The sequence below is a fragment of the Lepisosteus platostomus genome, chromosome 13 (genome assembly GCF_059453375.1).
Source record: "Lepisosteus platostomus isolate fLepPlt1 chromosome 13, fLepPlt1.hap1, whole genome shotgun sequence".
In the NCBI taxonomy this organism is placed as follows: Eukaryota; Metazoa; Chordata; class Actinopteri; order Semionotiformes; family Lepisosteidae; genus Lepisosteus; species Lepisosteus platostomus.
In genome coordinates, this window is record NC_142623.1 from 1,425,280 (window position 1) to 1,487,057 (window position 61,778).

General features: G+C 45.2%; 1 protein-coding gene and 2 long non-coding RNA genes across 4 annotated transcripts; all 3 read right to left on the reverse strand.

Moving 5' to 3' along the window:
- Window positions 1–6,497: 6,497 nt before the first annotated feature.
- Window positions 6,498–16,168, reverse strand: LOC148649580 (uncharacterized). Of its 2 annotated transcripts, XR_015925872.1 has the most exons (3): window positions 10,222–16,168; window positions 9,619–9,701; window positions 6,498–8,554 (listed from the first exon to the last, which is right to left on the reverse strand). It is a non-coding gene; the product is annotated as an uncharacterized LOC148649580 (long non-coding RNA). The 2 variants fall into 2 exon arrangements; XR_015925871.1 differs by lacking the exon at window positions 6,498–8,554 and having other exon boundaries at window positions 9,512–9,701.
- Window positions 16,169–16,682: 514 nt separating this feature from the next.
- Window positions 16,683–17,399, reverse strand: LOC148649581 (uncharacterized). The gene is made up of 2 exons (XR_015925873.1): window positions 17,252–17,399; window positions 16,683–16,936 (listed from the first exon to the last, which is right to left on the reverse strand). It is a non-coding gene; the product is annotated as an uncharacterized LOC148649581 (long non-coding RNA).
- An 8,999-nt stretch (window positions 17,400–26,398) lies between these two features.
- Window positions 26,399–60,681, reverse strand: ptp4a2b (protein tyrosine phosphatase 4A2b). Its single transcript, XM_088602470.1, has 6 exons — window positions 60,479–60,681; window positions 40,586–41,301; window positions 39,335–39,427; window positions 33,467–33,597; window positions 30,440–30,514; window positions 26,399–29,117 (listed from the first exon to the last, which is right to left on the reverse strand). The coding sequence occupies exons 2-6, from the start codon at window positions 40,679–40,681 to the stop codon at window positions 29,006–29,008; spliced, it is 507 nt and encodes a 168-aa protein (XP_088458596.1). The 5' UTR covers window positions 40,682–41,301; window positions 60,479–60,681; the 3' UTR covers window positions 26,399–29,005.
- Between the last annotated feature and the right edge of the window lie 1,097 nt (window positions 60,682–61,778).

A 61,778-nucleotide genomic window follows, 5' to 3' on the forward strand; every position in this document is an offset into this window, starting at 1 on the left:
TAGGAGCCCTCTTCGCCTAAGGTGGCTGAACGTTTTTCTTTGTACTAAGAAATTAATGAGCGTGGCATGGAGCAGACCTGCAGACAAAAGGTTTGTTTCACTTGAAGTCAATGGTTTTACAAAATGAGTCGGGAGGTATAAAGTGTTACCGACAGCTCATCACAGCAAATCATTTCAGTTATTATCGTTAATTAATCTGGCAGATGTTTTTAGCCCAAGATGCTACTGTAAGTAAATAAAGCTGAGATGAAGTAGAAGTCATTGGGCCGATTTAGTTAATTTGGTGTCCGGCTTCATATCCACCTCAATTCCTGGTAAACCACATCTTAAAGGATGTCATGGAGTGTCAGTAGCTGAGAAATGTGTTCCACATCAGTGGTCACCAGGTGAAACCCAGGGGCCACTGTGACTGCCCACTGAAGTTGAGTGGACCTCCACCTAGAACTTCTGCAGTGCAGGACATTTCCAACAGCCCAAAACAAAATGGAGTTTGTAAACAGAAATTTGGGAGATCAAATTGTAATCTTGCACTTCTGATCTCTAAGGCATAAATATCTTTCCCTTTGAGCACCTTCTGAGTATCTTTGCTCAGAGTTTGGCATTTTGGCCTTGCCAGAGACAAACACCTCTTGCACTCCATGTTCCTAGATCTTACCTTCTCCTTCTCCTTTCCATGGGAAAAACAGACCCTGCACCTGCCTGCCATGACGTCTGCTTTCTTCTTCCTGCTCTTCCAATGCCTGTATCCCCTCTCTGAAGCTTCGCAGCAGGTGCAGCCGAAATTCCCACCTCCTTCTCCACAATCCCTGCTTGGTCCACTCTCTCGTTTTTCCCTCTCCATTTCTTGCGGTGGATGGTCGAGCATCATTCAATGTCTCATCTCTCCCCCTTCCCCTGTCCTCCTGATTGCCGCACCCACACTCCACTCTGAGGGTAGGAGAGCTCAGTGCCGGTCTGCTCTGGGCCCGGGCTCCTCGGTTACGAGTCCCGCCGGCTCGTTTTCCCCTTCTCTCTCACCACTGTGTTTCTGCGTGATGGACCCAGCATCTGGCAGCATCTGTTCTAAAAATGTTCTCTCGGAACAAAAAACGGCAGAGACCATTCAGTTTGATCTGCGCTTGGGTTCCGAATAATTTTTCAACCTCTTCAGAAAAAAAAAACAACAAAAAAGAGTTTTGATCTCCTGTGACTATCACACTGAGGCAAGAACGACATTGAATGATTTTACTTACATGGAAAATGACAGTCAGGAGGCATATGGGAATTCCCTCAAACCTTGGGATCTTTGGCGCTCACTACCTAACAGATAAATATTAGTTATGGGACTGAGTAGAATCTGTATTTATCAGCTGCTAGCTGCCTGCCAGCCTGGAGAGCCACAGCATTTCCTCTTTAACCTGAATGAGATTTCTGACTTCCACTGCCAAAGTAAAATTACTCAGCCGTATGCAGTTCAGTCAAAGCTCTCTTCCTGACTCAGTCCAAAGTATATAAACTAGATTACCTTTCATGAAAACTCATAGCTTGAATTCCTCAAGTGTATAGACTGAAGTGGAGCACCATGATTAAAAAACTTATAATTTTCCTACCCTCATTAGCAGCACTGGTAGTATTGGTGGTAGCACCAGCACTTCCGAAATACATTCTAACATAAGTGCCATACACATGGAAGCTTTGAAAAAACTAACGAGGAAATGTAGCCCTAAAAAATAAAATAGATGATTCTAGTAAATTATTCCACACAAGCCAGTGTTCATCGTTGATAATGGACACACGTACAGTAGGTACATGCATTGCATTGCATGGCTGCAGCTCTGAGCCATTTCGTTCAGCTCATTCAACGGCTGTGCAAACTGAAACAAATAAGTACTCTCAAGAACTAGGCCGGCCTCCGTGCTGGTGGACGTTGTGACTGGATTGCCGAAATAACTGGATCTACAGAAGCATTAATAGGCGAGGAATATTCATGACCTGAGTCAATCTTCTGGGGTCTCATGGGTTTGCACCGGTTTCATTACTGTGTCTCTAATTAATTAATACTGTGCCTCCGAACCTCAGAGAAGCTATTTGCAAAAAAAAAAGGCTCTCTGTTTACTCATGGTTTACCCACGGCTTTTGGAACTGGATTTCAACCAACACGGAGCTGAGAGGCAGAGGCTCCGCAAAGCCCAGCTGACCCAAACACAGACATTAATCTTTCAGGAGAGCTATATTTTCCTGAAACAAAACATGGACCTAACTGTGCACTGAGGCTAGCTTTTAATGCATTATTTAACGCTTGCTTAAAAAAAATGAAAGGGTGCTCGGGGAGAAGGAGTTTCATTTGGAGCATTTTTTTAAAGTAAAAAAGACCACCCGCTACCTTCTTGGTGCAGGTCATTACCAGATTTGCAGATGAGCTCATGTTATTTTTACACTTTGTGTAGCACAATGAGAGTTAATAAGCAAATACGGGCCATGAAGAAAACTCCTTCTGCACTTTGCATTTTGAACTGGAAAGATGAATCGTTGATGTTGGTTTTATTTTAGATTTCCCTGCCAAGTATAATGAAACCGCTATAATTTTGATCCCCATTCCACCTTTGACAAGCACATTAGTACATTTTTCCAAGCCTTTGTTGAGAACTCTGAATCAGTGTCGCGCCTTGCTTGTGCAGAATATGAGAAAGGTTGCAAACAAGAGGAGGTCATTCAGCCTTTGTTGCTTGTTTGGTAGTTTACTCGCTCAGTTAATCAAAAACTTTATCCAGTAACTTCTTGAAAGTGCCTAAGGTTTGGGCCTTAACCCTCTGACTGGGAAGCCTTTTCCAGACACCCACAAGTCCTTGTGTAAAGACGGAGTTTGACATTGTTGCATAGGTTGATCCTATCTGTACCTTTTTGAACTTTATGAACTTGGATTAAATCTCCCCTCAAATGCCTTTGCTCTAGACTGAAGAGATTTCATTCATTTAACTTATCCACATGTAACAATCGCCTTAGACTGAGATTCATTATTGTTGTTCTTATTTCTAAGGCAATATCATGTTTGTGGTAGGGTGACCAAAACTGAATACAATATCCTAAAGGTGGATCCCTGTGGTACCCCACTACTTACCTTCACTATAAATGGGAAGATCTGCCTCTTAAGGTGATGGTAAACTGTTCCCTGTTCATTAGCCTGCACTAGGTCCATTCACATTGGGTCCCTACTGTTATGTCACACACAGTGCTCACTTGTGTTATGACACTGTTGAGCTTGTGTTTTGGGGTTCATGCGTTACGGCACTTAGGTGCCTTGGCGCTTCATTGTCATTCTCTGTCAGTTCCAAGACATGCACAATAAAGAGCAGATGTCTGCGAAACCTGTCGCAGTCCCTGGTTTTCCACGGTGTAACACCTACATCTTTGCTTTAGAGAAGCTACCATTTCTGAAATGTTGGTGTGACAAGCTGGCCGTTGAGTCTGCTGTTTGCAATGAATGGCACTTCAAACAAATCAATTTCCTGAGTCGCAGAGCTTGAAGTAGATACCACTGCAGAAACCACAACCCTGCTGATGTAAAGATTTAGATACTATTCTTTATACTTCCCTTTCTGGAAAGCTTTGGCAATGGAAAAAATAACTAGAGCTCCAATAAATTTAGATTTTCATTAGCTTTCATCTGGTGTAAATGCCATATAGAGAGTAGTAGTAATACTATTACTGATAATAGTAATAATTATCTATATATTATATAATCTATATAGAATTATATAATACATGTCTGTTCAGAACGCTTAATCAAAAAACAAATGGACACTTTCACAATTGTAACCACAACTATTTGAGTTCAGTAACTGGCTCATAATAAGGTACATCAGTCTCTCATTTGTATATATGGTGTCCTTTAAATGTAAATGCTGTAACGAACAGTTCTTTCCGGACCCTATGCGGACGACACAATCCGAAAAAGTGGGGAAACACTAGGAAAAAGTCATGCAGGAATACGGGGTTGAAAACAGGGGGGCGTGTCCAAAGTGCGCTGGTGCACGGGGAGGTGTGGCCGAGGCAAACAATCCAAAAGTATTTAAGGAGGAGGGACTATAATCGTGACAAATGCATGATTCATTTCAGTCATTCCTCTGTCAATTTTGTAGATGCTTTAGCTTACAAACGTCATCCTTTCATGAAACGTCTGAAAAAATGTGGAATAATGTGGTACTTATTAAGAGCACTTAGAGACCTGGGTGATCTGCTCTCTAATAGCCTTCCAACAGACCAGAGTTCTTCACTCCTGACTTAACTGGGATAAAAGCTGTATTTTCAAAATGCGCTACAAAACCCAATCAATGAGTTTCTGTGTTTAACAGTGAACTACCTGCTTTTTAGTGGGATGTAAATGGTGTTTTCTCCAGAAACGTGTTAATCCATGTTTGAAAGGTTGGATTGCCTCAGCTGACACACCATTCTCCAGCCGGACTTCTAACACAGACAAACCTGAATCATGAGAATTTTTGACAGCGAAGGGTATTGTTCAGTTTTCACATTAGAGAACAGAAACATAAAAAATTGAAATCTTCTCGTTTCTCAATCAACCCAAACATTTTTTTTATGGTATATTGATCTCTCCTTCATAACCACAGTATTGATTGCAAAAAAAAGCAGACTGACAGTACATTGCATGCAGCTATTTCTGTCATCCTGGCAAAGTGAAAGACATCTTCCTGAATAAAAAACACGCTCCTTCTAAGCCCAGAGTCCCTGCCTCTGACTGAAGGTGGAGGAGCTGAGTACAGTCAGAGAACAGCCCATCAATTCAAGTCAAATTTTTGGCTCTTGGAGGTGCAAGAGTTATTTATAATTTAAGCACTGCAGACACATGCTTGGCAATTAAAAACTCAACAGTTCGGAATAGAGATGGAGGTTCAAGTCGTTTTTTTCCCCCGCTATGGGCGGCCTGCCCACTCCACAGTAAATAAAATAGATTGGCAGTTTGCCTGAAGTGGAAAACAAGGCCTAGCTATTTCTTACGTAAAATAACAAAGCCCCAAAAATGAAGGGAAGATACATCAAAGGCAGAAAACTGGCAACACCCTGCCTACCTTACCTAGAGTGTAACGAACAGTTCTTTCCGGACCCTATGCGGACGACACAGTCCGACGGAGCGGGGAACACTGGGGAAACGTCATGCAGGAAAACGGGGCTGAAGACAGGGGGGCGTGTCCAAGGTGCGCTGGTGCACGGGGGAGGCGTGGCCGAGGCGAACAATCCCAAAGAGTAATCCTTAGGGAAAATCCAAAACGCAAGGGTGAGTCCAAAACCAGGAGATCCATCCGAGGAAGGAATTAAAAACCACGAAGGCCGGGTCGGAACCGGCGGACGGGGAACAGGAACGGGAACCGAGGTTAAAACCTTAACGGGACCAGGCGCTTCCTGGTCCCGGACTCGCACGATATGGAAATCAGATGCAGAGCCCGGAAGAGCGTCAGCGCCTGGCTTTTAAGGTGGGCTGGGAATGGGGACACAGGTGCACAGGATAAAGTCTCACGTGAAAGGGCTGGAGCACCCTTAAGGAGGGGGAACTATAATCGTGACATAGAGTGCTAATGGTTTATAACAGTGTAGCGCCCACGTGTGGCGCTGTAGCCGAGCGCACGCAAGGCAGGCTGGGAACGGTGGCTGAGGGGCGGGACTACCCGCCCGTATATAGTGGGACGGGCTCTAGAGACGCCCTCTTCCCTCTTGTGTCTGTGTAGGTGTGGCGCAGTGCTGTAACCCCCCTCAGCGTCTTTAAGAAATGTCCTGCCAACCCGCGCCAGAGCCTCCGGCCTCTTTCTTTTCGTCGGCGAACCCCAGGAACGTTACCATAGTAAGCAAAGTTTCCTTCCAAGCAACTGACCCGGGTTTGATTCCTCAACAATGTATTATCAAAACACTGGGCTTCCTGAGTGACTCGTCCATGACAGGAGCTTGCCCGGGCACGGCCTGGGCTCTGTGGTCACAGGTTCGAGCCTGAGTCATGTCACTAGCAGTCCGTGATGGGGATTGCCCAGCAGGTGGCGCACTATTGAACAAGTGCAACCAGGGGGGGTGGGGGTGGGATTAATTGACCAGGCTGTCAGCTCTCAGTAACACAACAGTAACCCTACAGCAGTTCTGTCAATGAGCTACAATCCGTGTCTCTCCTGCAATTGGCACTGCTCCTCCAATACGGGCGAGGCAGCCTGTGACGTGTTGAAAGGTGATTGGCCGGGAGGAGAGTGAGTAGGAGGGAGGGGTCTGGACACACTTCCTCATTCTCCTGTGTACGCCTGTGGGGTTCACAGATGCAAACAAATGTGAAAAACGAACAGCTGGCCATTTAAAATCTGTTGGGTAAAACACAAATAACTGGGGATTTTAAATAAAAAAACTACACCTGAGACCTTGAGTTCTGACAGCTTTATTGTTATTGTTGCTTAAACCTCAGGAGCACAACTGGAGTCTGTTTAAAAGGATATATCCTGACCAGCATGAATTACTCACTATATTGCACACAGATTTAATTATTGATTCTGATTAACAAAAATTGCTTGTACTCTTCCCCGACTGCCTTCCACCCCCACAACATAAACATCTAAACATGATAAAGGAGAAATGATTTCAGAAAATTGGAAGAAAAGTGCTGAAAAAACTGAAAACTGGCAGGTAATTACTTTATGTAATTGTCTCTGCTCACAAGGTGACTCACTTCTCACTTTGTCATTTTTATTCTTTATTTTTGTTCGATAGACGTTTTTATCAAGTTCCAGCACATTGGCATCGCGCATCCCAGCGGTTTGTCCACCAGCCGACAGGAATTCAATACAGCCAGGATTTAATATAAAAACCTCCGACAGCGACATTCCTCTGCAGCCTGACAAGGCGCCAGGAAAACGGGGAAGCTGTCAGAAGAGCCGCAAAGGGGGTGGTTAAAAAATAAATTTAAAAAAATACCTCGGGGAAACTTTTACTCCAAACCTCTATTCCCAAATAAATAAACAGATAGCGCTCGATCCAGCCACTTTCGCTGCATTTTCCTCAGCCTGCTGTGGCGGTCCCTGAATAATACTGCAACTTCTTCACCGTGATGATGGGATTTTGTATTTGCATATGAAGAGAAAGCTTTTTCCCCGAGGCACCAATTAAAACTTCCTTTGACTACATTTTAATTCTGTCTTCCCACTGCCGTACGTTAACAACAGCGTGCACAGATCTGGGCATCTTTTTCTTTTTAAGAACGCGCTGTTAAGAATGAGCAAATCTGCAGCATTAAGCAAACATTACTGAATAATTTAAGACAGAGATTTGCATCAATCAGATTAGATGTTTTCGGATCGTTGTCACATGCATATTGAATAATAATGTGCATTAGCTGAAAGTTAGTTGTTTAAATAGTTTTTATTTATATTAATCGCACCCACGACTCCACCGGACGAACAACATACCCAGAACTTATTTGGCAGTGGTGAAAATCTTTTGGACGTGTTTTTAACCGTCTGTGCTGGCCTTAAAAAGGACCCTAAACTCTAAACTACACAAGTTGAACAGAATAAAACACAATCAGAATAGTCTTCAAATATTGTACAGTTTGGCTAGGTTGGGCTGGCAGCTGTACATACTGTATATTGGATAGAACTGAGAAGGTAGTTGAGGCTGTTGTGTATTGGAAACAAGCTGTTCTCTACACCAAACATGCAAAGCAGCTTTGCATATATTACATACAGAACATATGTTGCTAAATGAAGAGCAACTCTCCAGAAGCATTGCCCTCGCTTGTCAGTTTAAAACTGGGTTGCTGCAGGCTGGGTGCTTGGTGCGTAGAGCCTTTCACCTTACAGACAAGAGCCCTACTTCGTTTCAGACAACTTTTACTTATATATTCCCATCTCTCAATAATAACAAGTACTTGTTGACAAATACAATCTGTTCTATGTCACCTTGCCATACACCCATTTTTGTAGATTCAAGTAGCTACAGGCGACTCCATATCTTCCTCCACACGGTGAGTACACCTGTGCTTTTACATTAGTGTAGAATTGGCAGGTGTCAGGACACCTGTTTTTATGTTCCTTCTAATAACTCCACAGGCTCCTGGCTCATCCCATGTACCACAGCCTTCAGGTTTGCCTGACCAAGTCCTGGGGACTCCAGTGACGTGAGTTTCTGTTAGTTATATTCCCTCTGAGCTCTCAGTAGCTTAATGGAATCCCTCATTGGAGGTACATGTTGCTGAATTGGAAATGTTCTTCTGATTAGTTCTCATGTTATTGCTCTCCCTGGCCAAACTATTTGGCCCCAATCAAATAAAAGACTCCCTCATAGCCTGTCATGCCTGGCTGGCTTGAGGAGCATGAGACAGATATCCATCACCTTGACTGGCCTTGACCTCAATCCTATAGAAGGCCAGTTGACCTACAGTACTTGTCTAAGTTGTTCAGTTCAATTACACTGGAGGTGATTGTGCAAGAATAGCACAAGACTGGACAGCAAATACTTCAGAAGCCTTGTTGAAGACATTTCACTTGCTTTTCGGAGTGTTGCTCGGAGAAGCCATTCTTGAAGCCTACAGCTGCTGAAGAGTTGAAAACAGCGAGAAATGTTTAAGTCAACTACCAGCTGGAGTGAGCAGCCTGTACAGCACCGTGGTCACAGGCAGCAGGCTTGGTATCCTCCCTGCCAGCAAGATAAGCAACAGGAAGAGCAGCAGCTCTCACTCGAACCCGGGACCACGCTCACAACCTGTCCCAACCAGGATCCGCGTCAACACTGCCCTTTAACGGCGACACCATACTGGAAGAGCATGGCTGGATAGAGTGAGGAAGGGATTTTAATTGCTGTGATTTATAAAGGGGCTTCTGCACACTCCCTTGCCAAGCCAGTCCTTACTGCAGTCCCTGTGCCAACCAGTGCCAGAATCCCATAGCCTGGCATTCTGCCGGCACAGGGAGAACAGAAGCTGACCTCGTCCACCACCTTACACTCTTCCTTGGTGCTGTGACTCTTTATTTCAATTGGCAATTAGAGAACACTGAGCATCAATTACAATGTAATTGGGGGTTTAATTTCTTCCTGAAACACAGTCATATGGTGGACCAAAGCTCTGTTAGGCACTTATTAAACAGAAATTGTAATTTCTCATCTCGAAGGCGGATTTAAAAAAAGAAAGCATAAAAGAAGTTCCAGCTAAAGAGTTTTTTTTTCAGTTGCTTAGAGACACAATAAGGATTCTAACAAGCTGAGACCTGTTGCATTTCAGTTTCAATTAATTTACAATAAATCCGCCCTGAGTTCTCATTATCTTCCTGCTCTATGACATTTTCTGTTGTTCAAAATCTGCTTTTTAAAATAAACTCAAAACTTTTCCCTCAATCATCCTGACGAGGAGCGTGATGGAGCCAATAGACTGAACCAAGAAATTCTGACTCTGAAGCACTTAGCTTTAAAAATCAAAATGACACCTACAGTATACATAGGTGTACATATCTATTTGAAATCATTATTTAAAATCACAGTAAGGATAACAAAAGAATAGAGAAGGAATTTAACTTTATTCATCTCCAGGCCAATATATGAGGCTGGAAAGCTTGAAGGATTCTTGCTGTCTGTGCTTCTGTACACAGGCTCCTCAATCCTCACCTCTCTGATTTACAGTGTCACATCAGCTGAGCTCCTGGATCATTTCATCAGGTCTGGCCATGCAGCACACTCCATCCAGGGAGCTGTGAAGCAAAAAATATTCTTTGGTCTTATGTATCTTGAAAGTACCTTACACAAAGAAATATAGAACGAGAGAGGGCCACAATGCACTTCAGAACTGTGCTTCATAAACAGGCTACAAGTGCTGAAGAATAAATTACAGTGTGAATATCGTAAATGGGAGGTCAAAGGAGACACCGCTATAAAGATCAGTTGCATGCAGATTTTTACAGTCTGTAAAAAGCTTATAAACTATTCATAAATGCTGGATTGTAACACTAAACAACAGGGATACAGTAACGTGTGGAGAAGTAAATATTAAGTCATGTTAATGGCTTAATGATCATTTATGCTTCATTAAAAGTATTAATTGCTTTGTATGCAAATCCTAGCTGATCTGGTTCTCAGCACAAGGCTGCTGAAGGACGTTTTCCATACAGACCCTCCTTGCCTGGGAAGAAAGGAGAGTGAGCGCTGGGTGAATCAATTTTAGATTCCTAATAAAGGGGAAGGAGGGGTAATAAAAATGCATTTTATCTCTACCTAAGCTGCTTTCTAATCAGCTTTTCACTCATCCTGGATTAAGGCCTTTCCTGGGGACTCCTCTGTGGGCCTCTGGAACATGACGTTCCCGTCCGCACGCTCGCTGTCCCCCTGCCATGTGCTCAAAGACTCCGGCAGCCACAGAGCGTCGGGGCCGAGTCTCTCCCGGACACAGACGGCCAGCAGCCATGCGGGAACTCTCTCCTGTCATGGCAGAGGGCAGATCCCAGATCCCCCACAATCTTCTTGAAGAAGGAAACAGACATGGCACAGCGCCACGGGCAGCCAGGGTCACCTGTCTCTCCCTCCCGTATCTTCACACACCGTAACTTCCATCTGGGAGTGAGAGACTCCAGATTCCATTCATTTACAGTTCTGTCCATATCAAAGTCGCTGTTTGTACAGAAAACGTTCAGTATGTTCAAAACCAAATTTTGCTTAACACCTGGACGGTGAACATGGTTGCTAAAGTATTCAAGCAGCTTTGCTCACTGTCCAGGTTTTAAGCACTGCAGCTCTCTTCTGAAATGGCTTTGACCATTTTCAACGAGCTTCATGCTGCTTTTTCACAGTCGTCAATTTTACTTCAGTAAACCACAGTAAACCGTAGTGAACGCAGTGCAAACTGCCATGAAATCATGAAAATGGGAAATGATCACAAGGTAAGAGGCAAGCCGGGAAAATTCATGGCAAAGGAAAACTATCCTTACTGGGAAAGCTTACAATGGGCAAGCATGGCAAAAGGGTGGAGCAGTGGCTCTGTGGCGCAGGATCTGCGCCTGTGGCTGGAAGGTTGTGGGTTCAAACCCTGCAGCTGGCAGAGGAATCCTACTCTATTGGGCCCCTGAGCAAGGCCCTTAACCCCAACTGCTCCAGGGGTGCTGTATAAATGTCTGACCCTGTGCTCTGACCCCCAGCTTCTCTCTCCCTGTCTGTGTTTCTCATGGAGAGCAAGCTGGGGTATGTGAAAAGACAAATTCCTAATGCAAGAAATTGCATATGGCAAATAAAGTGATCTTATCTTATTTTAAAAACATGGGAAAAGGCGAGGAAGCCACACAGATTTATCCTGGTACCTCAGGGAGAAGAGCCACCCCCCACACACACTTCTAAAGGGCCCTACCTGAGCCCCAGGTCACCACACTCATTCAGCTTCCTTCTGCATCTGTGTGCCGGAGCCAAGGAGGGAACACAGCAGCCGCCTAAATCAGCTCTTCCTTTTCTGGAGGACAAAATAAAGAGAAAATGACGGTTCCCATCCCCAGCCTGTGACCATCCGACTGCTCACAGAAGATCATCCAGCACAAGTGAGCCAATCAATGGGCAGGTAGACATCTCAGCACCTTGTGACCAGTAAAGCTTTATTCCATGCTGAAAAGAGAATAAAAGAAATGCATTGTTTCTGCTGTGGAGCCTTCTTCTTCTCGGGTACCTTGGCAATCAGGTAGAGCTCAAGGCCGTTCACTAAGTCGATCCGATAGTCGCCATGTGCTCTCCTTCTTAGCGAGCATCCATCTGCAGATGTTTACTCTATCTAAAAGATGGGAACACAGGAATATTTCAAGACTTTGGTCAGGACTGTCTGTTTTTATATCTGATTTGGCATGTGCACCAAATCCAGTATTCACAATGTGAAAATGGCTTATTTTACATCTGGAGAAACAGAGCATGGTGCTCTCTGAGACAAAAGAGAGTGAAATTTTGCTTCGAGATCACTGTGAGTGGGAGGCAGCAGAGAGATGAGACACACTCTCCCAAACATTGTTCACAGCTCAAAACTGCTTCCTGGGACTAGTTCTGTACTTTGCTGTAGACTTTCAGACCTGATATTTGGGATCAATGGTGAGGTCACTGATGCAATGGATGAGTTAGCTGTGCCCATATTCCACACCCACCAGCGCTTTAATTTCAGCCAGGTAAGGGCGAGTCAGGAAAGAGAGAATCTGGAGGCTGGAGAGCAGACACAAAGACACAAAGATAGAAATCAAAGCATTCAATTTCAAATGTGCAGCATTGTTCTGCTCTTTCCACTAAGGGTGTTTTTTTTTCCTTAATACAGAAACACAGTTCTGTTGTGATCTTCTACTGAGATTGTAGGTATTTTGCTTCAAGCTGCCAGGTGATCCTGCTAGATGTGTGTGTTGTAGCCCAAGAAGAGCTCTTTCAGCCTGCTGGCTGTGCAGAGGGGAACGGGTGATGTTCCTGACGAGGAGCCCCTGACAACGAGTCAATTAGACCTGACTGGGAGCTGTGATGGATCAGCAGCTACAGCACTTCACACCAGCTGCTCCAGCGCAGTTTACCTCCAGTCGCTGATTGTGAAAATGCTGAATTAAAGACCTAAATTGACAAGCTTGGCATCCATTTATCCAAACTAGTCTTTTTTAATAGCTGTTGTAACATCAGTGACTCACTGTGGAAACCACTAGTGGGGGCTTTGAGTAAATTGCTGATACTCCTAACATGCATACAGTATACCTAAACACCAAATTGTGCCCAAGATGTCTGGAACTTGCACAACAGTGTGTTTCATATCAATGATCAACAGAGATATGTGCTGCTCTGTTAAATCATGAGTTTCTAGCTACAGTAAAGGACACAAAATCTTGTTTTTCAGTTAAAAAAGTTATGAGAAGCTAGTGCATCTCAGTTTCCCAAAGCCTCGGTTTTCTGAGTTTATATATATTTAAAGCATTTAATTTTTCTTGCTTGTTCAGAATAAAAGTCTAGCTAAATAACAGAAATTACATCCATTCATTTCACATCAAATGAGAAAAATGGCCCATTTATACTGGAAGCTAATCAGAATCTAGAGGGTACACTGCAGCTTTTTTTTAAACTACTTCAACAACAAAGTGTTTTTTTCCCCTTTAAAACATTTTTAAAACAAAACTAAAACTGTACATTACTGAAAAACTCTTCCTATAAGACGAGAGGAAAGGGAACTCTTGCCCAGCCAGGCTGCAGTTTAATAAAACCTACTGGAACCTGGGATCTACACAGAGACTTGGCTGCCATTCCTTGTCTACCACAGTGTTTTCTTTAAGCTTTTATTACTCTAAAACAGGAGGTTAATACAGGACATCCCACAATTAACTACTATATTTAGAGTTCACAGTTAATACGCACTGTTACCTCTTAGATCCATCATTCTTGTCATTGTAGCACATTAAAAAAAATAATTGAAGAAAAAATAAAGCTGAAATAGAAAGCTCTCCTAGACAAAGATCAATATATCAAAGCAGGCATTTGTAGAAAGCAGTGTAAAGCAAAGGTCAGATGTTTTGTGAGCAATATGTAATCCTTTCACCGTGGATTTCAGTCACAGTGTAATTGACTCATTAATTGCAACGTGCCCCTATGTGCTTATTGGGGAATACTTCTCTGGCTTCACATCAAGCTCCCCAGAGTCCGTCACCAAATATTTCTCCACTTCTCACGCCTGAATGAAAGATTGCAGTGCTTCTCCTGTGGCAGTCCCTTTCTCCCGCAGTGGCCAGACCCAGTTCTCAGCAGCCAAGAGCCAGCGATCATGCGATCCTAAAAGCATTACAGATAGAGTCTGAGTAAACCCAACATAAGGAGCCAAGTAGCCAAGAAGTTAAGCTTTCGTGTTTCTACAGTTCTCCAGCTAACTTGGGAACAGAATTTTAAATAAAAATGTCTAATCAAGCAGTTTATTGAATCTATTAAGAGTTTGATAGGGTAATAGAGAGCACAGCTGCAATAAATAGCAGAAGACGCTGGCTTTGCTGTAGAAGTGTCCCTTGGCTGTACCACACAGTACACACAGAGCACACTGAAGCAAAACACAGCCACATCAGTAACATTGTAGACTGGGGGCTGCAAGTGCTATTTCTGAATGGTTTGGAAAATGGTATACATAATGAGCAGGCCAAGAAGATGATCACTTACATGTGCAATACATTTACAAAACTATTATCAAGAAAGATATCTCATTAGCCGGAGCAGGAGCACAAACATTTTATCAGACAGACATGACCCAAGAAAATTCATTCTGCAGATTAACATTCGTCATCAACAGGGCTGATCTGATAGGAGGTGCACCGTGAAGATCACAAGCTAGTACAGGGTGTGGCCGGCGCTGGAAGTCGTGGCACCTGGGCAAAGACGTGTCTGTTTACCGGTCTCTGAACCCTAGAACACACAGCTCATCCCAGCTCCCTCGTGTGTGTTCGACGGGGCTCAAGCATGATAAGTAGAGCATCCGTGAGCTGGCTGTCACATTCTCTTGTCACAAGAGGTGCTGCTACATGAACGTGCGGAAGTGTACCTCAGGATGAGCTCTCATGGAAAGGCAGCGATGTTGGTTCCTTCCTGTGATTCGCTTTCTCGATTTTGCACCAGGCTGGACATTCAACGGGATAAATCACCTCATCAGAAGAGACCTATCAACTCTTTCCCTGTTAAGATGATTTAGTGTGATAGGCAAAACCGCTGGAGTGCATCACACGTTTAATCAATATCCAAAATCAAATCAGTATACTGTAATTTTCTAAAATCACTGACACCCATAGAGTAGCTTCCTTTGATGCTCAGCGTATGAAAAACCATTAATAGAATGACATTAATAAACGATCAGCCGTTACTGCAGATGAATTGCTTATTTTGTATCAAAACCCTTATCCTGACCAGGGCCTGAATCACACTCCTAGCGCTGAGCTTGGGGTTATGTGCTTCATCTAGTTGATTAACACCTCGTTTATTATCCATTTAATCTGTGTAATTCTGTAGCTCCTCAGATGAAGTATGTGACAGTTAAAGCGTGGTCAAGCGTGCAGAGGTGAGAATTGTAAAACCTGATACAGTTCAAGGGGAAACCGCTGTGCTACAGAACTAGGGAGAATAAGATCAGATCACTTTATTTGCCATATACAATTTCTTGTATGAGGAATTTGTCTTTTCTCATATCCCAGCTTGCTCTCCATGAGACACACAGACAGGGAGAGAAGCTGGGGGTCAGAGGGCAGGGTCGGCCATTTATATGGTGCTCCTGGGGTAGTTGGGGTTAAGTAGGATTCCTCTGCCGACCGCGGGATTCAAACCGGCCACAGGCACAGATCCTGAGCCACAGAGCCACCGCACCGCCCCAAGAATTGTCTCTGCAGAGGTTTTTCAAGAGTGGTGGTGTGAGGGCCACTGTCCAGATGCTCTGCAGCAGGCTGGTCGGGTCCCTGGCGAAACAACTGCCCCGCATGGGAGACAGAGACAATCGCAGGTGATGGGTGGGAGCAGTCGTGTGTTGTGCAGTATGAGCAACGGCAGCCACAGCATGGCTCGCGAAGATAAGCGCTCCCAGATAATGACCGCCAAAGCACGCTGCTGATTGACTGTCATCGTCTGAGAGATTTATAACAGGCTCGAAGCGCATATACTGTAACAAGTGGGATAGGCTGGCGATTAGTCCTTGCACTCAGCACACACGCGCGACAGTTAGTAAGTGCCCGGCGCCGGCGTCTCCTATAAATCTACTGCAGGCCGTGGTGTAGATCGCTACCATTACTGCAGCAGAAGAATTTAACAAGGGCTTTTTAACACTTTCACAGGCCTCCCCTACCCAGTCCACAGCAGTGTCGATAGAAGAAACAAAAAGGGCATTTTCATGCAGGGTCTCTGAAACTTAGTTTTGAGCATTGCAAGTTTTCAGTAAACTGAAGTATGAGTAAGCAACGTAAGTATATTAAGTAAGTGAGTGAGTATGTGAAGTAGGCAAATAAAGTAAGAAAAGTTTGCAAAGTTATTTAAGTAAGAATAGTAAGCAAGTAAAGTAAATAAGGAAGTAAAGAAAGTAGTTCAGGTGGGGAGCTGCGTCAGCATGTGTAGGCTGCAAAGGAACAAGTAAAGGTTTATTCCTGCTGAAAAGAGAAGAAAGAAAACACAACTTTTTGGCTGTGGAGCCTTCTTCGGGTGTGATGAAGAAGGTGAAGGCTCCACAGCTGAAACGTTGTGTTTTCTTTCTTCTCTTTTCAGCCTGGAATAAACCTTTACTTGTTCCTGTAAAGAAAGTATATAAAATAAGAAAAGTAAGTGAAGAAAGTAAGCAAGTGAGAGAAACAATTAAGTATATAAAGTAGGTAAATATATAAAGCAAGTGAAAAAGTATGTAAATTAAGTACATAAAGTAAAGAAAGGAAGTAATGAAAGGAAATATGCAAGTACAGTAAGTGAATGAGGAAAGTAAACTAAGGAAGTGAAGAAAGTAAGTAGATCAAGTAACTATACAAAGTAAAGACGGCATAAATGTTATTTACCTGATTAAATTAGTCAACAAACATTAAAAACACCTGTTGTGTCCAGCTAAGAACTACCCAGCTTAGGTTGAAGTGGATAACAAGAAAATGCAAAGTTTTTTAGGTAATTTTTTCTGCACACTCTCATGTTGTTAGAGGAACGTTTTTAACTCGGAATTGCCAGTTATTTTTATACACATAAACAGACAATTTCACATTGTTCATTTATTGAAGTTTCAGCTTATAGCTTCCAGTCCAGGACCGCGCGGGAAGAATCGGGTTCTGCAGCTGTGCTCCTCTGACAAATCCGCTGGTCAGATGATTCATCTTCCGCCACACTGCGAGCGTCACGGAGCTGACAGGAGAGCAGGTCTCTCATTGACATCACTGCCAGCCTGCAAGTGCCTGATGAGTCATCGATGTCAGTGTTTGGCTAAAACCGCCAAGGCCCTGGTTAAGTCACCCTGTGAATTATATTAATCACAATCACAATTAAATGTAATTTGATTTTAGGTAAATCAAAGTATAAGGATGACATTTTTGGCATCGTTTTGCTGAATGAACCATGACATCTCGACTAAGTGTGGTACACTTGAGTGCCTTGCCTCAAGTGATTGTTGCATAAATGTACTTATCACCTCTTTACTTGACCGAGTTTACGCACAGTCGATGAAGTGATTTAAGATGTCAAGCCTGCTGAACTTCGAGACAAAAAGGACAAATAACAGGATGACAATGGGCCATGCCTCCGTGCCACGGGTCACCTCAGGAAGACTCACCAGCAGGGGAGCCAAGTACTCCTTAGTGATGAATCAGCAGTGCAGGAAGGACATCAGAGAGCTTGGCGCACTAGTGCGCACTAGTGCGGCGTGATATACCAAGAGAGGTGCACATGGGGAACTCGTGTGCTGTTCTGGACAGGAGCGTCTGGTACCTGTAGAACTGCACTTGACGTGGCTGACGGCAATCTGACTGCACAGCCCAGCTCTGAACAAGTCCTGGGACCTCCCTCACTGTCTTTCCCATCGGCTTCTTCTGACACGATAACTTTCCAGCAGGATACAGGCGCATCCTCGGACAGAATCCTACAACCTACGGTCTGGCTCACGGATGTACAGTACACCTTGTACTGCTTCCACCAGCAGCCACACACACCACTAGCCTGTGAGTTTCACAGCAGATCTCCATTGGTTAACCCCTTCTAATGACATAGGTTAATCAGCTTGATTAAAATCTGTTGCGTCGACTCGATCTGTTCAATAAAATGTCAATGCGCCCGTTACAGAAATATTTAGCGTTGTGGTAACTGTGAATCTGTTGCAGTTAGAAGCGATAGGTCTGTTCTGATGCTCAGTATCTAAATTCATTTTACAATGTTTAAGAGTTTCAAAACAACTGTTAATTTCAGTGTTATGCAATGTAGAATTGAGTCTTCTTGCACATGCCGTCTCCCAGACCTTCTGGGTGAAATCCAGCTGCATAATGATGAGCTACAGCAGCAAACCAGCATCTCCAGCAGTGCTGCTTCACACAGCCCTTTCAGCCCACTCAGCTGCAGAACTACAGCACCACCCCCACACTGCATTATCACTATTAATCCTATTAATCGCCAACTAATTAATGAAGGAGCTGGTTGGTGCAAAATGATCTTCATTCACTAGAAGGGAAGAGATTTGGGTTGAGTCTCCCCATGTATATAAAGTAATTTATCTGCAGAAGAGACCATCCGAAGTGACTTGTGTCATCAGTCACTTTGGTGTGAACTGTGGCTAAGTAACAGCAAAATCAATGAGTTCCATACCTGCCCAGAATGCCATACATATGAACAGGGGGCTGCAGAGCAGTCTGCTGCTGGAGTATAACACTCACACTCATTTGAAAAACTCATGTAAGCAGTTTGAATGCATGAATTGCATCTAAAATAGACTTTAGGCACAGGTGGCACAGTGTTGCGACAGCTCTTGAGTCCTGGGTCCGGTTGCAAGGGTTATCTTCAGATGCTCTGGTTTTCTCCTGTTTTCCTTTCTTCCCTGAGATGCTTTCAGTGTTGGTGCTATTTCAGCTTGTACCCTGTTCCTCTGGTCCAGTTTGCTGCAACACTTATCAGGAATAAGCAGCTTTCCGGAAATGAATAAATGGGTTGACTTTATTTCAGGCGCTTGTTAAATGGACACTCTGACAACAAAGAACTCTGGCACCATCTGGTGGACATTATAGAACGCACCGTTAGAGCTTGTCCGTTCACAGCCTTAGGGACTCAGAATTGCCACAATTTTTTCATCCCAACCATTCTGAATCGGGAGCCCCAGACTGTCACAAAGAACTCCCCAAGCTGTAGCTTGAAGGAACAGCTTCTCCAACACTCATTTTGAACTTATCCTCCTGTAAGCGTCACAATCTTAAAACCCGACTGCCCTGTGCTGGGTACAGATGGGTCAGACGTCTTAAAGGACAAAGCAGCAATGAGCCTGGCTGTACTGAGGTGTCTAAACACTTGCAGTTTGTGAAAAGGACTCAGTATAATGATAATACATTGATAAATTGATCAATTCAGTTATTATCACAAAAGGTATTTTATAAAATATAGATTAATATTAGAAACCTTTTTGTTTCTGCTGTACACTACACATTTTATTTTGTCTGTGGAATACAATAATGGTAAAGATAGATTGTGATCAGTTAATTAATATTTCATCAACTGTGAAGCTACTACCTTCACAAGGCCATTAGCTCTGAAAGTGTCCAACACCTCAGCATGAATAGATCTCACTACTAAAACTGCACTGATTTAGCCTAATTTCCAGGTTATGGTCAAGTCAAAACAGATTCTCATAGACTGATAAGGACACAGAGGTCTGCAAAGCACTGGGGTTGAATCCTCAGGTTCTCAAAGTCCTTCCTTCCACTTCCTCACTCCTGCTCTTGGGGCAAATCCATCACACAAGCACTGCGTCTCTTCACCTAGGCTTCTATGTAGGACTGGAACATTACTATAGAAACCTAAGGGTTATCATTATAAGGGTAACAACGGTATTGACAGAGATGTGTAAATCATAAGCAACCAAAAAAGAAAATGTAATTTTAGCACAAACACAGACTTGTATTCACCTTGCGGGAAAGTGCTGGTGAAGTACAACTTATAAAGTGACCTATGCAGATATACACGCAAAAAAACGAGAATTTCACTCTCCAGATCGCGCGTAAAGACACTCGCAGGTGGGCAGCCTGCTGTCGTACAGTAAAAGCCGACCGGGGAGAAAAGAAAAATGGCCCCCACCTGTCGCAACACCTGCGAGCGCTCTCCGCCACTCTCACCTTCCCGCCGCGCGGCCGCCGCCAGTGGAGAGGAGCGCTCCAGACGGGTAATTGACTGCGGTTAAATCACCACCTGTTTCGAGCGAGAGCCAGCTGACTTCAACAGCGGCTGCCGCAGCACTGGGGCTCCCCCGCCCAGCGGGGACGCTGAACCGGAGCCATTCCTGGAGAAGAATCAGCTGTGACAGCAGGACGCCTGGCATCAATCATCAGCCCCCGTCGTGACCGCCGGGGCACGCGCATGACCATACGGCCATCCCATGTGCAGCAGTTCTGGGCCAGTCGCCGCCACACCTCCCTCTGCAACTGTGGGCATTTATAAAACTCAAGGACGTGTCTTTTTACTGCAACCCTTCATGCGAAATCAGTGTTACGCCTGGTTTCCCACGAGGCTCTGAGTGTTGCCCCCACACCGGGAGAAGAGGAGGGGTCGCCTGTTGCCACAAGCTGCAGCGCTGGAGCTCCAGGACAGCAGTGCAGAGAGATGCCGAGTGGTCCCCTTGGTCTCCTCCAGCCATCTGTTGCAGCCCATGCCAGTCATGTCCAGGGACCCAGGCCCTTGCTTCCTCGCCACAGGCCAAGCGTGCTTTTACAGAGAGGACACTGGATCGTTTTAGACCTGAAAGCTTCCAGAGAGCTAATGGGAGCTCAAAGGCGGCGAGATATTTGTGTGCCAGAGCAGAAGGTTAGAAATTGGAGCTCCTTCTGAACTTCACACTTATTTGAGCAGGTTGGTCAACTTCGAATTGAGACGTCGAGACGAGGGAACAGCAAGGCGGCGTAAGGAAACGGTAGCGACCCACCTGCCGATGCCCTGTGAGCAGCCGACAGGGGGGAGTGAGGAAGGAAGGGAGTGAAACGATTGAAGAGATCCTTTGGGCTCACAGTGGAGTCGAGTTTGAAGTACAGAATATAAGCGTCCTGTTCCCCAGGGACGGATTTAAGGCTCAAACCTGAAAACAGCGGCTAAAGAGACGATCCTTGAGGGCAGTCAGGAGTCCAGCAGACTTGAGAGGGCTCCAGCTGGGGTCTATGTATAGAAAAATCAAGATTGCTGGATAACAACAAATAAGAAACCCCTGCACTCCAATTATTTATTCTTATTTCTACATGCAAGTTTTCCACAGAGTTGGAAACAAAATGGCGAGGTCAGTTTCATGCTGGACAGGGTCAGTCTAAGTGAGGTTGTCCGCTAATTATTTATCACCCCTGACCTCAGCCTAACAGAGAGAAGGAGCACCCAGTACCAGCAGGCGGGCCACAGCCCTGAAAGCGCACATGGGTGCCAAGCGACATGCACAGGGCAGGAAGCCCAGGCCTCCATCTCCTGCACCAGAGACCAGTGTCCATCAGCCTGCATACAGGCAGGAGCTCCAGTGGCGCTTCCAGATCCCGCCTGCAGGGGGGTCCTACTGGGCTCCTGCTGGGCCAGACGAGTAAAGTGGGACAAGCACGGAATTAAGAGGAGGAAGCAATGTTTTTTTCAAAGAGATCCCAGTTCTTAAGAATTTAAAAATAAAAAAACATATTTGTATTTGCAAATCGAACACTAAAAAAGACATGTCAACAAAGAAGAGTTTTTGGAGCAGGTAGTCAAAAATCTGCTTGATTCTAAGGAAGAAAAAATGGCTGATGGAAACGTTGTGACTTATGAGCTGCGTGCAGTACAATGTCACTCGCAGTTTTTGAACATAAAAGACACTAAATCCCACTTTGAGGATTCAATGTTTCCGCTCTGAACCGCTTGCAAAAAAGAAAAGAACAACGCTTCCCTTTGCTCAGAAGCGCAGTGCGTGAAAACAGCAGTCGTGCGTCAGACAGAAAACTATTTATCGGAAAATAAGTGCTTTGTCTGTCTAGTTCAACATAAAATATTATTGTTCTTCCTGTGCTTCACCTGCAAATGCCAATATACTTTTCACCCAGTTAGGTTTTCCATGCCTTCAGGCTGGCGCTACGCATTAGGCTGCCACCACCCACAGATATCCAGGTGCCTCGATTTTACAGAAAGATGCTGGAAGATTGTTTATGAAGTGCGTTGTGGAAACTCTCACCCACCAACTAGATGCAATTAAGTGACAGAAATAAACGCACCACTAAAAATAATAATTTATAACATTTTCAGAAACATTACTAAGCTAGAATCCTGTAGTGCACAAAAAATATAAATACTGATCAGAAAAGTGGTAGCTGAGCTTTCTAAACTCAATGGACATGACCTGTAGCACCTGCGGCCTTGAGACTCCAGAGGAAAAGGGCTCTAGGAGGCTGAGGACACTCAGAGTAGACTGAAGGAGGTAATTCATCAGCTCATCGTGCTCCAGTCTCAACACTCTCAGGCCCTGCAATCACCTGGGACATATTCAGCAACCAGATGATGTCTTTGCACTTGGGAAAGTAGCAGGCTGACTTACAGGAGACGGTGTGTGGAAATGACGGGCTGTGATTGTCATTTCAGGTGAAAGTTCCCAGCTAAAAAGCACACAGGTCACCTAAGGAGGAGGAGGAGAATGAAGAAGAAAGACCCAACATTGAGACGGCAGAGATATGTGCCAGGTGAACATATCAGGTGAACAGAGTGGGATAGGATGTTTGAGAGAACATGGGTCAAAGGATATTGTTCTATTTCACAGTACGTAGGCCATCACAGTGGAAGCTTAAGACATTTCTCTCCTTTTCCTGCATGGCTTAGTAAAAAATAAGCTGGGAGCCGCTAGTAACCTCTAACAATAAAGCATCACTTAGGTTATGGTGCTTGCTTCTGCATTATTCATAGCTACTCCAAACAGAACTGATAAAATACATTTCCAAGTGTTGCTACAGTATAATATGAGATAACGTGCCCATTAGGCTAGAATATTGCAGGACTGTCACTTTTAAGAAAAGAATACAGTTAAGTATGCTTGAGTTACATAGGCTTCCCTGCAAGTTATTAGCTACACAGACACAAATGGAAAGATGGATTGATAAGTTTTTAACTCACAGCCAAGAGATTAGATATGTAAACTGTTTATATGACAAGGTATGAAACTGATCTTATCTATAAAACCGAGACACTATCACAGCATGGGAGCTAGCCGCATAAATGCAGTTAGACAATGAGCTACATCGCCCTACACCAGCCACGGCTGACAAATGAAAGTTTTTAGCCTTGCTCTCTCACCAACAGATGGCAGTGCTGTTTCAAGCAAGAGAGACGATTTAACAAGTTGTAAAAATGCAAGCCCTACAGAGCTGTCGCTTAAACACACACGCTTAAAACTGCCCATTCATCTCCGTCCATCCTTTTTTCATCCTGTCGAAGCATCATTCCTCCGATGGCATTTTTCGCTCCACAAGTATCTTCATCACTCTGCATGCACGTTTTCATTTGTTTCTATTTTATTGCCAAATCCAAACCCACTTGTGGCTGGCAGATCTGTTCTGCGTGAGTGTAGGCCGAGGAATCTTGCGAAGGAAATACCACGCCCAGATGCTCGGTTAGTGTCTTGATGTGGTTCAGAGCCTACCGCCATTTCCAACCTCTGCAGCGGATGAGGTTTTAGTCAGACGTGCAGAACCTGGCCTTCTTGGAGTGGGTCCCCCAGAATCCTGCCTTGAGGAAAGCCCTGCGGAAACCTCACTGCGGGTTACCCTACAGGGCCTCCATCTGCCCCAGGCGGCGACCTGGACATCCATCCCTACGTCACGGCAGCATCCTGCATCGATTCCGCCAACGGCCAGCAAGGCTGCACCCAGGCAGGGGGGGGAGTCCGGGCGCGTGCTCAGTATGGCCCAGCTCGCGGCTCTCCGGCTCTCCGTGGGTGTGAAAGCCCTATTCCCACCCCTGTTGTTTTTGTTTGGATGCACCGTGGAAAGCTGCCTATACGATTCCTCCCCAAGGCGGGAAATTACAGCGCCGAGGACAACGATCCGGCTCCAGTAATTTCAGCTTGGCAACCGGCCCCGCGGCTGGCAGGGACCTTTTACAGTTTTCATTCATGCATTACAAACAAAAGGAAAAAGAGGGGATGAGGCCGATTTCGGAAGGCAGGGCTGCTGAACTAAGGCTGTCTCGTCTGCGAGCCTCTGTCCCACCCCCAGCCTGCGGAGAAACATGACGAGCGTGCGCCTCATCAAGAGCATCCTGCTCCACATAGTTGTAAATTACTGCTTTGCGCTTCACTAACCAAACCAACCAGTCTTCAAAATGTTCCTGACGAAAGGAGGGACCGAAGAACAGCACGTCAAGTGCTCTGCTAGGTACTACCTTTCCTCCAGTTGACTTAAAGCCAGATCACACGGGGAAAACATGACACTGGATCGCGCTGTTCGCCGGGAGGCGGTTCGAATGCCAAGCCCCGTCTCCCAGAGCACGTGCCCTCCCCCTGCCTCCACGCTGTCGTGACAGGCGGAGCCCTGACGCGTTCCAGGCAAGAGAGCTTCCAAAGCACCTTGGCAACGACGTACGGCAACAAACAAATCAGCAGGCCTGCCAGGGGCCAAAAATAACCGGAGCTGAGCTGCAAAACAAAGCCAGCAAGTCTCTTCTCATCAACTTGGTTTGCCAATTTCTGTTTTGTTCTGCTCGGCTACTTCAGCGGTCACAAGCAGCCCTCGTAGGTGTCAGGGGGTTCATATTTCCCCTTCTAGATGAGGTTTGTGATTTTTTTCCAGCTCTTTGAAATGATGGGAATATGACACAAAGCTGTAAAGCCTGCTGACCTAGAACTACAGATGGTCCAGTAATTCTGATGGGGTGGGAGGGGTTGGGGATCTTCACTTTGCTGAGAACAGGTGGCAGCTCATTATTTCTGTGAGCATCCCTGACTAAGCCAGTCACACAAATCGCTTGCTCACATCATGAGTAATCATGACTCAGTCTGCCAGGAGAAACCGGGCCAAGTTCTGCCCCGAGTATCAAGCCTCTCACACGCCAGACTGAAAATATCGAAGGGAACCCTTGCCCACCTGCATGTCAGTCAACTGAGGGCAACATTAACATGGATTAAAAAAAAAAACATGCTTTTTTATAAACAATTTGAAATAATCACAATAATCAAAACAAATCAATTTAAAATCTCATATTGGTAATGGCCAACATGCCTTAGAAGCTGTAGTTCGTCTTGTAAAAGGCACAAATACAAGGGTGAGACAGCAGCAGTCTCCTTTTTATGATCTATACAGGGATGCAAAAATTAGGGATTTTTTAAGTAACAAATATTCCTCTCTACCCCTAAGCATCCTCCCCACCACCCCGACCCCTGGAGTCAAGAAAAGGGAAGCAAACACCAGGGAGACTGAAAAATCTTTCGGAGACCTCGGATAGCTTCAGGCTCTCCAGGGAAGGACTGGAATGAGACGCGAGAGCAAGGAAGGAGGCACAAGCCAGTAACATCACAGAGAGCGGGAGCCTCTTGTCGGCAACCGTGTCCGGATTGCGGAGCGGTAAAAGGAAAACGAGACCGCGCACGTCTGAGGGGGCACGACTGGCACAGCTGAGCAAAGCGGTGTGCTTCCTTCTTGCGTTCAGGCTCTCAGGTACAACCCCCGCGAAGTCACTCCAACGCGATGACCGCCGAGAGGCACCCTTTCTTAATGCACTGACCGCTCTCTACACAGTATGTTGGGCTCTGAGTTCTTAGAAGAGAAACTTTTTAATCTAAAAAAAGTTAATAACATTAAGACTTCTGTTCACTGGTGCTACAATAAGACAGTTATTTTTTCCTAAGATTAACCTAGGTTTCATGTCTGCATCAGCTTCAACTACTTGGGAAAATTAGTCACAGCAAATGTCTGCCATATTTTGTCTCAACTGTAAAAAAAAATTGGTTTAACATTGATAGGCAGCAGTAAGATCAATACCTCAGTCAATGAGCGATTTTCCACTCACTTGTAGGCACTTTTTTAAAAAGAAAAAGTATCCGCCTACTCAGCTCATCCTTGCACTTAAGCTCTTGTCCTTGGCAATCTGGGACAATGGAAAGATAAAAATCATATCTTTCCAATGCATTCGCTCTCATCTCCGATTAGCACAGCGCGTCACATCCGAGGCAACTGGAAAACACTCCACCTTATCTGTTCTCTGTGACGCCTTCAGCGACGTCAGAACATGTCGCATTAAATGTAGAAAAACAAACGCTTTTTCTCTGCTTGCTCCTTGTCCCTGACCATTCACCACTGCCAAGAGGCAGTTACTGCGCACAGCTATCGAGTTTGCAGTGCTTCACAAAAATCCATTGACTGCAGACCCTCTGATGCAAGTCCAATGGTATTTTTTCTAGCGAACTCAGTTTTAACCACAAATAAATAAAATCATTATGAGGTGGTTGTAACATTAAGTGAAATAGTGAACGTGCACCAGAGAGGTCATCTTGTTCAATCTGTGAAGAGAATGCAAGATATAGGGGGCCCCTCAGAAGTCAAGGCAGAAAGTTTACCGACTTCCAACCAGAATGCTGAACAGTGCAGCTCACACAGCGATGGGAAAACAAGCCACCTCATGGGCATCTCGGTCTTCCAAACCAGCTACTGCAGAAGACTCAGCCCTACATTCACAACCGTTGTCCTGGGGATTGTGTAACTTCAGGTCCACGAGTGCACACACAAAAAAAATACCAGTTCCAATGCGATTGTTTGCTTTGATTTAAAACTTTATTTCAAGGGTTTACTAAATGTACAAGCCGTCAAAAAAAAAAAAGTGATGTTCTCTCCCCTTGTCCCCGGCCCCTCAGCTCTTTCAGTCGGTGATGGAACTTGGCACAAACTACATGATAGACTAAATTCTGTCAACAGGAAGAGATTATAACAGACACTTAGGATGTGTTCAACCCCATAGTTTTTTTTTTTAAACCATTCTCTGCCTTCTTAAGAGCCCCCTTCAAACTCGTTAGGAAATCCACATGACCTCCTGAAAACAATGCAGAGATGCGCAATGCATCTTTCGCAACAAAGCTTAAAAATTAAAAGACTGCAATTTAAATAAAAAAACACCCCCCTTAGTATAAACACACCCAAAACAGAAAAATCAGTTTGAGAAATATAAAGCATGAGGAAAGAGGGGGGAAAAAAAACACAGGAGCAGAAACTGACTGTCTTCTTTCCTATGGTGCAGTTTTGCCAATAGAGATTTCCAAAAAGCAGTCAACTGCTACCGCACAGCAATGTTGGATTTACTTTGAAACATTATATTAAAGGAGAGACTGGGTTTGAAAACGAATACTAGGTAATTGTCACTTTACAAAATAAAAATGGCGCAATTTGTCTGCAACAACTACAGTAAATCTCAAATTCCTTGACGGGGAATAAAAAAAGACTGATGGATATTGCGCATCGGTGTGCTAGGTCAAGCGCGCGCTAGTGGCCGCAGCTACTAGCATTAAGGCATACTGGCACGGGACAGGGATGAGGATAACCTGCGTTTCACCCCTCCATGCGAGAAGCGGCTTCAATTGCTTGTCACCCCTGTAAATGCGGTGCAGAGGCCCATGGCGTCACCGCCTGCTCGCCAGGCAGCTTTCATGCAGACCAGCCAATAAGATCAAATCAACAGTCCTGTAGAAGCTGGGTAGGCCTGACCTACAACAAAATCTGGAACATCGCATCGCCCGCGCTCCCCACTGAAGCGGTGGGTGGGAAAATGATTTTTCGGATGCTGAAATAAGAATGACAGGCCAGGGGCCTAAGAGAACGTAATTTCTAGCTCAGTGTCTTAACTCGTGTTTCATATTTCACTGTTAAAAAATGCCGCAAGAGAGCACCCCTTTGTAATTGCTCCGCAGGCCAAGTGTCAAACAGATGCTGAGAATGAGCACATTCTTTACAGATAGAAGCCGTCGCCTCACAGTCAGAAATGACAGAAACTAACAGCACTAGGACAACACAGAACAAGAAGATATCCAGACAGCTTCACTTATACTGCCGAACTTTCTCCCCAGGTTTCCTCCAGGACTAATTATTCCTAAAGTGCTGAATCATTTAGCCACAATGATTTAATCTACCCAGGCTTGGAAAAACAATTTAAAATAAGCTTGGTGAAATAATTGGTTGTCTGTTGATTAGCTGGTATGTGCCAACATGATCATGGTATACTAGCATGTGAAGACATGCAATTTGATTTTAAAACCATACAGCAAGTTGAAAGGATAAGTTCAGTATATCTACCTTCCCGAAAAAGAAAAAAATGCTTCCAAGTCCAAAATACTTTAAAAGAGGAGAAATTTCATTTTATTTAAAAACAACGTTAAAGGAAGCTGTTAAGAGATCTGGCTGGCTGGGAATCCTCCCACCCCTTCAACAATGAAATTATGGAAACACTAAGATACACAATGAGATGAGTGTTGCCATTAAATGTTTCTTGACACCTTACAGTGGTGTTGAAAGAAACGTTCTATAATCCAGCAGTGTGACTGGGGTGAGGCCTGTGTTTCTCCATGCAGGTGGCAGTACCTTAACTGGCAGATTGTCATCTAGTTGACAATAAAAAAAAATGACAGGAAGCTCTTGGGACAGTAAAAGGGCAGGAAGAAGCTTTTCTAAAGCAATGCCTTCACCCTCGTAACGGAGCACTTTCAGACTAGGGCACAGAGAAACCGCACTGCCCATTCTCTGCCAGCAGGGGCACAGACAGAGGGGTGGCCGAGAGGGAGAAAAGGCAGAGGGAGGGAGGCAGCTTCAACAACAGTGATTCTAGAATTTAAATAAAAACTCTAAAGGATGATTAAGAAACAACGATTTCTGCTTTATTATAAAATCTCATTTGACCTCCTCCCTCACCCCCCCCCCAAGAAAAAAAAATCATAATTACTGCATTCAACCGGAACCTTTTGGACACTGTGCAAAAGTTTACTGAACTAAAAACATTGCTGAGGTTTCCAAAGAGTGATCTCTGCACCCCTCCGCTCCCCGGCCCCAAGAAGATCCAATCCACCCCTCCAAAATACAGAAACTGATTTTTGTTTTTAGGGTAGACAGAACAATCCAAAAGGGACACAATCCATCACCTATCAAGTTCCAACCAACCACGATACAAAAAACAACATGGAATCCTTCACCACAATTATGAAGCTAAAATATAGAGACATTTATCCTTTGTTAAAAACACGCTCCACCAAGCAGACTGACCACGTAGTTCCATGCTGCAGGAGGCTCATGACTGCGAGGGCATTTTTTTCTTAATTTTCTCAATTCAATTTTCTAATCATCATCATCATTATTAACTCCCCCCACCCACTTTCTATCTACTGAATGCAGCAGTTGTGACCGTTTGCGTCCTTGAATTTCAGGCGCATCTTGGGTCGGTATTTTTCGAGGTAAAGCAGCTGTTTGGAGTTGAAGGCTCCACGTCTCTTCCTGAAAGGCAAGCAGGGAAAAAATGTTTCGATTATAGGTGCAGTAAGACCATGTCCAGACGCAACACCTTGTCCTGTCTTTAGGACAACAGGAATTTGAAAACGTACGGTTTCACGCTTTGAACTTGGCCCCTAATGAAGACTCTGTAACACTTTTGATCACCCGCCTACACACGAGCTCATACAAACGTCCTGCTGTCCCATGAAGCATTTTCAGGACAAAGATGACTGATAAGACCCAGCCATTTTTTGCATGAATGAAATGTATGTGCTAACCCAGCTGATGCTTGATTGCATGAAAACTGTTTTGAAATTGAAATTGCTTCCTCTCTCTTAGTCAAGGTCACTGTTTTACAGCAAGGGGTCAGTAGTAAAGAGCACAATTTATAAACTAGTTGGAGCTGCCTGAAGTGCAACAAATACAAAATTCAAGGCAGCAGCAGCATGGGGGAGCGGTCAGGCCTCTGGATTCCAGGCTTAAGGGTAGTAGGTTCAAATCCAGGCAGGACACTGCACTCAGTGTTATTTGGTAAAGTCTCGGCTCTATAAATGGGTCCCCAGAATCAGTAAATGAGAATTTGTTCTCAATGGACTTGCTTGGTAAAAAACAGTAGCCAAGCCACTCCAAATTAACCATGATTTTACACACACTAAACAGAACCACAATTGTAAATAGGCTAAGAGATCCTTAGTCGGCTCCATGGCAGCAGATTTGTGATGCGGTGCTGTTTAAGATGATTCTGCTTATATGATGAAGGAAAAAAATAAGAGGGGTCTTGTAATAACAGGGATCATTATGCAAATATTTAAAAAGCTACAGCGAAAAACATGTTGACAAGCTTACAGGGTAGCAAAGAAAACCACAGCTTGAAACAAAGAAAAGTTTGAAATGTTTTGGATGAGTGAAGTCCTTCAAATTTAAAGATTCCAGTCCATGAAAGAGGAGGAGGAGGAGTTTCAGAGTAAATTCACTTGGAGCTAATTCTTACCAAGAAAGAATTCTAATCCTTAAAGAATACATAAAAACAAAATTCCATTTTAGTCATACACTAACTTCTGTATGAGTCTGGAACAAATATGTACTGGAACTAGTTTTAACATGTCTTTCAGCGGTACTGCTTAAGGGATCTCTGACAGTTCCATAGGTAGTGTTTGTTGACTAGCCTCAGCCTAGAAATCTTCAGTCTGGACAAAATCTATAGCATTGTATAACCCAGTAATTCATATTACAATCACTCTCCTTCACCTGCAACTGGCTCTAGTGTCTGAAAATACACCCACTGCATTCCCTCCCACAATACTGCAAGGACCAACATAACTTACTGTCGTATAAACTGGACCGCATCCTCGTACTTCATTCCACATTCAATTAAGGCTAAGGCCACCAGGACAGGTGCTCTGAAAGACAGGGAGCTGCATTTGAGCGCTGGGGAATCAGAAGTCGGCAACAACAGCAAATGAGAACAGAACCTCTCTGCAAAAGGTCACCGAGGGTCCTGACAAACTCAAGACGCTTCATGACATATCCGCCAAGGAAATGAAGCACTGGACCCCTCCAAATCATCGTAAACGCTGACTGGAAAAAGAAAACGGCAGTGCAGTAGGCAATTTGGAAATAGTGGAGTATAATCTGCAACGAAAAGTTCATCTAAAGACCAGCCTTCAGGAGAACAAAAAAAAAAATCAACCTGTTGAAGGAAGTGGTTACGAAAAACAGACTGGTATCTGTTTTAGATAAACACTTAATCGGAAGTTCCAAACATTACAAACTGTTTTGACATGAAAAACCAATGTCGTACTAGGGATTGGCCATGAACAATCTAGTTTTTAGCTTTAACTTCAAAAATATTTTACGACCCAAAACCTACAACAACAATGCAATGTTCATAAAAGCTCACATATTCACACAATCTGCCAATAACCATTTACAGTAGTTGGCCAGACCCATCCTGTTTGATAAAAAAAACTCTTTGATACCCAAGTTGCAGAAACAGGGTCATAAAATATTCACCAGCCCATAAATGCCAACAGCAAAATGCTACTCTAAGGCAGCTTGGTAAGGCAATAAACGTAATTCCTGGAAAAAGAACGATTGCCCAAGTCACATATTTCGGGAAGAAGAGTCCATTCGTTAAAAATCTTAATACCACAGTCCCTACATAAACATATAAAGTCAATAAAACCATCACTTGTCACTCTGCTCTACTGGTATCATATCACCACACTTCTGCTGAATTCATGCAGTGCTGTGAAGAAAAAAGATTTATGCAACCAGACTAGAACTACCCTTCCTCTTCAGACTCGGCTCTTGTGTGGTCTAGTAACATCTCGTTTCTTCCACCCACATTTTCAATTACACTGCTGGTCTTGATAGCTGCATAAGTGTAACACTTTAGGTAACTGTACCATTAATGAAGTCAATGCCTCATGCAATTAATTGAAAAAAAGCCTTATGGAAAACTCTATACCTGACTAATTAAAGAAAAATAATTAGCTGAACTGAACGCCGGTTGGAACAAAACCCAGAAGATAAGGCCGTCCAGGAATGGTGTTTGAGACGCCAGCGGCGGCGTACAGCAGGGAAAGGAAATGTGTGGTTAAGAACAGTAAGAAACCTCCTGAAACGCTGGGCTTCTGCCACCTGCGGTCAGGTCCGGCAATGTATCCCTGCAAAACACACCCCTCCCCCACAACAGGGCCCGGGCATGCTTGATTCACTAAACAGGAAAACAAAAGTCATGGGATTTTGTTTAAGCAAAAGAGGAAAAAAATAAAAACAAAAACCCATTAAAGTCAGGCTCTCCTGCACAGTAATTTGGTTTTTCTCGTTGTCTCTACACTGGTATTTAAGTGGCTTTTTCAGGCCTAACCAATGTTATAGTTGGAATGTGGTTATTTTGCAATTTTTCTCCCAAGTCGCAGAAGACTAAAATTACCCTATCATTTTCATTTGACTATGTCTTTCCTAATGGCTCTGGGTCCCAGATCACAGCGGCTCAGCCTCCCTCGGTCAGGGCAGGACCCAGGAGGGAGATTCTTGAGGTTGTGTGTGGGCTGGATCCTCCGAGTGACAAACTGAGTGAAAATGCAGACTTCACCCACATGGCTTTCACGCTTGTCATTTTCCTTTGTTCACAAAATTGGTGGACGAATTAAAACATTCGAAGAACAATAAATGCTTCTAGTTAAAAAAAAATTGTGGCAAATCCAGATTCCAAATGCCTCACTCACAAGTAACTAGAAACTGTACAATGTTTATTTCAAGGGAAAAAAAAAACTTATTGGCACTGAAACAAATGGATACTTGTAGCAGTTCACTACAAATGTTTAAGTGCCGCTGACAGCATACATACTATACGGTATACTACAGGAAAATGACACTTGTGATTTCTATTTCATTTTAAAGTCTTCAGAACTGTTTAAATGCACCTATAAATAAAGTTGAAAATGGCAAGATAAACTTTGTCCTGAAAAATGTATATATGGATATTAAGAGACCTTAAAATCCATTCCAATCAACCTACATACTTGACCACAGGGGTGTTTATTCATCTCTGCTACAGAATGCCCAGTGAAGTAATTTTTTTTTTAAAAGACTTAAAAATTAAGTACCCGTGTACCTTGTTTCAGTGCCAATAAGTATTTTAACAGAATTCTGGATCATGCCAGTTAAGTATTGATACAGAACAGTTCAGGAGCAGGAGTATTGCTGACCTCTTGGCCATGAAGACTGTTCTTTAGCCTGCAACAGCATTACAAAAAAGAGCTGTACAATTTTGCAATTTTAAGTGTAGATAAGCTTACAAAGAAAACTAATCGGTTCAATGGCAGTCATATTATATATGTTCAGGTGGGTAGCTGCGTCAGCATGCGTAGGCTGCAAAGGAACAAGTAATAGGTTTATTCCATGCTGAAAAAAAGAAGAAAGAGAACAACGTTTCGGCCGTGGAGCCTTCTTCACACCTGAAGAAGGCTCCACGGCCGAAACGTTGTGTTCTCTTTCTTCTTTTTTTCAGCATGGAATAAACCTATTACTTGTTCCATATTATATATGTGAACAGAACATGACTTTTATTCACAAGTCTACAAAAATGCTTATGTAAACTAAAAATCTGCAAGAAACAGCTACTTCCTTTACCCATCTTTGAAATGTTCTGCATGGCAATGTCTTCTCAGCGGCCGACTGCTATAAGCCTCTTAAAAGGAAGAGCGCAGACTAGCTCCCTGTAGGCCAGGCTGCCTGGCAGGAGAGTGACGTCAGAAAGGCGACTCCCCCAGTCACACCAATGGAAGCCACCTAGTCTTCACACATCCATCCTCGGCAAGTCCAGGTCTGTGCTGCCCACTCACCGGCCCAACCCAGCCACGCAGTGCACCGCGATGCAGCACCCTGGCTCCTCCCGGAACTTTGTTTTCAACAGATTCAGCCAATCATCGACGATCTGGCTGGGGGGAGGGGCTCCGTCGTCGAAGGGCCAGTCCTGAAAGAGGGAAGAGGAGGACGGCTCTTACTTGCCAGCTCAAACCTGAGCCACGGTTTTAAGGCATTGCCAACGTTCAGCAGAGCAGCCTGAAATCAGAAGACGCGAGACTACGGCGCGGGGTCGCCACTGAACGTTGCCGGCATTTGTAAACAGAGCACACAGATGACCGGTTTGCCACAGGACAACCGGAAACCTTTGATCACTGCGCTATTTCAAAACAGTTTTCCTGGCTTCACATCCCTCTGAGATAAGCCTAAAGTTGTTAGAGACAGCAATCGATTGGAGTCAGACTTTGGAACAGCAGTGCTCAAGGATGCATGCAAATACTAAGCTAAATACCATTTGAAGAGTTTTTATTGAAGCACAGAAAGTTAATTTATCCCATTAAATGAATTCAAACAACATTCAAGCTTATACATTCCTCATGTGGCAGAGCTTAACTTCCACTGAAATTCAAACTATTTTTCTTCAGAATGTGATAAGGGCAAAGAGCCACAGATACTTGGGAGTACCCCCCAGAAACCAATGCCATCTCCAGGAAAATTGCAACACCGCAACTAAGCAATAGAAGTTACTGAGAGTCCTGAAGGTGAAGGCCGTGCCTGCAGCCAGGGGAGTGACATACAGATGACATCTCCTGTCTGGGGCGTGGAGTGAGGAGGTAACTTTCTACACTTGGGGGGTTTCAAAGCTATGACCTGGGGTGGGGGATCATCCCTGAAGACTGGCCTGTGTCTGCTTGCGTTTTAAGACTGCTCAAACACACAGATCTCCACGTGGAAGTGGCCCAAGTCCAGCCAATCGGGATTCCCACACAATGCTGGACTTGGATGCTGTATTCCTGTGGATCCCGGTATCCACGGGAATACACCTCGCACTCCCGCGGACTTACACGAATGGGAAGTGTGCAGCTATATACTGACCATATTTGGGAAAGGGGAAAAAAAAACTAATGAATGTAACTTATGTCCAAACATTGTGAGCTTTTCCTAATTTTCATTAAAAAACAAATGTAACTATTACCACACGTCACATCAAACATTAAAATATTTTAACAGATGACTGCAGAAGAAAGGGTATAAGTCACGTCAGTGTTCATCTGACAAAGGGCAAAGCTCTGCTTCCCGAAGAGCGGGGAGAAAAGCCTCCTCTCAGCGACATCCAGTTCCTTCTGCTGCTGAAAGGCCTGGACTCCAGCTGAGCCGTGGATGAGCCTTTCTTCCCACACAGTGCCTGCCTGCCCTCTGGACAGAGCTTCTCCACTCACGTCCGCAGACCGCAGAGAAAGCAGAGTGGACACCTGATGCTCTGCTGGAACCTCCCAGACTGCTCCAGCCCACGCGCACAGTCCCCAAACCCCTCACCACTCACCTGGAACACACCACCAACACCTGCGTTTACACTGCGCTTCTTAGATGTCAGATTGAAAAAGGAGGATAAAATCTGAAGTGCGATTTTGCAGATCAAAACCACTACAACTATGTAGTCTATAGGCTTTAAATCTGTACATACTCCACAACAGCAGCACATTAAAAAAAAAAATCCATCTGGTCCCCTGCTGTTTATGACGGGACCACATGCCCGCCTTCCTCACACCCAGGAAACACGGGTATTTCTTGGCAGAAACCCAAACTGTGATGATGATACAAGGAAAGCATTCAAACACTGAGCTAGGTTTATCTATACCTGATGAAGTGGTAAAATTCCAGAATGGTGCATTGACTCCTACAAAAAGCAAAGCATTGACTTGTGGGAAGACAGCCATGCTTTGTTCTCAGCTTTCATAACCCTTTTCTTTTAGCCACAGTCATACCGCTAAATGAATGTCGCAGAGGTTCCTCTGCATTACACGAATCCAAACTCGACTCGTAACAGAAAACCTTGACCAAGGCATTCTGTACGAATGTTTCAAAGAAGGACAGAATGAAAAGGGGTCTGTGAAAGTCTGATACATTGACTGGGAGAACGCCTACAGATATCTAGAGCACCTCAGACACCTCAGGTTCGACAGCCAGAGAGATTCACTCAGCCCCCTGCTCTGATTCACTCCGGTTCCTGGACAAAGACTACCTCAGTCCCTTTCAGTAAGGGAGGATCAGATTCACTGCAGGCACATGGTGGGGTGGGGGGTGGGGGGGGCTAATGGGGGTTCAGGTCTTGCCTGACCCAGTTACTGAAATGGTTGAATCAATTCAACTTGGTAAGAATCGACTTCCCTGCTCCACGAACAAGGGGAGACGATCTGGAAAAGATTCAGACAAGGAGAGACAGCAGAAGCTGCTGATGTTCAGCTGACAATAAAGGCAAAAAAAACAACCTTTAAGACTACATACAGCTGTGTTTTTGGAAAAACACCTAAAGCCAATACAAAGAACCTTTCTAAATTTAAGCACTACAAGATGTAACAGAAAAAGGCTTCTCAATTTACCTCTGCTGGCATCAAGTCCTTTACTTTCAGAAATTCACTTGCACAGCACTGCTGCAGCCTTCTTTTAGTGTACAGCCCTCAGCTCAACACCAGGGGGAGCACACAGAAACCCACTGTGTTCCACGACCCCTGTAAAACCTTTGTGGCCTGAATTTTGTTTTCATGAAAACAAGTGCTTGTATTCTTGTATCAGACACAAAAATAACATTGATAAATAACTCATTCATTCCTAATACTACAACAATATGTAAAGGCAGAGGGACTTGGAATCTGGGCTTCTAGCCTGGTGGAACTTGTGAGTCCATCGAGTTTCTCTGATGGGACTTAAGACAGGTCAAAAGGGCTTTTCTGTCAGGGAAGGCTGGTTGTCTTCCACCCTGCACTGCTGTGGATTGCTTAACGTCCAGACTTCATCCACCTGTTTAAAGATCAATTTGCAAGACCTTAATGGAAATGTTATACATTCCACTAATGAGTACACGAAACTGAGCATCCATACACACACCGATGAACATGCTTAGGATGTGCTGTATATAGCAATATGCAAATTTTAACCACTTTACCCGATGAGGATCAATTAAATTCTTATGATTATGAATACCAAAAACAGATCATGTGTGTTTTGTTCTATAATATTTAAAAAGTTAGTCATATGAAAGAGAAAGTACACCCTCTTTCAATTCAATGGTTTTATATATCAGGGCATAAATAATCGTCTGGTCCTCACTAAGCTGAACTCGAGCTCCAAGCAGATTGGTAAAAGGGCATCCTCCTCGCAAACAATGATCACAAAACTGTTATACTTAAAAGTTTTTTTTTTTAAGGCAAATCACACGATCTGGTCATGGAGAAACAACAGGCATGCAAAGTGAAAAAGTGGGGCTCATGTCAAGTGGGAGAGATCAGAGGTGGATTTAGAATCACAGATTTCATTTTTATTTTCAAAGCATTAACACCGACTTGTCACCTAGTAATAAAGCACAGGCACTATTGCTTTTTATATATATTTTTAGATTAATCCTTGCTGGGCTCACGGTAAGCACTCTTGGAAAATGGTCAGGAGTCTTTGCTAATCCTCTAGACCTCAGCCGTGCACATAAACAATTTAATACCAAAGATGAAAGACTATCATTACATTAGCAGCTGCTCAAATATCTTTTTCCATAATCACTCAGCGCAAGAGAGGGGCAGGTGAAAACATGAGTTACTGTAAAATCTGATGGAAAATTGATTTGAGTGGAGCTGCTCTTTGGACAGAGGACAGGGTTGTAAGTGGAGAAAGATGATCAATGGGAGAGATGGAGATGAACACAAAGGAACAGTGACCTGGAAGACCGGACGAGAAGAAAGGCACCAAGTGTTTAATTTAGCGTACAGACTCGGCCACGTCTTCATGACAGAAATAAAACAGCTGCAGCTTCCAACTAGATGGTAATGTCGTCAAATTATGAGAACACAGAGAGAGACTATTTCTAAAGCCATGAACAGTCTTGAAACAACAACATGAGTCACACTATACAACATGGGCCGAGGTTAAATCTGAAGTCTCATTTACCTTCCAATCGCATGTGACATGGCTGATACTGGTGGGTATATCAGCAGTTTGATTTAATCCCAGCTAATGCAACAATAAAAGCAAGGTGTGCTGTGCACAAGCAGACTGGCAAGGAGGGATTTTTGCGTGTGTACCCAGCGGGGAGTAGGCCATTACTTTGTTCTATTTGTCATTGCTGTCCAGTTTGAGGTGGATTCAGCTTTAGCTATTCCCCAGCTTCAGTGAAGACCAGAAGACAGAAGGCAGCTTCTGTAATGTTGAGCACACGTAACGCTGGCTGCACACATATCCCGGCTCTCCTGAAAGGCGAGTCTAGGTCACTCACCATCGGAAGACAAAAGCTAAATGCAACATCTAAAAATACACACCTAACATGCTTTGGAAACAGCATAATGTCTGAGACGCCATCAGCCTCCTACTCCACTGGGCCCTTTCAAGAAAGAGCCTAAGGAAGCCTTTCATGTTCCTCAGTGCGACGTGTCCTAATCCAAACTGTAGTAACCCAGGTACTCCTCCCCACACAGTCACAGAACACTGGGGCACAGCCCAGCCAGCAAAGTCCCAACTTATATTTAGCACGGACAGCTGCATCAGGATCTGGGAATCGGCTTTGAGGAGACCGGCAGGCCATGGATTACTCCCCGTTAGAGACGAGGAGTCCCGAAAACTGCAGGCGTCAGGCAGGGCTGTCAGCTGCAGCTTTGCTGGAGGTTAGCTAAAGCAAAGGCATCCGCGAACAAGAGGAACAGAGGACCCTTTGTCTGCCGTCAGCCTCATATTCTGCATGATAGTTCCTGGACAGATGACGGGAATTCCCTTGTTAACACCATCTAAGACAGCAGCTAAAATACCCTGAATCACATATTTATAAATGTGTCCCCTAACCAACGTGGGAGAAACTCAAATCAGCCAAAAGTTAAACTTGCTAGGGGGTCTGTTCATCTTTTGAATGGTTAGTAAGGGACAAGGTACTGTACCTTGCCAGCATTTCAGTATACTTTCCACAATTACCAAAAGCCCCTCCTGCAAACAGCTCTAGAGTCCTTATACAAACAGCACCCATGCCCTTTCATACGCACTGCTGTACATGCTTAATGAACAGCCAATATTCCGGCAGATGAAAAGAATTGCCACAAACCGAAAACGCAGAGGAATGTTAAAAATCTGATGCTGCAACAGAAGCAGAACACTTCCGTCAAGGTGCTGACTTCACAAAATTGCTGCAGTCCAGAGTGAGTGGTCACTGCCACAGTTCCTCAAATTCACCCTAAATCGGTTCTGTGAAAAAAAAAAGTCCTTCTGGCTTCATTTCTTTTACCGTAAAAGAAGATAAAATTAGCTATGTTAAAGCAGCTTACAGTATTTCACGTGGCTTAATAACTGCTATTCTGCACAAAAGGATCAGCATAGTATCAGCTAGCAGAGCTCTGCACAGTGCAACAGGTCTCCAGAGCAATCTTGACTGGCAGTAGTAGTACTTACGGCAGTAGTTTCCTGTATGAAAGTCTTATGAACAAAACCCCAGACTGAGGCAGTTACATGTTAAGCATAGTGTGATCGAGGTATACCGCAAACTTATCTGGTCACCGCCTTCTCACATAGATGCCAAGGCGCAAAATAAATATGCGTATGCAAACCGTATGCTGACCACTCTGAAGGTCCACCTGTATTACATTAGAAAGTTCATCTGAGCAGTTCATGAACGGAAACTTCAGAATCACATGCCAATGAGCAACAGAAAGGTCTCTTACCAAGACTTGAATCCCTTCCTTCTCCACTGGCGCTTTGTCGTAAGTGGCATCGCAGACGCGGACCAGCGTGTGGACTCCGTACTTCTTTAGCTCCTGAGAAGCCGAGAAAGCAGAGAACCAGTCATCACAGCCTCGTGAGAAACCATTCTCAGAAACGCCATCATGAGACCACACGAAAGGGGTGACAGGCTGCCAGACCGCTGAACGCAACAGGGCCTGACCCACCAAATAAGGAGACTTTCATCTCTTGCAGTCGTGCACAAAATAAGGATCTGCAAGGGATATGGGACTCAATCTAAATCCAAGACATTGCAGAGTTGGGCAAAAGCCATTTTGCAACTGGGCACAAAGTACTTGGCATAGCATGGAAGAGCAATGAATATCACAATTCTTGATCTTAAACCTTAGACATGTTTCAAGAAAACCACTCACTATCTTGAAAGTCGGGTCTTAAATAACCACTAAGGCAGTGAGCATCACGCCACAAAAGCTGCTTTATAAACTCTATATACACACTATGTACTGTATATTTGCCAGCAGCTGAAGCTGAAGCTCAGCAGGTCTGAGCCTGCCCAGTACCTGGATGGGAGACCTGGGAAAAACAGGCTGTCGCTGGAAGAGGTGTTAGTGGGGCCATTAGGGGGTGCTCACCCTGCGGTCGATGTGGGCCCTAATGCCCCAATATAGTGACAGGGACACCATATAGAATGTTATTAGTTATGTACACTAATATATAAAAAGCTGTCCTTCGGATGAGACGTAAAACCGAGGTCCTGGCCTCTCTGTGGTCATTAAAAATCCCAGGGCGTTTCTTGAAAAGAGCAGTGTTACCCCAGCACCCTGGCCAAACGTCCCCCTGCCCTTTACCAGTCATGACTTTCTAATCCCCATCTCTGAACTGGTTTCTTCTGTTCTCCCCCCTGAGAGCTGGTGCGTGGGGAGCGTACTGGTGTACTATAGTTGCCGTTGCATCATCCAGGTGGGGCTGCACACTGGTGGTGCTGGAGGGGATCCCCATTACCTGTAAAGCGCTTTGAGTGGAGTGTCCAGAAAAATGTAAATAAGTGTAAGGTATTATTATAATGGACCTCAAGGCCTCAAAAGAAAAATGTGGGGGTATCTTACAACAGTGAGGATGAACAAAGAGTCACATCCAAGGTGTACATAAAACACTGACTCATGGCTCTCAAATTTAGGACACCTCAACCATTAAGTCTGAATATGACTTGATAACAGTGCACTGGGACTTACCTCTGTGAACTTGTTCAGAGTGGTGTTGGTGGGATTGTGGGTTATTAGAAACCTCATGCTTTCATAGGTGATCTCGACGGGGGCAGGACGGTTCATGTTGGCAAGTAAAGAAAAGACTACGCCAAAAAAAGGTCTAAAAAATTGCAATTAAACTTAAAAAAAGTGGACTTTGGCTCAGATGTCAGCGAGGACTTTTTTTCTTTACCGGCAAATGTGCCAAGTAGAAATATATATATATATAAAAATTAAATTACAAAACTTAAATAAAAGGGGGGGGAGGCAACAGGATGTGGAGAGAGGAAACAGGGGGAGGGCAATTAGGGGTGTCAAGTCCACAATGCCCCCGAAAAAGAAAAGGGGGGAGGGACTATCCTTCAGTCATCCAATCAGACAATTGCAACAGATTACCCCATTCAGGAGAGGTGGTCTGATTGGAGGTTTAGAGAGAGGGGGTGGAGTCAGAAGACAGTTCAGCCTGTGACGGTACAGGGCGTGAGCCAACGACTACGAAGGTCCCCCCAGGGCTGGTAACAGCAGCAGTTTAGTCCCAGCTTGCTGGCGTCCAAGGGCGTCTACGGGGGCTTCCGGGCGGCGTAGTCTCGGCAAGGACAACCGACGGTTCACTTGTCCGCGAAGGCGAGGTGCTGTGCCTGGCAGAAGTCTCCGCTGACGCTCAGAAACGCCATAAATGTGCGGACCAAATCAACACAGAAACACTGCAGAAAAACAGAGATGGGGGAGAGGGCAGGTCAGGTAGTGCAAAGCATTCACATGCTTCAAGAACTGGGATTTTTCGGAGAGTCAGCCGTGTTTCTTTTAAAAAGATCCTAAAATCTTCCGTACTATCTCGAGGTTTCGCAAGCAGGAGCAGATTTACTGATTAACCTGTGGTCCCCTTGCATCACTCGAGTCAGCTTCGAAGTGCACGACTGTCCCATGACACACCAGCCTGGTCCCTTGCAGCAGGTAAACCTATAGCACCAAACATTTCTGGAGTACACTGAAACTCAATACTCCCGAGGTGTGACTAAATCAGAACACTGCAAGTCCTCCACTAGGCGCCTTCTCACCAAAGCATGCCTGTGTCCTTTCACTTGTCACCACAATGCTCTTGAACAGGAGACACCGGGGGCTGGAATCCATTTTGACTGTTTGAAAAGTATACTAGTCAGCACTGCAAGCAAAGGCTTACAAAACTCCATTCAAACAATAATAATAATAAGGGCCTCCCTGGTCATGTGAACTATCAAATAAAGTTTGTTTTCACTGGCGTAAAAACTGAAAAATTTCTCCTCTCACTTTTTGAAATCCTCAAACACCACGCACTGAACAGGCCGAGTTGTTTTGCTCAGAGAGGAGGTTCTGTTAGAATGCATCCTGGCTCCGGAAGCCTGCTGGGACCAAAACTCTCTAAAACGGCATCAGTGTGGAAACTGGTCACAAGGGTGCAGATTACACAGAGGCAAGACTTCAAAGAGCCCCGGCCCTTATGTTCAAAAGCACGTCTGCAGTGGCAGAAGCCCAACAAGAACCTGCACTTCAGTTCCAGTTGTGCTTTGGATGAGATCCAATGCACAGCTTTAAAAGTAGCAGCTATTTTAAGACCTGACTAATTACTAACCAATCAATAAAAAACGGAATTCACGGGATCGACAAAAATAGGGCCAACATGGCAGCACTACTTAAGAACTGCTTAAAGAGCTGTCTGGAAAGCAAAGCATATAACTTAAGAAACAGTATTTTAATCTTGCACATTATTAAAATATATAACCAACAGACATGCATGCACTGTGATAGCAAAATTTATGGAATCTTAAATTTTAAAAATCCCGACCCCACAAATTAAAGTGAAAAGAAATGAAGTAAAATAAAAGCTAAATTAATTTGCAATATGTGGAGCATTTCACAATTTTTCCTCCCTACCACCACACCTTTGACACTTTCTGTAGGGTTCATTTTATATTGATTCTATGCAACTGCAGTTTTATTTAGATCAACAGGCGTAGCAAATAGCGCTGTACAGACCTGCATAGGTCGCTGCCTCTGTGTGTTACTTACAGCTCACTATCTCACTGCACCATCGCTGGAGTTTCTGTAAAAGCCAGACCTCTTCCCCTTTGCCAGGAACTCATGCAAATTTCACTGACAGATGACATCTGAAGTTACAGTGCTTGGGTACAGAACTCTGCAAATGCTACATCACAAACCAGAAAGACCACATGCAAAAGAAGAAGAAAAAAAAAAGAGCAACCCAGAAACCCCATCTAGCTGCGAACGTTCTCGAGGGGACATGGCAGCCCACAGGAGCAGAGACAGGTGCTCCTGTCTCCAGGCCCTGCACCAGCGTGCATGTGAAGCTCCCAGACCACACAACGTCAACACTCGCTGCCCAGCTGCTCGCAGGCAGAGCTGTGGCTCGGCTAACTGGAGCACACACACCCTCTACGAGCGCTGGCGCCCAAGAGCCACGCGTGAGGCTTCGCAGGAAACGCTCTCAAGCAGCACGAACCTGTCTCTGCCAGGGCTGTTCACTGACAGCGAGAGTACAGCAGGGGCTTACACTCGTGCATCTCCTGGTTTGAAAAGCTCGGAATGAACACTAAGCTGACCTGCAGCCTTCCAGGTCTACAGAAGAAATTACAACCTAAACTGATCAAAAACCATCATCTTGTTACGAGTCTTTGTAAAGTGATAAACGAGGCAGGCCAATACCATTGGTCATCTTCCAATAACCATTCTCTACCCAAGACCTTTATGGCTCACTGAACTCATTACAAACATAGGTACAACACGTTCCAAATGTTTAAATTACTGCATATTGGGTTTCTTGTAAAGCCTGCAGGATCCAGAGCAATGAGGATCATTGTTCTACTCATCTTGATGACCTTTCCCCACCTTCTCCATAGCCTGCTACAGCCAGCTTGTTAAATATTTAATGGATAAATCAGCAGGATCAGTGTAACAATTAAGTGCTGGTTGTACAGAAGTACTGGAGCACAGTGGCCTAGAAAGGTTGGATGTTGAGCAGGCCTGCCCTGCACACCGCATATGAAACTGAAGAACACTTCAGGTGTGAGTTTTTAATGTGGCAAGAGTGGATGTGAGCTCAGAAGAGTTTGAGCTGTATCAAGAAATCTCAGCAGGTTTCCATCACAGCTCATACACTGGAATTCACATCTGTCAAAAACGGCTTCCTGGTAAGTTCAACACTTTCTAGCAAGGTTCCTCTGTTCTCCATTTCAAACTGAACACAGGCCTAAGAAACTTGCTTTATGTTCCTGCTTAAAACATGCACATTCAAAAAACAATTATTAAATGGATATAAATGCTAGTGTAGGAGTGCTATAGACTACTTCAGATCAGAGGGTGAACAGTGCTTCCAAGTTTTGGATCGATGCAAACACTGACCATGAAATTAGCAATGGACGTCCCACTGCTTTTAAACCAAATTAAGACTAAAATCCTTTTAAAACCCTGTGCATAGAAACTGCAGCTAGATTAATACTACACCATTGCAGCATCCCCACAAGTGAAGGCTACAATCACTTGTGTTCTAGCACTCAGGGAAATAAAAACACAAATGACACAACAGACCAAGACTACAAGTGTTTCACACGGTTCACCTCGTACCCCTTGAAGCCAGCGAGTCTTGGGCAATGCAGACTTCCCGTTACCCAGTGTCAGATGCGCTCTCTTTTTCCAAGTGAGCTGGCAATTTCCACAATCCGGATGCTGGGCTTTCATGCGACAGAGACACTGCGACTGAGTCACCCATGAATGATCCCCCAGGGGTAAAGAGAAAAGGGGGTTGTAGAAGGTTTCCACTAACCTTTAACTCAACACATCTTTGTAAGGAACACCTTTCCTTTACAAATGATCCAGAGGAGGAGCGACTGTGCACTGCACCGCTAGAGAAGACATTAACCCAAACAAATGATAAAAACATACTTATCTTTCTTCAAGCACCTACATACAGAAATGTCATCTGCCATTATTGTTCACCTATCTGGAGATGCGAATTAAATTAAAATGTTTCTTAATGAACGATCTTCTGAAATCTTGTTGAAAAGTACCAGACAGCAGTGATGAACATCAGTTATGAAAAGTACATAAATGAGGCTTATTTAGATTTAGAATTACTATGTCCTCAGCACTTTTTATGAATAAAAAATAAGTCTTCCTCGCTGTTAGGATTTGAACTTATGAAAGTAAAAATGTCCCAAAGTTACCAACATGTTCATGTAGTGTAGTTAGACTCTAAATAAAGAAAAATGATTTAATATATCTTTAAATAAAATCCTCCTTTCGTCACTGATACACTATATCAACAGTGCTAAAAATACAAATACTAAGAAGGGGACTCCAAGCTGGTTTCACAACCCTCAGCAAACAACCTCTTTCCCCATGTCTAGACGCGAACATCTTGAAAAACTTGCCATTTTTTTCGCCCTTTTGTCTGATTACTTTGTCTGGAAAATGCACTTTTCTGAAAGGCAAGAACAGGACTAAGGCAGAGATCCACAATGAAGCATTCGGGGATGTAAATGACAAAATTAAGTTTGTATAAAAAGGAGTTATTGCTTACTGCTTTGCTCTAATTTATACAAGCATAAAAACTGTCATGTCTTACAGGGAGTCATAAAATCTGACCTATTGAAAACAAATTCCATGTAATCTTCTTAAAAACCTTAAAAGACAAGACTGCTCTCAGAAAAACTCTTCGACTGCGTCTGCTTCTACTAGAAAATCAAGCGATTGTACAAAATGACTGATCAGTGTGAGAATTTCCCTAACTGGGTTATATAGAGTAATCCCTCTAAGGAAAGAGAACAGGCACAAGAAAGGTGCAGCCCTGCTAACAGGTCAACTTTTAACTGATCCAAAGCAGGGCCGCGATAGCCTACCCGCCCATACGGGCCCATACGTCCAGGGTATGTCGGCAGGACATACCCTGGACAGCATGCCAGTTCCGTGACAGGACACACACACAAATAAACACACGTCCACCAGGTCCAATTTCCCTAGAACCCAACTGTCCCCCCAGTACGCCTTTGGACCGTGGCAGGAAATTGGAGTGCCCGGAGGAAACCCAGGTGAACACAAGACCAGAACCAATCCCAAATCCGAGAGGCAGGCTCAGCGATGTGCCAGTGCTCGGGGCCTCACGCCGACAGCAACACTTGGCCCTTCTCCCCCCCCCCCCCATCCCATAAAGGAATATAATGTGACCCGGGAAAGGTCAGAAGTATGAGATTTCAAAACAGCGCCAGGGCAGGAGACAGAGCAGAGGCAGCTCATTTGTTCCTAGGTGCCGGAATCGGGAGACCGCCACCCCGAGCGCAGATGACATTTTCTGGAAATGGCACCAGAGCTCCGCCTCTCCTCCCAGGCGGACGCGCCGGCCGGGAGACCAGCGGTACAGTTACTCGTGGGTACCAGCCGGGGCAACCCGATACGTCCCCTGACAGTAGCCGCTACACTGCCTCACAAAGAGGAACGAACACTCTGACAGCTCCAAGAACGCAGTGCCACGCGAGCCGGGCTTCAGCGCTTTTGCAACATTAACATAATACTTTGAAAAATGTCTTCACTTCTGGCATCCATTACATCGGGTGGCTTATGGTTATGGGCTGTATGGAATAATCTAAAAAAAACTGCATTCATCTTGGGCAGCTCCCGTCCCAGGTATGTTTCAACCGGTGTCCTGACCACATTTCCCCCTGGTCACAGTCACCTCATAATCCCCCTCTCTGAACTGGCTTCATCACTCCGTTCTCCTCCCCACTGGAAGCTGGTGTGTGGCGAGCGCACTGGTGCAAGTTCGGCTGCTGTCGCATCCTCCAGGTGGGGCTGCACACTGGTGGTGAAGGAGGGGAGTCCCCATTACCTGTTAAGCGCTTGTCCAGAAAAGCAGGACAACTGTAAGGAGTTATTATAACTTAAGGATCTGAAATAATACAGAATATTTAGCTTCTCAACTAATTAGTTATAATCAGAGGTGGAGGCTTGAGAACCTCTGGCCCCTGCACTATTTATATGCGAAACCTCACAAGCACTTACGCTCTCCGCATTGGTGTCTTTCCTGGTCTGGCCCTGCCCATGCGCCAGCGATCTGGCGTCTCATTCTGCTCCCACTCCTGCACCTCTGCTCCCCAAACCATCTCTGGCAATAACCTGGGAGGAGGCAGCCACCGATATCGGACAACACGAAGACTCGACAACCGCAGATGATCAGAGAAAGGGCCGTAGACACCCAGAATGGATTATAACTAATTTCATTAGAATGAAATCAGACATCTTAGAACAAAAAAATTTAAACGGTCAATTTGCTACACAATCCAATCTCACAGAATCCTACGGGATCTTATTTTCAGACAAGCGTTGGTCCCTACTGATGAACAGCACACTACCATCCAGCTTTACAAAAAAAAACATTAACCAAATGCATCTGAAAAAGTAATCCCTCAGTAACCAAATACTTAAGCCCTCCCCCGCATATTTCTCACACATTACTATCACCTTGATTCAACTCCCTTCACAGAAATAGTCATTTAAAAGACTTATCTTGAAAGATAAGCCATAGCTGTCCAATTATAAACCCGAAAGCATACGGCAAAGTTCACTTTCGGCTCCCCCACACACAACATGTTAGAATTTACATTATCAGACCTCCAGCAGTTTATTTAACAAGTGCATCATTTAATTAAAAGACTCGTGATGATCCCATAACCAAATGCTATCAAAGTTTAAAGAAACAAAACCTGCATAGGAACTGGACTACTGAATGAGCCATGTGAGAGCGTATCCCCAAACTGCAGAGCTATCGGGTTTGAGGGGAATTCCCAGCACCAGAACAGCTAGGAGTCTGTACTGTACACTTGAAAGTGGCCTTATGAATCATGTCACATGCAGGAGGATAAATCCTACTATCCAGAAGAAAGTCACCCTGGACCCATGACCTACCATTTCAAAGCAAAGCCCCTGACTAGAGGAACAGAGTACAATGTGCACCAATAAAAACACTTCCAGCACACTGCGCTCCATCACCTGTGACTCTTTCCAACAGGCAGTACGAGAGCTGCACGTGAAGAGATCGGCAAGATACCAGGTGTAACACCTTCTCTGCATCTTTAAAACGCAGAAAATCAAGTGGATCAGGAAGGGCTTTGCGTTTAAGGCAGTATAAAACCTGGTGCATAAGGAATAAGTCATCTAGAGTCCCAGGAACAAGAAACAAATGCAATTCGAACTATAGTCCAGCACTGGTCCGGCCATCTCCTCTCTATGGTCGATCCAGATTTTTGTCACCAACGCAACACGATCGCAGGCACCTGCTGGAAACTAAACTGCCAACTCTTTGCATCTGAGGGTTTCAAGCAAGCAAGACCTGGGTTTCCCATAAAAAACACAAGCTAAAACAGCACTTCTGCCAAAGGTGTTGGAGGAACTTAAATCCCCTGGCTTTCCAAAGGCCGACTTTGCACCACTGGAAGAAAATTCAAATAAATTCCACCTCTATGACAGGCTCGCTTGCAGAGACCGCTGCGCCTTCAAAGCATTCCAGGAGACCCAGGCAGGCCTGCGCACCTCTAGCTGCTGCGAAACAGTTAAGACAGATCACAGGAAATACTTTCTAACTGTGCAGTGGAGGAACCTGTTTGCATGGCAGAGCTGAAGTCCAGAGGCCAGGCTGCAGGGGCTGGTTATGCAAATGCAGAGGAAGAAAAAAAACTGCAAGTGCAAAGGTATGACTTCAGTATCACGGAAATCTTAACCTTTCAAATCAATGGAAAACTATAACCGATTTCTTGTAGCCATTATGATTTTTAAGAATTCAATTTTTTCCACCGTTAGATTTTTTGTCAGTGTCTTAAAATGTCCTCTCCCAGCTCCCAGGCCTGTCAGGAGAAGCACAGCCTGGGTCTCACTGGAGGATGGAGCACCTGAACCTCACATAGAGCAGCTCCTTCAGGTCAGACCGCTGTGCCTCTGGGCTCCTCTAGGACATCACACACGATGCCTACACGAGGAGGGAAGGCAAGGAGCTTGCAAGGCATACTCACTCCTACTCTTCAGACAAGACACCTGGCAAGCTACATGCTTAAAGTTTACTCTGCATCATTTAACCAATGAAGCACTGCTTGTTTGTAAACAAAGAGCAGCCTTTTCATATATGTTTTAATGCCTAAAAATCATAAACAAAAACTCAAAGCCACTCGGACCACACGAGCTGGTACCAGGCCAGTCCGATATGCTGCAAGGATCTTGCATTGCAGCCTGGATGTACTACCCCAGGTATACCTGCCACACTCCACTCCATAAGATTATCAGCAGGTCATCCTGCTTTTTATTAAAAGCTGAAAGGAGCTTTTTCATGGGCTTCACTCTCCTGGATAGTTAAAATACCCAAAAGAAAGTGAAGCGAGTCTGGAAAATACAAACCAGCACCTGCTCATTCCTTTTAAAGCCCTTCACTCAACTTTTACTCAGATAAAGCCTTATATTGGTTACAGGTAGTTACATTACTTCATTAAAAAGCGCCAAACCTAGCTTTTGTCAGTAGTGGACAATAGAGAAACTGCATCAAACAGAGCAGAGACATCTGCAGTAGTGTGTGATACAAGCAGGACAGAAGTGCTCAACACTGCTGAGAACTTGCCCTCCCAATGTTTGCAAACTATCGTCAAAAACGAAGAAAACTATGGAAGATCTTTCACGAATGCGAGGCTAGTTTAGTGCAAAAACACAACTAAGCTGTCACCAAACGTTTTGTTCGATGGAAAAAAACAGAAACCCAAGCAGAATAAGCATCAGTACAGACAGCCATCTCTCAGAAAAGTGGATTTTATTCCAGTCTTTCGACATTCCAATGCAATTTGTGGTGACAGCATTCCGATTGTTCAGCTACCTGTAATTAAAACTGCTTATTAACAGCAAGAACGAACGCACCATTTTCTCCCTACAAGCATGGACTGCTTCGTGTACTGCTAGCTTCACAGCCTAACCTGGACACTTCACCCTGCAAACAAGATGGCAATCTCTCTCTCCTATTCCATCATCTCCAGCACTTCTTCAGAACTGCCGAGTGCAGGAGGACAACAGCACGACACTGCTACCAGTGTCATTAAGCAAAACAAATTAAACACAAGATGCCTCACGCATCATACTGCGATAACTGCACTAGTGGACTATAAGATCAAACACAAGGTCAAGAATTAGAGCACGCAGGGCTTTCAAGACTGGTTTGATCCAAAAACCGCAGTGTACAAAACCCGTGTTCATCCCACAATGGGGTCCCAAGACAGAGGTTTCAGAGTCCCTCCCTCTATCTCAAAGTACACACAGGACAAAAACTACACAAAACCAGCTGGAGATCAGTAATGTGGTCTCATACCTTTTGAGTCCTGGGCTCCCTGGTGTGGAGTTTTTATGGTCTCCCAAATGCTTATGAGGCTTAACTTGCATCTCAAAACTGGTGTGTGTGTGTCGTGTGTACACGGCTCTGCACGTAATGTACCATTCTCATTTAGTTCAGCTTTGAACCCTAATCTCACTAGATAGGACACTAGTTCTCAACCCTGGTACACTGGTCCCTGTAAGAACACCATCTTGTCATTTTTGTACCAGCCAATTGCCTAATCACAGGCTAATTGATGTTAATGTTCTACCTGAGAAATATTCTAAAAATCTGCTTTCACACTGAAAGGCCTTAAAATGATCAAGTGGGATTTGTAATTCGTATCAACCCTGTATCATTTCTGAGTTTCAAAGCTGCCTGAGATGTAACCAGTCAAAAGGAAGACTACAAAAACTCTACAAAAGGAAGAGCTTTTGTCGCTGCCACCTGTGTCCGTTTACGAGAAACAGATCAAATCGCAAGAGCTGTTTGGTAAGAAATAACTGCCAGCAAAGCTGCGGAAACAGTACCTTTGAAGTAGGGTGTCGTTGACACGCTGGACTGACAAATGTAAACAAGCTAGCTGATTGTCCTGCAGAGTCGGTCACCACAGATTCAGAGCTCAAATGGGATGAAAACGAGCAGACCGAGTGACAGCCCAAGACCCATCACTGCAACACTTGCCAAGAAGGACCAGCTTTCCGATAACAGGTGGATAGAAGTTTCCAAACGTTCGAACTTGGTCGTCCATTTTGCTCTTTTAAAGTCTAACTGCTCTGGGTTGGGAAGGATGCAGAGAAAGTCAGCGACCTCCATTTGCCTAAGGCAGAGAATGTGAAAGATGACCGTATAATGAAATAAAATATTTCAAGGAAAACATTCTATGGGTGCACTGCCTAGCCATGCGATTGGGAAAAAAAAAATCAACATTCAACTTTACTTACTGCTGGATGGGACCGGGGAACTACAACACAATTAACAAGATCCGTAGCCTCGTGTTTGTTCCTCTTCAAGCGAGGGTCTCCAGCATGAAGACACCCGTGGGCCACTGGGACAGCCCGTGAAAGGACCTCCATCGGGAACCACTGCAGCGCAGGACACCGCCAAACCCCCTAATCTAACACATGGAGACCCATCACGCACACTTGACACCAAGGAAGCGTCAAAATGAGTAACAACAAAAAGCCGAACAGTCACTTGTGCAACAGCAAAAAAACAATCAAGCAACAATCCCCACGTCTTCCGAAAGGAGTTTTTTTTGTAATTCAGTTTCCTTGTGTAAATGACCACGTAGGAAAAGAGCAAAACGTTTCACAGAGCAGCCTCTTTCCTTTTTTAAAGGAAGAATTTAAAATAAAACGCATGTAGCCCTTAGGCCACCGATGACGCAAAGGGCAGCCCTGCTTGTGACCCCTGTCAGACGAGTGCAAAGTTATAAGTAACCAACTCCGCCCGAGCAAAGGGAACCAAACCAACCCTTGCCCTCCCCTCCTGCAAGGTCAAGTCACAGGACATTCCCAGAGGGCAGGATGACGAGAACTGTGCCAACTGTTGGGCAACTCAGAGCTTCAGATGGATGCTGGAGGGGAGCAGGAGGAGCTAGAGAGGAAAAAAGACCAAGCCGAAACCTGCCTTTTGGGACAAAGATGTGTTTTATAAATCCTTGCCCCGTTCTTCTGCCTCATGGACACCAGAAATCTGAAACAAAATCCTTGCATGAGGCAGCCTGGCTTCCAATATCAGGCTAACATCCAATAATTGCACGGTTAATAGGCACCACAGAGTTGCTTCCTTTTTCTATTAACCTACAGACTCACATCAGAGACTGCTCCTCGTTCTGACTACAGCATGAAAGAGAACCAAGACCAAAATGAGTAATTTCGTAACCGCTGCCATTTAAAATATCAAGAAGCAAAAGATTCCAGCAGTTTGTTCTCTGTTAAGACAACAGGAATGCTATTCCGAAGAAAAGAAACACTACATTACCTTAAAATGAATACCTTAAGTGTTTTGCAGAAAAAAAAAACATTAACAAAAGTGGAAAACAGTGCTCCCGCGTAGCTCACACAACAATCTTCTCCAACAGAGCCCATCCAGCATGACTGCCACTTACTGATCAGTCACTTCTCGTTAACCGAGCCCACAGACGCTTGTAAACCTAACAGCCAACGAAAAGGCATTTTGGGTAAAACCCCCACAGCTCACAAAGGGACACATCAGCCTGAAGGCTGCTGACTCACATGCAGTCTTTGGCACCTGAGGTGAAGGCATGCAGAGTACAGCATCCCTGCACCCGCTCACTCACTGCCTTGGTGCCTGCAGTCCAGCTAGCGAGCAAGTAACTTCACCATCACAGAAGACACCCTGGGGCCACCTCTGAGCTGAAGCAGCAAACTGCATTAGTTTGGAAAACAATACAGTAGCACAGACCAGAGTCAGTTTCAGAAGGATACGTTTCTTCATTGAATAATTTATAACTAAATTAATGGTGCCGTTTACATAACCATAGTCTTAATACCAAAGAGCGCATTGTCAATATCCTTTAGTTCCAACCAGCTCCTCCTGTTGTGTTTCTTTCCTTCATTCAGGAGATTCCTACTGCGGCACCCTGCGGAGCTCTGCGACTGAAAGAACAAGACGACCCGAAAGCCAGCTGAGAATCACTCTCTTCAGGGGAATGAGGAGGACCCGCTGCTGTTTTCTGAGAGTTTCAGATAAGGGATGGAGAAGGAAGGAATCGCCCTACTCTGACCTAGAAGCTTCACACAATTTAAGACACTTGCACCAGCCCCTTCTCTGCATTCACAAGCCTGCACACTTCGTTGTAGAAAAACAAGCGACTTGAAACTTTTACCATGGGGCTTTGGGAGATCCTCAAAGCTGCCGAACTTGTTAAAAGTCCCAGCCAGCAAGACAGAGAGAACCACCCACATCCCCTCCTCCCCCTGGAGATGGTGGCCTTCATCACCCCACCCCCACAACCCTTGAACACCTCAGTCTGCACTGCCAACTTGCTTTTATCTTACCACTTCATTCAAAATGATTTCCTGGAAAGTTCCAACAAATAGCTGGAAGGCAATTCCAGGGTCAGTGAGATATCTGCAACCATATGCGGAAAGAAAGCTACACAAAATGTCCTCCTGTCCTTTTGTAGCACCCCTCTTTGGTTAGCGCGTTTTAATTGGGAGTGGATTTAAATCCTCAAGATGCAAAGGATGTTCAAAACTGTTCTTAGCCCTCATAATCTGTGACAGGAAGCCAAAAGCAGCCGATCTAGCTTCGGACTACCCTGTGCTAAAATACTGGCACCACCTTTAATCAGGCTGGATGTGCTATTTTAGAGTCCCTGAGCAGTGGAAATGCTCTTCAGAAAGTAGGTTAGATCAAGGAGTCTGGCTCCTCCGGAGCCTTCAGAACCGCCCAGAGCGATGCAGGAAATATCACCTGTTTCCAGCACGACGGGGTGGGGAGGGGTGAGGTGGTTAAGACTGTCCTGCACCGAACACTCAGACTGGCGCGCACCGGCGTCGGCAAGAATCCGGTTCGAGTCAGTTATGCTTGAACCTTTTTCACAGCCCTGGTTAATTTAAAGTGACTCACAGCATAAATAAATGGACAACTAAAGCCTCTCGGAGACAACGGAAGCATGCTAAAAGCAAACTGACCTTTGAAATGTGTATCTAAGAAGCATTCTTACACTGGACGCAACGCAAACCACAACAGGATGGATTGTTCTAAAACACGTTTTTGGCAAGTCTCTGGTTGTTTTTTTACCATAATAAATCTTACTTAATTCGTGGACAAGGAGAAGCTTCAGGGAGAGAACCAGACGCGAGGTCACATTTGACTGGCAGGAGAAATAGAACAGGTGGCCTAACGCCACGCTCACAAGCGAGAGAGCAGGTGAGCAGGGCTGACCGCTGTGCAGGTGCGAGGTGGCGACGACGGCACCGCGGACTGCAAGTCTGCCGCCGGCCGCGAGATCACCGACGCCGGAGCAGCAGAGGCTCCGCAGTGGGCCGGAGTGGTTTTCCACAAAAAGTGCGGACAGGGCGAGAGCAGCAGTGCTCCCAGATTCCGTGGGGGTGCGGCTGTGCCCTGACGAGGTACCCTCAGGGGCCGAGGGGGCCCCCCGTGACAGCCCGCAGCAGGACGGGGTGGGCGTTACTGAGTCAGCGACTGAGACGGCCAGCTGGAAAACCCGCTGAACGGCAGAGAGGACCTCCGGAAGCAGGCTCCTGCAGCCCACACTGTGTGGAAAGTTCAGGACAAGAGGTGGGGACAGCATGACTCACACGTGTGTCCCTCCAGTGAGTAACCAGAGTACTGCATGTACTCAAAACAATGTGCAATACCACTCAGTCCTGATAACACGCAGCTTTTATGAGTGGAAAAACTCTCTCCAGATACCACGTCTTGAGCAGAGAGGCCGTTATCGTTTGACGGGGGTGACTGTTTTCAAATTTTCCAAGCAAGTTAAAGATTAAATAAGGAAAAAAAACAGAGCCGACGTTATCGTCTCCGAGCTTTAACACGAGCCTCTGATCCCGATCTGCTGGTTTGCAGCTGGGTGAGAAAAGGCTCTTGGGGATGGGAAAGCCACCGGACCCACAGCGTGAGGGAACGGTGCCCTTGTGGCAGGCGGGGGGTTTGTGGGTGACCAACAATGCCAGCGTCCACTGTGACCTGCGCCCCAGCATGACGTGTCCCCCCCACCCCTCCTCCACAGAGGGGGACACAAAGGCAGAAGGATCTGCCGTGTTGAAACGCTCACCCCAAGCACCGCCATCGACATGAAGAGACGCTCCCCACATCACCGCCACCTCACAATCAGAAGCATGATAAATATTTTGAATTCCAGCACACAGGCTCTCTCGAAACAGAGGAACTCTGGGGGGGAGACACAAAACCCCTGCATATGCACCAATTGTTGACTTTATAATTGAGCACCTCATGAGTTCCAAATCACCTGTTCCGTTAGCTGCCTACTTTCAAACTGAGCTTCACTGTCGACCTGCTATCCTCCCCCCTGTAACAGAACACAAGTGCAAGACTTCACTGCACACAGAACAGCTTTTGATGTAAAATGCTGCACCGCCAAATGCGAAGAGACAACAGTTCAATCCTTTTGCAGATGTCAGTTGTAATGTACGAGCCAATTACACACGAGACTTCCTGGATACAATACTGACAAGCGTATAAACAATAGCATCATTTCCTCTCCAATAAATACTTTGCATTTCTGATCTAGCTTCGATTTATTGAAAGAAAATCTTCAACTATCCCCATCCACAAGTCCAGGCAGGAACCTGGAAATAAATTTTGCATAGAGAGGCACGACTCCCACTGATATCTCAAGTTCTATGAAGTACTCCAAACTGAAATTGACATTATATGCAAATGAATTCACAGTAACAAGGGAAAAACACTAGTCTGCCTCGCTGGAACATGAACATGAAGCTCTTATAATCCAGAACTGTCCAAATCTTGATGCAAAGGGCATCTGGCCAGTTTCTTCATTCATGCTTTTAAGCACTTAATTTGTGCGAGTAAACCCCACACTTCTTACAATTCAGTCTGCCTTTGACAGTTCTAACCTGATGAAGACCAATAGCTCAGAAGAGCATGATCATTTAAACCAGACTCAGCAATGGTTATTTATAAATACTGCCCATCTTTCCACCGTGTACCACAGCATAACGCCAATCACCTGAAGGCATACTTGTTCTGCTCCAACCATACAACCCATGTGTAACTACAGGACTGAAAATAAGCAGTAAGGAATACATTTCTTGAATAGGTGGAGACTTTCATCTGAGTACCTTAAGAGTTATCAAAACACAAATAAACAAAACCAAATAATAAATCAGAGGGGCTTAAGCAGGTCTCATTTTGAGAGGCAGCCTTCCTCACCTGGGAGAATTAAGGAAGTTACCTTATCTGACACTAATTACGGCACACAACGTGCTTTCTTCAAAAAGAAGCAGAATTTAAAAAAAAAGTGGCAAAAGACCAACCAATTTGATAGCTAGTTCTTAAAGACTCAAGTGCCGAGAACCCGGGCTCAACAACCTGGCTGTTAACCCTTGAAATGAGCACTGACTGACCCCAGCCTGCATCGGCCTGACAATCGTATCTTAGTTTAGTGCAAGGAACGCGATAGAATCAGGCAATAAAAAACACTTAGTTCTTAATATCGATGGAGACTCAATCTGACCTTTCGGCAAATACATGCTTGGTGTAGCAGTCTGCACAAAGGACTCCTCTCAACTAGCTAGTCAACCCGCTGAACTAGGAATGGATTTACTGCGTATGTAAACTGGCCTGTGGGCAAGCCGCACAGTGCACACAGGGAGAGGCCAAACCCTGCACTGCTGTTCCCTGAGGCCGAGTTCAAACCATCAGGTCTCCTGTCCTCACCAGGCAACAGGGGAAACCCCTGGAGACTCCCACAGAAATCTAAACTCTGTATCCCCTCGAGATAAGAGGTCATAAATATGGAACAAAGAGCTGCTTAATCACACAGTACAGCTGACATTTTCAATACTTGAGATTGAAAGGTTTCAATACTAGGTTGAGATACAGAAGGTTTCAGACTTATTCAAGAGCGAAAAGCATTGTGAGAGCACAGCTCAACACCATTTACCAGTGAGGCCTGAATATTTAGGAAAAGCCTGTTATAAAACCACCCTGAGACAGTCAACACACCCCACACACATGCACCGATTACACGACCCCCGACACTCATTTTAGATGTTTACCATTGTGTGTTGTTTAAAAACCACTTTACAAAAGCCAACCCAGAACAGAAGGTGATGGCTTTCTGAGATCTGTTTGCTTACTTGTGTTGTAAGACAAGTGACTCATGCTTGACTTCCTCTTAGTCCTCACTGGCAGAGGAGAGAGTGGTATCTCTGCGCTGGGCAGGCCTGCATGCGAAAGTCCAGGAGGCCCCCACCAGGCAGAGCTACAATTTGGAGCTACCCTTGTGCAGGATATCAGACAATGGAGAGGCATGAAGACGACACCAGAGCAGCCCAGGGAACTTGAACCCGTGACAACCAGAATAACACAGAAGGGAACATGCTGTTCAGAGTTTGAAAGATGAAAAAAAACTGACAAGTGCTACCAGATGTTATTTGCTTTTAATGAATTAATTGCTGTTCTTGTAAAGCATCACAGCTCTCAGAAGTACTGGCCAGGCATAAGGATACCAATACCACAAATGTAATTAAAGTGTTTAAAATAAACATTTATTTGGGCTGATGCTCTTATCAGCAACAGCATTCATGTTATACAGCTTGGTATTGTACTGGAGCAATTTAAGTGAAGTACCTTGCTCAAAGGTAATGCAGTCTTTCACCTGGGATTTCAACCCATGATCTTGTCACAACCTGCCTGACAGAAAGACCATTATGCTGTGGTTTTCTGTGAACGGGCAAGCAGGTGCAGATTTTATTAGAACTGCTCACCTGTAGCTGGACAAGGAATGTAAATACTGCAGGTAATTAGAGTCACAAAGAAACAGGGAGGAAGGTGGGGAGGGGGGGGGGTCTTGACTAATGTCTTATGGTAGCACAACAGAGTCAAACAGAGCCCCAGCTGACACAAGGCCTTTCTTAAGAGGGGCTGAGAGCAGCAGTCTTCTTTAAATATTTAATAAACATCTTTGAGAAGCAGCATTTCATTACAGGGAAGCAGCAGCGAGGCTGGAGGCTTTCAGCAGCCCCCTGGGGATGACAACACCAGCCACAGACAGCAGCACACTGACCCCACTCTCACATGAACACTATGCACACAAAAGATGAGGGGGTGGGGGAGGAAACTGGCTTATAACATCACTCCGACACTCTGTAAAACACGACGAAATAAAACGCAGGACGGCTTACAGGCAACTCCCACGACCTGAACGAGCAACACGGGTTTCGATCAATTTATCCAGAATAAATTGCAGAAGGATATGACATTGGGGGGGGGGGGGTTTCATGTCAAATATCTCAAATATTTTAATTGTCAGATGCCCAGCCCTTCTGTGAGAGAGAGAGAGAAGCCAGCCAGGAGCCAGGTGGAGAGTGTGAGGGAAGAGAAGGGGCTGGGAGACTCCAAAAGACAGACGCACCACATGAAACACGTGGGCACAACCAGGCACTTCTGTAGCTCAAACATGCAGACTGAAGCCGCTGAGGCAGTTGCGCATTTGGTGCACAGAGAACACAAGTGCGACAGCAGAACCGCAGCAACCGGAGAGAGTCGGACCCGGCCCCAGCCGGCGGAGATCCCCTTGGACCGGTTTTAGTCAGGCCCAGAGGTAGCCAACCACCGGGTTTGCGTCTGTACCTCAGAACAACCTTTAGAGGACAGTCAGGATCACGACAGTAACACCAATACCAAGCCAGCTAAGAGCAAGCATGGGCATCAAGGGCCTCCACACTGGAGTAACAACAGAAGTAGCCCCCTCCACCGGACATCACACAACAGCAACCTACCCCAGCCCTGCCTCTTTACAACACCAGACAGAAAGAGGGCCCACTGGACTTCCGAAGTGGAGTGTAAATTAAAGATTTGATTAAAAAAAAAAGATGTCCATTTAACAATGTTAAAAAAAAACCATACAATTTCACCTGCGAAAAACACATTTAAAAGGAGAGAGTGGGGGAGCACAGCCAGTCTCAATGAGGCGCCCTGCCGGAGAGCTGCGGACAGGTGACAGGTCAGAGACACTCCGCAAAACGCCACTTGGCCGGGCTTGACCACGGAGACGACCGACCAACCCGGCCAGCCAGGCAGCGAGGGGTGCGGGGTGGGGCTGCATGCTGATTCACGACAAGTGACCTTCTGGGGGGGGCGCCGGTGACAACCACCCTCCACGTCCCGAACCGCAACGCCGACAGCTGCATGCAAATATCCGGAGAGCCCCCCACGCCACTCGCGGAGTGGGCTGGCCGCCCCAGCTGAGAGCCGCGTGAACAATGAAAGCGAGACCTTCAGAGATCTGCCCCCTCCGTCATCAAGGGCGCACAGATAACTCCCCCTTTTAAAAAAAACAATTAAATAAAACAACACCTTCCACTCAGCAGGGCCGTGGCAGCCCGTGAATCTGCACGAGTGGGCCCCAGGCCGGGACACCGCTGACCGTGGCGTGGATTCCCGCACAAGGGCAAGTGACCTAGAGCCGGGGCAGGAGACGACGCCCGGCGGTCATCATCATCATCATCCTCAATTCCTGTTATTGTGATTACTGTGCTGACGCTTAGTGCGCGGAGATGTGACGCGGGGATCCAGACCCAGCCAGCCCAGGCTCTGCGCCTCGGTTTCAAGTTACACACCGCTCCTTGTTCTGCAAATGACTTACGAAACCCAAAGAAAAAGGCCGAACTCGCGTCAGCAGGCGAGATGCTGGTCCTGCCTGCTCGCAGCGGAGTTTCAACGTGGTGATGACGCATTTCAGTGACAGCTGTTTCACGACCTACCCTCCCTCCCCCCCCAGACAGCAGAGAGCCAATTTCGCGCACACAACTACAGCCATACATACACACGGCGTGTAAATATACATGCATGTGTGCAAGCCCGTTGTAAGGCTCTTGCAATGCAATGCTCTTCCGAAAGAACCGATTTCTTTGCAAGCCAAGACTATATATATATACACACACACACTCAGAAGATGTCGGCCGTCTCTCTCCCTCCCCAGACTCAAGTCCATGTATATGCACAGCTCAGGCTTCAAGCCTCGCACGGGTTTTTTAAATCCCTTTAACCCAGCAAGCACATCGCGTCGCGTTTTTCCAATTAAAAAAAAGCCTTTTAAACGGCTTTGTTCTCCCCTCCCAATGAACCCCGACAAACTCGCACTCGTCCCCCCCCTCCTCCACGGACGCTATTTTTGTTTTTCGCCACGCTGGGATAATTATTTTTCAGACTACTTCAAGGAGTTTCGTTGAGGTTTTTTTTTTCTTTGCAACCTCCACATGGAAACAGACTCTTCTTTAAACAGACATCAGGAAGTTGCGAACAAGCAGACTAGTAGTAACCCTAACGCCCACGAAACACGTACAACTTCATCTAATATATATATATACACACACATGTATCGCTGGAACTATGAAGTCCCAACAAAGGGAGCTACACGTCGTGAGGCCGTTTTCGGATCAGACACACGTATGTATATATATCAATCATCTTTTTTGCCCCCTTCGGAATTAAAAAGCCTCGCCCGGACCCACCACGACACACGAGCAGAGGATCGAAGGAAACGGAAAACACCTTCGCCGGCAGTGCAAGCCACAGACCGGAATGATTTAAAAAAAAAAAACCCCATCAAGCAATTAGAGCCGAAAGATGAGACCGGCGAGCGGCAGCAGATTATACCGACGCTCACTCCTAATGGCTGCCGCCTCGCCTCGGCGCCCTCGCCGCACTTTCCCCGGCGCACACACGCACACACGGGCCACCCCGGAGCCAGGGAAGAGGCGGGAGGAAAAGCGGGGACTCGGACTTACAAAGGGCAGGCTGCTCATTGAAATCCCGTGACAACCCCCGGAGAAAAGTGGACGTTTTACTGCCGTGACCGTTGGCGGCTGCTGCTGCTGCCGCCGCTGTTGTTGTCGTCGTCGTCGTCGTCTGCTCCGAGCGCCGCGAGCGACCCAGCCAGCCTGCCTGCTTCCCTCCCTCTCGCGCTCGCTCGCTCGCTCGTTCCCTCCCCCCCCTCCGCTCGGCGGGGAGGGGCCTGCGCTCCACGTCACCCGCCGCGCCGGTGACGTACTACACACGTTAAAGCGACGGGGCGGCGCCGGCGGCCTGGGTGGCCCCAGCGCGAGGCGGGACCTCGCGTCCAAAGAAGAAAAGAAAGAAAAAGAAAAACAAACAAACAAACAAAAGCGACGTAGAACATCAACCATTAAAATCACAACCACGCGGGGAAAAAAGGGGCGTGTTTCGCTGCGTCACCTTACTGCAGCACGCTCGGTGTTGGAAAAGAAAAATTAATTGCTGCGCTTTTAAAACTCCCGCCCTTAAAACTCGCTTGGATACAGAGGCTTTAAATCAGGTTTATTGCAGTTTGCAGTTTATTACAGTCAGCTGTCTCTGTTGGTCTCCCTGTTGCCTTGTTTTATCGTGAAGCGCCTTCAGCTGATGAGTCATGGGTATGTCAGAATGAACGACAGAGACCGCTTACATTCTTCTTCATCAGGTGACTGAGGACAATAGCACCGATGGGTCACTCTCTGCAAGTGCACCGCGCACCCTATTTTCACTTACCTGTGCAACTTACACTGCGCTAATAATGCAGTGTATATATGGTAAAACGTTTGCATCAAGATCAATAAACTAGTTATTATAATTAGGTTGTCCCTCATGTGAAATAAAGCTGATGGTTTGAAATAATGGAGTTTTACTCGGCATCGAGTGAAAGTAAAAGAGTTTGGATTCATTTCAATGGAAACTTTGTGTATTCCCACAATAACATCAAAATAAGCCCCCTTATTGTTTTAAGTTCCCAACAAGAATGCACACAGTATTTATTTGGAACCCTTTCCAATATTTTTAGATGAGGATGAGAAAGGAAAACAATTATTTTAATCTAATTTGTTGAAAGCCTCTTGGTAATGGTTTGGCCAGGCTCTGTTTGATTTCGTATGTTAGGTTTTGGTGATATCTGGTGATATTATTTGCAATGCTGAAATGCAAGCATGGATCTTAACAAGTAGATATTAAGACATTGTAGACATGTCTCTGGTTTGTGGGAGGAAATGGGAGAAGCCAGAGAAAACTCACATGGGCCTGGGGGGGTGGGGGGTT

Excerpts from the sequence above, each read along its gene's own strand:
- ptp4a2b (XM_088602470.1), bottom strand. The coding sequence starts at position 40,681 with ATGAACCGTCCTGCCCCCGTCGAGATCACCTATGAAAGCATGAGGTTT. Across the intron at positions 33,598-39,334 it reads AGGAAGGGATTCAAGTCTTG|GACTGGCCCTTCGACGACGG; the intron begins GTAAGAGACCTT and ends TCCCTCTTTCAG. Across the intron at positions 30,515-33,466 it reads TGCGTGGCTGGGTTGGGCCG|AGCACCTGTCCTGGTGGCCT; the intron begins GTGAGTGGGCAG and ends CCTGTCTTTCAG.